Consider the following 68,381-nt stretch of genomic DNA (forward strand, 5'->3'; position numbering starts at 1 on the left):
CAGAAAGGTTGTTAGGATTCAAAGAGATACTGAGTTCCTGGCACAGCAGGAGCTCCGTAAACTGAAGCCTCTCTGTCTCTTCTGATTCTATGAAGACCGTCTTCTGAGATCTTAGAAGATGCTTGTGTCTGTCCTGACTGGCAGATGTGCCTCCAATTAGTGAGAGTTTTAAATTCCATGTTTCCCTTTTATCTTGGCTGCCAGGAAACCCAGAGCTGAGTGTCAGGTATAGTTAGCCTTCTTCTTCCCTGTAACTATCCCCATCCCACAATTTGGGATGACTGTTTGGATCATTAAGAGTTGGGCCAGGTCTGTGCCCCCTTCTTTTGATACCAGACACTTCTTGGTCATGGGTCGGGGGGATATGTATACCTGCTGGGTTAGTCTTAGGAATCCAGTCACTGACCATATTGAGCCATGCAGAAGGCTTTCCTGTGATTTTTTATTTATTTATTTTTTTTAATTTTTTATTGTTGGCTGTTCAAAACATTACATAGTTCTTGATATATCATATTTCACACTTTGATTCAAGTGGGTTATGAGCTCCCATTTTTACCCCATATACAGATTGCAGAATCACATCAGTTACACATCCATTGGTTTACATATTGCCATACTAGTGTCTGTTGTATTCTGCTGCCTTTCCTATCCTCTACTATCCCCCCTCCCCTCCCCTCCCCTCCCCTCTTCTCTCTCTGCCCCCTCTACTGACATTCATTTGTCCCCCTTGTATTATTTTTCCCTTTCCCCTCACTTCCTCTTGTATNTCTTTCTTTCTTTCTTTCTTTCTTTCTTTCTTTCTTTCTTTCTTTCTTTCTTTCTTTCTTTCTTTCTTTCTTTCTTTCTTTCTTTCTTTCTTTCTTTCTTTCTTTCTTTCTTTCTTTCTTTCTTTCTTTCTTTCTTTCTTTCTTTCTTTCTTTCTTTCTTTCTTTCTTTCTTTCTTTCTTTCTTTCTTTCTTTCTTTCTTTCTTTCTTTCTTTCTTTCTTTCTTTCTTTCTTTCTTTCTTTCTTTCTTTCTTTCTTTCTTTCTTTCTTTCTTTCTTTCTTTCTTTCTTTCTTTCTTTCTTTCTTTCTTTCTTTCTTTCTTTCTTTCTTTCTTTCTTTCTTTCTTTCTTTCTTTCTTTCTTTCTTTCTTTCTTTCTTTCTTTCTTTCTTTCTTTCTTTCTTTCTTTCTTTCTTTCTTTCTTTCTTTCTTTCTTTCTTTCTTTCTTTCTTTCTTTCTTTCTTTCTTTCTTTCTTTCTTTCTTTCTTTCTTTCTTTCTTTCTTTCTTTCTTTCTTTCTTTCTTTCTTTCTTTCTTTCTTTCTTTCTTTCTTTCTTTCTTTCTTTCTTTCTTTCTTTCTTTCTTTCTTTCTTTCTTTCTTTCTTTCTTTCTTTCTTTCTTTCTTTCTTTCTTTCTTTCTTTCTTTCTTTCTTTCTTTCTTTCTTTCTTTCTTTCTTTCTTTCTTTCTTTCTTTCTTTCTTTCTTTCTTTCTTTCTTTCTTTCTTTCTTTCTTTCTTTCTTTCTTTCTTTCTTTCTTTCTTTCTTTCTTTCTTTCTTTCTTTCTTTCTTTCTTTCTTTCTTTCTTTCTTTCTTTCTTTCTTTCTTTCTTTCTTTCTTTCTTTCTTTCTTTCTTTCTTTCTTTCTTTCTTTCTTTCTTTCTTTCTTTCTTTCTTTCTTTCTTTCTTTCTTTCTTTCTTTCTTTCTTTCTTTCTTTCTTTCTTTCTTTCTTTCTTTCTTTCTTTCTTTCTTTCTTTCTTTCTTTCTTTCTTTCTTTCTTTCTTTCTTTCTTTCTTTCTTTCTTTCTTTCTTTCTTTCTTTCTTTCTTTCTTTCTTTCTTTCTTTCTTTCTTTCTTTCTTTCTTTCTTTCTTTCTTTCTTTCTTTCTTTCTTTCTTTCTTTCTTTCTTTCTTTCTTTCTTTCTTTCTTTCTTTCTTTCTTTCTTTCTTTCTTTCTTTCTTTCTTTCTTTCTTTCTTTCTTTCTTTCTTTCTTTCTTTCTTTCTTTCTTTCTTTCTTTCTTTCTTTCTTTCTTTCTTTCTTTCTTTCTTTCTTTCTTTCTTTCTTTCTTTCTTTCTTTCTTTCTTTCTTTCTTTCTTTCTTTCTTTCTTTCTTTCTTTCTTTCTTTCTTTCTTTCTTTCTTTCTTTCTTTCTTTCTTTCTTTCTTTCTTTCTTTCTTTCTTTCTTTCTTTCTTTCTTTCTTTCTTTCTTTCTTTCTTTCTTTCTTTCTTTCTTTCTTTCTTTCTTTCTTTCTTTCTTTCTTTCTTTCTTTCTTTCTTTCTTTCTTTCTTTCTTTCTTTCTTTCTTTCTTTCTTTCTTTCTTTCTTTCTTTCTTTCTTTCTTTCTTTCTTTCTTTCTTTCTTTCTTTCTTTCTTTCTTTCTTTCTTTCTTTCTTTCTTTCTTTCTTTCTTTCTTTCTTCCTGTCTTTCTTTCTTTCTTTTTTCTATAAGCTAATTTCATTTCTTTAATTTTAACCAAATTCTTGATTTATCTTCTACTCTTGCTGGATAGTTTTAGTTTTATGATAGAATATGTCTTTTTTCCTAAGCCAAGCCCTCTTTTGGAACCGGGGGACATAAAAGTATTGCAGATATTGCCTCCATTGCCCCCAGAGTCAAGGCTGGAGGAGAAGAACCAGCTCTGGCTGATGCTGAATGATCTAGGGGATCTCCTTGGTCTCAGGACTACATGAGAACTGAGCTCCTGCCTCCTCAGCCCCTAGTCGAGGTCAAGGGAAGCCAGCACTGGGCCCCCAGCCTCAGAGGATCGTGTGCTTTTCCCTCTTCCTCAGCAGGGTCCCACAGACTCCATCCTGGCTAGGTTCTTACAGACCTAGATCATCACTGATGGCCTCCGAGCTCTCCCCCTGGCCTCCCTGCCTGTTCCCCCTCCATCACTCCAGAGGCCAGCCCTGTTCAGGACTCTTCTTTGTTTTCTACCTCAAGATCTTTGCCTGAATTTTGATACCTGTTCTCTTTTGCGCTCACTCTTACCTCCACTGGTTGAACTCTGGGCTTAATTTAAGGATTTTTAAAAAATCAAACACTGACTTTGCACCAAGCTCCTTGGCAGCCACTCACTCTGAATTATCTACTCCTCTTGATGCCCCTGCCAGGTGGGAACTATCTTCATGCCCATGTGGCAGGACACTGAGGCGTGGAGGCTGCTGTGGCTTGTCAAGGTCTCATGTCTGTTTGGGGGTGGAGTCTGACTTGAACCACAGTCTTTCGGACAGGGGAGGTCCTGCTTCTTCTTCAGTTGTGACACCTTTCAGTCCAGGAAGGGGGGTGGGCTGCAAGATGCTGGATCTCTGAAGCCTCTGACTGGTGGAAACAACTCCTTTCATTTCTTAACATTGCTTCTTTCCCTGTGTCCTTGTCCCTCCATCCTGGCCTCAAAAAGACTTCTGACCCAGCTATTCTGACCTAAGTGCTGACTCTTGGGTGACTCATCTGCTGAGGCCTGGAGTTCCCACAGCCATGCCCCCAGCTGGGAATGCCCTCCCCACTCCACCCTTCAGGCCTCTTCCTGCTTTCAAATCTGAGTCAAAGCACCCTTTCCAAGAAGCTTCTGAATGCTACCACCCTACTCTGCTGCTCCTCAGCTCTGGGTTCCCCTGAGCCTATGGGATAGAGAAAACCCTGGGCTTGGTTACCCTCCAACATCAGACTGGGTGGACAGGGCAAGGGCTGTGCCTTCCTCACCAGACCCAAGTTATCACCAGGCACCTACTATGTGAGAGATTCTGTGACTCCCTAAGGCATGGCGTAGAATAATGATGGGGGCTCAGATCACAGAGGCAGTGGAAGGACAGAAGGAGAGAAAAGTGACATGAAGTGCCGGGGTGGGACTTCCTGGGAGAGGAGAGGTCTGAGCCAACACCATCCTTTACCTGGATAATTGTGAGTCCTCCCTACCAGTTTTCCTCTCAAGTGTGTGCCACGAGATACCACAGTGACCTTTGGAAACATACCCAACAGCATCACTGCCCAGCTTAGAGCCCTTCACTAGCCCCGATGTTTTCAGGATGAAGTCTGAGATCCTCAGTGCCTTCCTATCAGGGGCCGGACAGTGGCAGCCATATTTAACTGTTTGCAGTTCCCATCAGACCTGTTTAACACCTGTTCGTCTCTGCTCAGGGGCTTCACTGAGCAAAGGGGATATCTTTTCCTCTTTTTTTGGCTTGCTTAGTATCCATTTATCTTCAAGGTTCCGTTGGTTAAGAGCTCCTCTCGGATGCTTGGGCTGGGCTGCCTGCCCTTTCTCTGAGCTCCATTTATCCCTCAACACCTGCCCACCCATCCTCCACCTTCCTTTTAGTCATCCCTCTGTCCATCCACCCATCCATCCATCCATTATCATTTCTTCCTTCCAGCCATCTACTCCCTTGTCCATCTATCATCTTTCCTTCCATTTACCCAACCATCTGCTCAATCACCCTCCATTCATTGATCTACCATGCATGCATCCATCTGGTAACCCATTATCCATCCATCCACCCACCCATCCATCTAGTCATCTACTTTTCCACATTCCCTTGCTTTCCCCCCATTTTTCCTCTTCCTCCTTGTCTCCTCACCCTCTCCCACCCTGTTCTTCCTTCCTTCAATGAGCACCGGCTTTATGCCACATAGTCTTCAGAAATCACATTTTAAGCTATGTATTGAGCAGAGACTTTGTCCTAAAGAAAGTGAGGGATTTGGGTAGGAAGAGAGGACAGATGTGGACATTTAGTTAGAGGCTAGGGGATGGATGGGGATGTAGGGGTCAGTGAGGAGACTGACCTGTTGAGGATGGGACTTGATTTACTGGGGAGGGGTGCAACATGGGTAATGGGCTGGAGAATTTAAACTGTATTTTCCCTCTACTGGGGACTCATGGAGGCGTTATGAACTAATCTGTTGCTGATTCTTAGCCACCTGACTCTGTGTTTTCTTTTTCTTTTTTTTTTTTTTTGGTACCAGGGTTTGAAACCCAGGGGCACTCTACCACAGAGCCACATCCCCAGCCCTATTTTGAATTTTATTTAGAGACAGAGTCTCGGGCTGGGGATGTGGCTCAAGCGGTAGTGCGCTCGCCTGGCATGTGTGCGGCCCGGGTTCGATCCTCAGCACCACATACAAACAAAGATGTTGTGTCCGCTGAAAACTAAAAAATAAATATTAAAAAAAAAAGAGACAGAGTCTCACTGAATTGCTTAGTGTCTTGCTTTTGCTGAGGCTGGCTTTGAACTCATGATCCTCCTGTCTCAGCCTACCAAGCCACTGGGATTACAGGTGTGTGCCACTGTGCATGGCTCTCCATGTTCTTAACAACATGAATGTCACTCTGGGGTGCAGACACAGAACATAATGTCATCCTGCCTCGCTCAGAGCCCTGGTGATACTGTTAAATATTTTTTACTTTTGAAGGAGACTGTGCTGTGGGACTTTGGACATGCCCCTTCCCTTTTCAGGGTCTCATGATTTCCCCTTATAAACTTACGACATTGATCTAGATGACTTCTGAGGCCCTTTTGACCCTGAATTTTGGGGACTTTCTAGCAGGAGGTGAACTGTCATTTGAAAGTTGTTTGAGGCCAACCTTACAGGTGACTGAGTTACACTCCCCAGCTGGGTGCTGAAGCGCTCAGTCACAGAAATGGGTGTGTCTTGCAACAGCCCCATGGGTGAAGCTATGCTCACCTGTTCCTTTGTAATATAACACCTTGCCCTGGATAGAATCTTCCATGGAAGTGCCTTGTGTGTGTCCCCTCCTCTTCCTGTGCCCTTGGGTGTGGCCTACCCAGGTGTCAGTCAACCTGCTGACAGTGGACATCATGAAGATAGACTCAGCCCCCTGAAACCTGACCCCTTGCCTCATTTGAATAGCTTCTCCTCTCTTTCTGCGGATCCTTAAGGTCAGAGGAGCTGTCACAGCAACCCCAAAGAAAAAGGTATTTGTGTCTCTTGTGTGGTTATTTCGTGCAGCCCAGTTAGCCCAGTTTAACTAGAGTGACCCCTGAGCCTTTTAGTCTCGAGAACAGAAACCCGGCAGAAAGTGAAGGTGGAAACCAGGCAAAGTGGGGCTGAATCCTGAGTATCTTCTTGTTGTGGACACTGAGAAGCTCCTTGACACCTGGGCCTTTGTCATCTACAATGTGGGATGATTAGCTCTTGTTCCACTAGCTTTTGCAGCATAGCTAAGAGGCTCAGACCAGGCCATGGACATTGAAACACTTAGCTTGGCCTGCCTGTTGTCATACCAGACTCTGACGTGGACGCTTGGCCCAGATGGGCAGGCTGGCCTGGGAAAGCAGTGGGTGGCAGAACTCTCTAGGGAAAAGGGGACTGCAGGGCCTCAGAAAGGTGCTCTAGGCTTTCAGTGAACTCCCGTGCCTGCAGTCCTGCCTGCTCACCTGCTCCTTGTCCCTACCCTAGCCCTGCCCTCTGGGAGCTGAGGCTGCTTAGGCCCCAGACCATTATCCCTGCAATTGACAGTCCTGAGTGCTATACACAGATGCCTGAGGCGTGAAGGGGGCCAGCAGAGAAGGAAAGAAGCCCAGTTCTGGGAAGACCCTGGGGGTCTAATAACAATTTGTCACTGGACCTCAGACTTCCCACCTGGGGCCCGGGAAGGACCTTGACTACCTACTTCTTCCTGAAAAGGCTCTCAAGGCCTAGAAAAAGACTCTAGGCAGTGGTAATTAGAGAGACACTTGGTATCTCTCCAAGGAGAGCCAGTATGGCGTGTCCTAGGCAGGCCCTGGAGAGGGTTTGAGGACACCCAGTCTGGCTTGGGGGTTAGAGGAGGGAGCAAGAGAATTCTTTTTCTAGGTCTGTAACTCCAAGTCTCTCCCGGCACCCACACCGTCCTTCAAAGAGTCCAGAATCAATAAGGTTCTTTTTTTAAAAAAATATTTATTCTTATGTTTTAGGCAAACACTATATCTTACATTTATGTGGTGCTGAGGATTGAACCCAGTGCCTCATGCATGCTAGGTGAGCACTCGTCCACTGAGCCTCAGCCCCAGCCCTCAATAAGGCTCTTGAGCCCACTGGGCAACACATAATTTAGTGGGTGAAAGTTGGAGGAGAAATGGAATTTGTTACTAGCTTTCAATATCTTCCTCAAGGTATTTCTTAGGGAAAAATAGAAACTTCATAGTGGACAATTCTAGCAGATGTCACCTTAGCCCAGTGAACATGGTCAACGTCACCGCAATAAGACACATCAACATATCTGTCCTATATGACTGAATAGGAGGAATAAGAAGGACCCAACACTATTTCTATGGGTTTCTTGCTAGAATGAATAACTTTAGTCTGAGCATGAGCAAACAACAGGAAAACTCAAACTGAGGGATGTTGTAAAGGATAAATGATCGGTACTCTTTAAAAGCATCAAGGTCATGAAAGACCAGGAAAGACAGAGGAGTTGTCACAGTTTGAAGGAGACTAAGGCGATATGCCAGCCCCAAACAATGTAGGATCCCAAATCAGATCCTGTAACAGAAAGGGAACATCAGTGGAAAACTGGCAAAATCTCAGGAAAGACGGTAGTTAATTAATGACATTGTGCCAATGCTAATTTACTGGTTGTGAATATTGTACAATGCTTATGGAATATGTTATTAGGGGAAGCTGGATGAAGGGTACAGACAAACTCTTTAAACATTTTTTGTCACTTTTTCTGAGAATTTAAAATTATTTCAAAATTCAAAATTAAAAGCACCCCAGGCCCCATGAGCAGTTATCTATTTGTGAAGTAGCCAGAGAAATTGGTGGGAAGGAAAGATGCAATTCTGAGAATCCTGCCCCTCCCTGATGCCCAGTCTCAAAGCTACTTTGAGTTGAGCTCAAAGTAGCTTCCAGAAATCTTCCAGATTGGCCCCACCCACATCTTATCATAACCATCGCCACCAACTTTTAGACCGTGGGCTCTGAGGGCAGAGGCTGTCTCCCTCAGACAGGGTTTCTCTTTCCTTAGGATGCCACCCCCTAGTGCCCAGCCTGATCCTCGGCACACAATGCGGGCTGTGTTGGGGGCTGCCTGGCCCTGCCTACTTCACCTGTTTGGATTGGCATGGGTCTCCCCCCAGTGGTGTGGTGCTGGGAGACTCACTAACCACAAGAGGCACCGCCCCAGGCTCTTCCTTCACTTTCTTCCTTTCTGGGCAGGCTGGGGGAAGGGCAAGTAATGGCACCCACACAAAGCCTGCCTAGAAGTCGAGAGGTGGGGAGTCCTCTAGGCCCCAGAAGACAGAGGTCTCTGATATCCACTAAGCCTTTAACCCATGCGGCCCCAGAAAACTGCTTCTCAAAACTGTCAGGAGCACCAGGGGGAAGGGATGGGATTATAGTGTCTTCTGATCCCTTCCTGGCGGGGCCCATGGCAGGTCCTTGATCAATGAGTCCACACTGTCTGCTGGCCTCAGTGTATTCCATGCTGGAGATCCACAGTCCAGAGTGAGGAGGGCGGGCAGATGCCCTCTCTGAGAATGTGTATGTGGGTTCATCTGTCATGAGTTCCCTTCATCTTTATCGTTTAGATCCCCCTTGGAAGAGAAGAAGGAGGAGGAGGGAGGGGGAGGGGGAGGAAGAGGAGGGAGGTTCCATTGAGTTGGATGAAGGGGGAAGCTGAGCTTTCCTTGTGTCCTCACCTGGGTGAGGGGTGTTTGTCTCCTGGACTTCTTGCAGAGAGAGAGAGAGAGAGAGAGAGAGAGAGAGAGAGAGTTAGGGTGGTAGGTCACTGAGGAAGCTGTTACTGAGCTCTGCACCCTTCTCCAGCTCCTTGGATCTCTCTGGATGCTGCATTTTTCTCCAGTGAGGGCACCCCACCCCCACCCCAAACCAATAGCAACATGCCTCCCAACAAAGGCATCTGTGCCCAAGCCAAAACCCCTGCTGCCTCTCACTGGGGAAATTGCAGGGCTGGGCCCAGGTGGGGGGGACCAATCTCTGGAAGGAGATTAGGAACGTCTGTCAGGGGCGGGTGGAGCAGGGTGGGGCCCTGGCTTACTCACATCCTCGCGAGTCCTTGGCACTGCAGATTTGGGGAGCTCTCAGCCTCAAGAGTCTGTCTCGGCATTGTCTTCTGAACTCTTAAGCCTTATAGGGGGTGGGTCTCCTTGAATTCTGCTCTGGTGGCAGTGGAGGCGGGGTGGGGATGGTGGGAGTCTGTGCTTCCTTCCTGGGAGCAGTTGATCCTAGGAAGAGCCCTGGAGCCTCCAGCGGGGGCTGTTGGGGCCTGTCTGGGGAGATGGGATGCGTCAGGCAGCCCCAGACACGACCACATTCCTCCCAACATGCCTGCCGGGGTCCGTGGGGCTGAGGGGCTGGCAGGAAGACAGGTGGGGCTGGAAGGGGCTGCTTTGGGAAGTTGGTGGCGAGAAGTGGGATCGCTGAGGTCTAGAGACACAAACCTCTAAGGCAGAATCAAATGAACTCCTGGAAATGTCCCCTGACCTTCAGGGTCTCAGGAGTCAGGGACCCTAATGTCCACTCTGACCACACCCTTGGCACAGTCCTGCTCTACTCCCAGGTGCCTGCATTCCTCCCTAACACACCTATTGTGTCACTTGAGCAAGGAGCTCAAGTGAGGGTGCCTGAGGCAGACCCCTGCCCCTATCCCGGCTGTCCTGAGCAGACTCCCCGGGGCTGGAAGCAGAGAGAGCTCCTGGGGCCTGTTCCAGGGGTGCTGCCTCGCCCTCTTACCAGAGTTTGCACATGCTCAGTTTACATACGATGTCACATTGGATCCTCAGACTTGACTGCAGCAGGCGCAGTGGATGGTATGGGCTCCCACTTGGCAGAAGAGAAGCTGGAGGCCCAGAGAAGTGTCCCGCCCTGGCTCATATAGGTGGAAATGGCAGAGCCAAGACTCACCTGTCTCCGTGCTTTTCCCTGATGTCTCTGGCTGGGCCCATGAGGCTTCCTGCCTTTGACCCGATTGAGCAGCCAATGCCAGGGGCCTGTCCGCTGATGTGCGGCAGATGTGATCCCCTCCCCTCAGGAAGGATGTGGAGACCTGCCAGGATTTCCCTTCATGGGGGAGTTGAGGGGCAAGTCTGCACCACCGGACTGGCTGGGGATGTTTCAGGGATGTGATAGGTTTTTGAGCACAGCCAGCCCAGCACCGCAGTCTCGACTTCTTTAATAGGTGGTAATGGTGAGGGTGGCACGTCTGGACCCCAGGTGACTTTGCCTTGCTGGTGTTCCTCCAGCCAGGTGTCAGTCAGCTGCAGTGGTGGTCTTCCTGTCTGTGGAGGAGAAGGGCCCAACCAGGTAATAAGGAACGTATCGGGTCACGAGGTTTATGGTGGAGAACGACTCTGCTCTCTGTCACCCTAGCTGAGCCCAGCACGCGGGTTCCTGAGGGCTGCAGCTCCCAGGGCTCCATGGGAAAGTGTAGCCTGCAGGCCCACACCTCCCCCTGTGAATCACACCTGGCGGGACAAGAAAGCCCAAAACACCCCAAACAATGAGTTTCCAGTAAAATATGACAGACATGACGAGGCGGAGGAGGGGAGGGATCTAACTGGGAGTTGGCCCTGGCTCGTGCGTGATGAAAGCCCAGGGGGATGGAGGATGCCAGGCCCGCCCCCTACTCACCAGTATAAAGCTCCGGCATCCTCTCAGCCGCCCTGAGCACCTTTCTCTTCCTTCTGCCGACTCGCTCGCTTGCTCGCTCACTCACCTCCTCCTTGGCACCATGACCACCTGCAGCCGCCAGTTCACCTCCTCCAGCTCCATGAAGGGCTCCTGTGGCATTGGTGGTGGCTCCAGCCGCATCTCCTCTGTCCTGGCCGGAGGATCCTACCGGGCTCCCAGCACCTATGGGGGCCTGCAGGTCACCTCCTCCCGCTTCTCCTCTGGGGGAGCCTGCGGGATGGGGGGCGGCTATGGCGGTGGCTTCAGCAGCAGCAGCAGCTTTGGTGGGGCCCTAGGTAGTGGCTTTGGTGGTGGCTTTGGTGGTGGCTTTGGTGGTGGCTTCGGTGGTGGCTTTGGCGGTGGTGATGGGCTCCTGGTGGGCAGTGAGAAGGTGACCATGCAGAACCTCAACGACCGCCTGGCCTCCTACCTGGACAAGGTGCGCGCCCTGGAGGAGGCCAACACCGACCTGGAGGTGAAGATCCGAGACTGGTACCAGAGGCAGCGGCCTGCTGAGACCAAAGACTACAGCCCCTACTTTAAGACCATCGAGGACCTGAGGAACAAGGTGGGTGTACTGGGCAGCAGGAGGAACCATTCCAGTTACCTCCCTCTGAGCATAGTAGAGGCCTTAGGCCATGAGCAGCTTTAGATTTGTAGACAGGACAAACTTTCACCCCAGATATCTTCATCGGAGGTCCTGGACACCCCAAACAGAGCTGGTGAGTGAGAAGAGGGTCTCCCCTCCCCCACCTTGCTCATACCTTTCTGGGCTCCAGTCTTCAGACTGTGTGAGACCCGTGTTTCCTACCCTTACATTTTGCAAAGGAAGAAGTTGAAGCTTTGAGAGGTCATGTGACCTGCTGAAGAGCAAAGTCATGGCAGAGCCCAGATGATAGCCCTCGCACCCCACCTTCTAGTATAGTACAGGAGGCAGCTACCTGTTCTCCAGCGCAGGGGAGGAGCGAGGCTGTAACGGGACGAGGCTAGACACCCAAACCGCTCATTAGCTCATTAGTCTGAGCTGTGGCTGCTGCCGCCCATGAGCCTTGGCACCGTGTGACCTCTCTATAGTCAGGCGGGGATTAAAAAACCCACAGCCTTCAATCATGGTCCACATATGTGCCCTGCCCAATAGGAAGCCTGGTGGGCTTGTGCCATCTGCCTCCAGTTCCCCTCTACCCACCCCCTTAAACCCTTCTTGCTGAACCTGCTTGGCTCTGGTGCCTTGCACAGATTAAGGACAATTGAGGGAAGGATCATCATCCAGCTTGGGGTTCCATCTAATTTCTTTTTATTCCCCTGCTTCCTTTTTTTCTAATCCTCTGTGCTAGTTGGGTCTCATCTCTTGGTAAAATCCCACTTGAGGTCCCATGCCCTGTGGACTTGAAACGGAATGTGTGTGCTGCCGAGGGCTGGCAGGGCGGCTTATGCCAAGAGGAGAATCCAGAGCATGAAGAGGGTCTAGGGAGCGGAGGGGGGAACTCAAGCCCTGAGACCTGCCTTAGGTTTTGTGACAAGTCAGTGACAGCACGGGGACCAGAACCTCAGTGATTTTGATTCTAGGGCCAGACTCTTTCCACCTCCTCTGATGATCATGAGCCAGTTTTGGGCCAAAGCCTGATTACTTGGGGTTGCCCTTTAGACCACTATGATAAAGACTTTTGGGGAGGAAGGGGACCAGGCAAGGGTAGGAGAGTAAAGGCCAATGTAGGCTGCAGTGACCTCTGACTACGGATGGATGTCCATCTGAAAAATGACCTGTTCCCTTCCTATTCTGCAGATCCTCACAGCCACTGTGGACAATGCCAATGTCCTCCTGCAGATTGACAATGCCCGCCTGGCTGCTGATGACTTCCGCACCAAGTGAGTTTGCAGTGGTGGCTCAGAATGTCCAATCTTCCCAGGGTGGGGTATTTTTGGATCAGTGTTTCCTAAACACAGTTGACTAGTGCCCGTGGGGCACTTGTAAAAGTACGAGACTCCTGGGCCCCACCCTTGGAATTTTGGTTCAGTTATTTGTAATAGGTTGCCTGGGTGATTCTGATCCACAGCCAGGTTCAGGAAGCACGGTTTCAGGGAGAGGAAGGAACTCCCTCTTTCCCACCTACCCCTGAAGTGCAGCAGATAATTATATTTGGAAGCTCTGAGTCTTATTTGTTGACTGAAGTTAGAAGCACCTCTCTCCCCGAATTCTGCAGCATAATGAACTGTCTTATTCCCAGGATCCCAGGAATTTTCAGATCTGAGCAATCAATGGGCACTGTGTCTAAGATTGGCTTTCTAAACCACCCACCGGGTGCCAGCTCTGGGAAGAAGCTGCAGGGAAAGAGAACAAAGCTCTCAGTGTGACCAGGATGGGTACCTCATTCCTTTTCTTTTGGGTCATTCTAGGTATGAGACAGAGATGAACCTTCGCGTGAGCGTGGAGGCCGACATCAATGGCCTGCGCAGGGTGCTGGATGAGCTGACCCTGGCCAGAGCTGACCTGGAGATGCAGATCGAGAGCCTGAAGGAGGAGCTGGCCTACCTCAAGAAGAACCATGAAGAGGTGGGAGCTGAATGGAAAATCCAGCTTTAGGGAATGGCTGGAGAGAAGAGATGGAATTGAGATGATGGGAGGGCAAGGTTCAGGTGACCTGGGCCTAGAGACCCCCAATCAGCAGCTGTCATGAGGCTTCTGACTGTGAACTCTTCTCTGGTTTTTCAGGAGATGAATTCTATGAGAGGCCAGGTGGGCGGAGATGTCAATGTGGAGATGGACGCAGCCCCTGGTGTGGACCTGAGCCGTATCCTGAACGAGATGCGCGACCAGTACGAGAAGATGGCGGAGAAGAACCGCAAGGATGCCGAGGAATGGTTCTTCACCAAGGTGGGTGTCATTTGGAGAGGAAGGGACCCAGACCTCCAGCCTTCTGAGGCCTTCTGGTGCGAATATTGTTCTCTTTTCTGCAGACAGAGGAGCTGAACCGCGAAGTGGCCACCAACAGCGAGCTGGTGCAGAGCGGCAAGAGCGAGATCTCCGAGCTCCGGCGCACCGTACAGAACCTGGAGATCGAACTGCAGTCCCAGCTCAGCATGGTAGGAATGCTGCAGGCATGGGGTGGGCACAAGATGACAGAGAGGGAATGGCCATCCTCAATGATCCCTGATCCTCTTTCCCTTCCTCACAGAAAGCATCCCTGGAGAACAGCCTGGAGGAGACCAAAGGCCGCTACTGCATGCAGCTGGCCCAGATCCAGGAGATGATTGGCAGCGTGGAGGAGCAGCTGGCACAGCTGCGCTGCGAGATGGAGCAGCAGAATCAGGAGTACAAGATCCTGCTGGACGTGAAGACGCGGCTGGAGCAGGAGATCGCCACCTACCGCCGCCTGCTGGAGGGCGAGGATGCCCAGTGAGTGCCCAGCCCTTCCCCTAGTTCGCGCCCCTATAGTTCACTACCACCCCGCACAGTGTCTAATGGTCTTTCTCCTTTGTCTTCACAGCCTCTCCTCCTCCCAGTTCTCTTCTGGCTCTCAGTCATCCAGAGATGGTAAGACCTTCCTTTTCATCAAACCTGGGCTCAAGACCACTCCAGGTCCCCGAGCAGGTCTAGGGCATAGATTAAGAGCTTCTCAAAGGGTGGAGCTATAGTGTTCTTACCCAGTATCTGTTAAGAATCCATTTGGGTAGAAGAGGTCATTTTCTAACCCTCTTAGGGCTAGCAGCCTTGACTCCTATCTTATAATTCTCCCACCCTATGTCCAGGCAGACCCCATGGTTATGTGGTCAGCACCATGGACAGCAAACAAGTCTCCTTCCATCCAAAACCAGTCGATTGGGGTCTATTTGGACTGAACTAGCTGGGTCTGAATTATTAGGGAGCCTCAATCTGAGGACACAGACTCTGTCAATGACCTTAAGGAACCCTAGTCTGAAACGATTGGATGGTATCAGTGCTTAGTCAACAGCAGTGAGTGAATGAATGATCAGGGGAGAGGGCAGTAGGGAGATAGTTCATGTAAGTCCCAACTTCTTGGCCTCTCCACTCCTGATTTGTCCACTGCCTCTTCACCTCTGCTAATGCCCTATCTCCTTCTTCCTCAGTGACCTCCTCCAGTCGTCAGATCCGCACCAAGGTCATGGATGTGCACGATGGCAAGGTGGTGTCCACCCACGAGCAGGTCCTTCGCACCAAGAACTGAGGCTGCTCAGCATGGCTCAGGCCTAGGAAGCCCCCCCATGTGGACACAGATCCACCTGAAGATGCCTTCTCCTGCCCTCCAAACACGTCACAACACACTTTACCCCTGACCCCTCCTGGCAATCAATAAAGCTTCTTTATCTGAGTTGCATAATTCCTGCCTTTGCCTGGTCATTGTTGGGAGTGGGGGTGGGAAGAAGGCAGGGGAAGCATTTCTTTGGAACCCGTCCTAGCACCTGGCTGTGGCCTCTGGGACTGGGAGAAAGGGCCTGGGGGTGGACTGGGCTCAGGTCCCAGAATGGCTTTCACCATCTCAGAAGATAGCGATAGATGTGTGTACCAGGTCATATGTGGTAATCTCCCAGGGCACAGGGGGACATTCAGTCTTTCATTTGTTCATTTATCTACCAGATATCTGGTGCTTTTAGGTGCTGGGCACTGTGCGTGGTCAAGGATTCTTAGCATTTTTTTGTGATTGAGGATTCTCTTGAGAATATATTAGAAACTACAGATATTTTCCCTATACCACAACTTCAGAGAAGCACAAACATTTGCCTACAGTTTATGGGGTTCTGGGTTCCCCAAAGCTCCTCAATAGAGGCCCATGAACTCAAGATAAAGACTTAAGCTCTACTGAGGGGTTTATCTCCTTGCTCTGGAATGAATCCTCCAGGACCAGGTCTAATCCTGCCAATACTTAGTTGACCTAGGTCAAGTTAATCACCACCTTGAAGCCTCAGTTTCCACATCTGTAAAAGGAAATAAAGGTAGTACTTTATTTCCTTTTACATATGTGGATGAGTGGCGCATGCCTGTCATCCCAGCGGCTCAGGAAGCTGAGGCCGGAGGAGCACAAACTCAAAGCCAGCCTCAGCCATTTAGCAAGGTCCTAAGCAACTTAGCAAGACCCTGTCTTAAAATAAAAAATAAAAGAGGCTAGGGTTGTGGCTCAGTGTTTAAGCATCTCTGGGGCCAATCCCTAATACCCAAACACAAACAGACAACAAATATAATTACTACCTTGTGGGCTCGTTGTGACTCAGGATTGGTTTGTGAGCATGCGCCTCTAGCGCAGCACCTGGCACCGTACAGGCTGAAGCCTGGCTGTGTGATACCAGGTGGTGACTATCCATTTGTGATGAGGACATCTTTGGAGGCTTTAGGAATGGCCTGACTGGTCTCTAACCCTGACTGGGTTCTGAATTAGCTCTGTGACCTAGTAGAGTCTGAGCCTCAGTGTCTTCACTTACGCAATGGAGAGGGTGAACCTGGCTTCTTGGGGTTGGTAGACAATCCAGTGAAAAAAATGCACAGTTGAGAGCTAGGGTGGTAGGCAGGGGAGCATCTTTCGCTTCTTGGAGGGGGGTTGGAAACTGGGAAGGGGAGCAACCTGACCTGAGTGATTGGTGGAGATTCCTGGAGTGGGCGGGGCTCACTGCCCCAGGCTAGGAAAGCCCTGACTGGTCCTGTGTCATTTCAACAGCTCATTCATTTGGCCTTGTGAAGGAAACTTTTAGGGGGAGTCAAGAATTGGGTGGGACTGGAGAAAGGCCTAAGTCTGGGAGAGGGGACGAAAAAAAAACCTGTGCTTTGGAATCAGACATCTTGCATTGGAGTCTGGGCTCCTATGCTGCTCAGGCTAAAAGAGTCTGGGCAAGACGCTGAACCCACATTCCTTTTCACAAAGTGGGGAACACACACCTTTGCTACAGAAGGCTGATGGAGGATTAAATGATCTCATAAGCGAGGTTGGCATCGCGTCTGGCACATGGCCATCACTCTATACATGGTAGCGTAAGAGGGTGAGTTATTGGCAAAAGGAATGAAGTTATGTTGGCTTCTCTTGTCCAGACCGACGCGTCAGGAGAGAGAAGACTGCTTTGTGTTCCTGAAACTCTGGGATGTCTTTTTACCTGAGTTCTGGCATCAAGAAGGGTTGAACTGGGGCGATCCTTTGGGGAAGGGCGGGCTGTCCTGGGGCTGAAGGAGGAACATGGGACAACTGAGGGAGGAGGAAGGCTGTGGGGAGCTTCCTCAGAGACTGGGATGGATGGGGTTTCAGTCCTTGGAGTGATACAACCTTAATGGAGGGGGGCTTTATGATACCCCTAGGGATGCTGGGCAATGAGCCTCCTACTCAAATGGAGCATGGACTCTGGGGAGTGGTCTACATTTGAGAACTCACATGAGCTTGGACAGAGAGAAAAGCATAGCAATAATCACCAGTGGGGACCAAAGCCTAGAACACTCTGGGCGGTACAGGAATCCCATGCTTTCTAGGGGTGTCATATGAAAGTCTTCACTCTCCAAGGAGGTCTGCTTTAGAGAAATAGGGGAAGGTGAGATTTCTGAGACCTGAGTGTGGTGGGGTGGGCTTGAGTGTGCTTGAGTGTTGCCATTGCTGTTTGAAGGGAATACCCAGGAAGTGTGGACTTCAGGGCAAAGATGGCGCCACAGGCCACCTGGCTGGAAGCAGGCTCTGAACTGGGAGGGGAGGAAGTCAGACAGTGGGCTTAGGGTGGTGGTCTCCTCCTGTACTCTCAGGCCTGAGAGGAAGAGGGCAGACATGGCAGCTGTCCTGGTATCTCACATGGACTCCCCTCTCCTCTGGGGTTCCCATCTCCATAATCCAGTGGACCGGGTAGAGCCAACATTTGAGTCCTGCTTGTGATTAGTGCTCTTGTCCATAGGGCCTGCAGGCTGCCCATCCAACTCAGGATCTGGGCCCTGTCTGGCCATCAGAATAAGACAAGAAAAGTGACTCGATAGCACCGTCTAGTGGAGGCAGGAGGGCTTGCTACAGAGTCCCGGGAGGGTCAGATGACTCCTCTGGCTCCATATCCTTCTAATGTAATCTGGGAGGAGTGATTGTCTCTCTACCTTGGCAGAAGGCAGAATAGGGCAGTGCTAAGAGAGCCGCTGAGATCATTCCTACAACCTCTTCATCTTCAGGAGACTGGCCTGCTCCAAGTCACATACACCAAAAGTGACCAAGTCACCATGATCCTCCAATATTTCTGTATCTTCCACGGCCCTCATCTGGCATAGGTTCTTGATCTTAATGGAGGTCCAACAGAGGAATGGAGTAATAATAAGCAAGACAGCAAGAACCCAAGTCTATCCAGATGGTCCAGGGGATGTCAGAGTAGATAGGAAAATGTCCCACTGGGTGCTGGACTCAGGCCAGCAGTTTATCATGAGATCAGAACTCTTTTTTTGTTCCAAAATCCTTGGCTTGATCTAACCCATTGCCCTTTAGCCACACTGGGCTTCTGCCCTTGAGGTCTCATAGCTCCTTCCCACCTCAGGACATTTGCATATACTTTTGTCCTCCCCTCCTCTCTTTTTCTTTCTTCTGGGTCATTCCTACTCAATTGTCTCTCAAGAAGACTGTCTCTGATCCCCCGAAACCATGCCACATCCTTTATAATGTGTGCCCCAATTTTCCATTAATAGTGCTCATGTCAGTTTTGAATTGGACAATGATTTTGGGGGGAGGTCTGTTTTGTCCTGTAACTGTCCAGGAAGATTGGGGGAATTCTTCATCACTTTTTCCTCAGCTCTCATTACAGTGCCTGGTGCGAGATGATGCTGGATAAAGGATGAATCCAGTGAGAAAACTGGTTCAGAGAGGGGAAGCCACTTTCTCCAAATCAGTGGAAGAATCTGGTTTTAGACTCAAGCCACTTTGGTCTGGTGAGGGTCTCTCTAGGTGGGGTGGTGGCAGGTGACTATTGTATGAGAAAGAATCAGCGTTGATAGACAGGTAAGTGCAGACACTTCCAGCCCGGCGCCAGTGGGCAGTGACGGCAGCTCAGGGAGGGTGGGCCCAAGCACCAGGAGAGGAGCCATGACTCATGCCTGTGCTCATCTCGTGATGACTCAGGGCCTTCCCTGGGCTCCACCTGGAGCTCAATGACAGACGGTGGTGGGGAGCAAGTGTGTGTGCATGCACAGAGAGGGGGGCAGGTGGATACAGGCAAGGAGCTGGGCTTCTATATGGCAGGAGCAAGCCTGTTCTTGTTCTTCCTCCAGTCCCCATACCCTCAAAGGAGGATCCTTGCAGATGCCATCAATGTTTGGTTCCCTCTCTGGCCTTCTGTCTGCCTCTCTGGGTCCTCACGGTCCCTCATCTCTGCTCCACACACCTTCTGAGGGCTGCAGCTGTACTTGGGGTGCTGACACTGTGGTCCCAAGGTGCAGTCTTGCACCTGAGCTGCAGAGAGCAGTGCTCATTCTCAATGGGACTCAGATGCCAGGGGCCCCTGAGTTATGTGGGCTCCATCCCTTGTTCACTCTTTGGAGGGTTCCCCCAGGAGGTGGGGCTTGGAGGGCAGATCTTGAACCCTGGGAGGATAAAAGCATGAGCATGTCACAGGGTCACTCATTGGGTAAGGCTGTGGGCCTGCTCATCTCTGGCCCCACTTTGCCCGGTCCGTTCCCTATGCCAGGCAGAGAAGGGAAAAGATGGTACCAAATTGCAACAGCAGCAGGAGCTCCTACCTGGACTGCAGATGAGATCCGGCATGGCCAGCTCCTCTTTGTATTGGAAGCAGAGCCTGAGGTTCAGGGGAGGCAGGATGGGGAGGAACATGGATGTGGGAAGAGGGCAGATAGGAGGAGGAGGAGGAGGATGATGTGGTGAGGCTGCCGGCTCACGGGTAGTAGTGGGGCTTCATCCAGAGACCCCTCCACCCCACCTGCAGTATGTTTATGCCCACTGACAGCTCACCAGGAAGGGCCTTCCCCGTGAGGAAACAGAGGCCAAGGCCATGGGGCGTAGGGAGCGGGCACTGGCAAGTGGTACCTCTCTGGCTGGGGAGCTGCTGCTCTCCTCACTACACTATTCCTAGAGGCACCACGGGAAGGACCAGGCAGTGAGGGCAGAGGCCCTGGGGCCAACATGCAGGGATAGCCCAATGTGGAGGAAAGGCCTGTGCCTTCTCGTACTCACAGGAGGGAGGGTAGTGACTAAGGACCACTCAATCCAGGCAGAGAACTGGCCAGATAGGTTCAACATTCAGGGAGGGCCAGATTGGATGGCTGAGCTGGAGGAGATGGACGGTCAAGTCCTCCCTGACTGGCCCCTGGTGATGGGGGTGGGACAGGGCCAGCTGCTGTGATCCCCATGAGCAGCTCAACCTCTTGGGCAGCTGGGGTGGGATTCTGAGGGCAGAGCCCCCTGTCTGGGCTGAGTGAGGCTTGAGGGCAGGGCTGGAGGGTGGGAAGGAGAGGGGGCAACTGAGGCATTGGTTCGTTTAGCACGAGGGCTGGAAAGGCGCCATCTGTCACCAGAGCCATCTGGGCAGCAGTGTCGCAGCTTAGAGCTTCCGGTCAGTCAGGCAGGATGCCCCCAAAGAATGCACTTAACTAGAACAGAGTGGGGTTGCTGAAGCACGGCCCTGCGGGCTGTCCTCCAGCTGCCAACCTCTGCTCAGTCCCCAGGGCCTGGGGTTTACATCCCAATTAGTGAGGGCATCAGCACGGGGAGGGCGAAGGGGTAGGAAAGCAGCAGAAGGTGATCCAGGTCCTGGTCCCAGCAGGGCGAGGGGCTTTCCAGGCCTCAGACCACATTGCAGGAAGATCTTGGGCTTCCCAGTGGAGCCTGACAGGAACCTGGAGAAAGGCGTAGAAAGTAGTCGGGACCCGCTATGGTGCTGCACACCTGGAATCCCAGCTTCTTGAGAGGCTCAGACAGGGGGATCCCAAGTTCGAGGCCAGCCTCAGCAACATCGTGAGACCCTGTCTCAGAATAAAAAATAAAAAAACAAAACAAGACTGAGGATGCATGAGTATGTAGCTCAGTGGTGGCGTGACCCTGGGTTCAATCCCCAATACTGAGGGTGGCGGGAAGGAAGTAGAAAGGTTATCAATGCACTCCCCACTAATCTTGGTCTATGAGGTTCCCACACGTTAGGCGTTCCCCAATTCACACATGGATTACGCCTCTATATTCTCTGTTCTTCCTACTTACTTTTTTATTCCTCAGTTAATGAATTTTGTATCGCCCATTTACATACTTGTTGAACACATTTTGGTAAATTAGTTCAACTTTAATTTCAGCAAATACATTTATAAAGGAAACCCTCCTCGTCTGTCTGGTTTTGAGCTCTCTTTCAGCTCTCAGCAGCTCTCTGGAACAATCAGTTATCTTTCCTTCATCCCATATATGTTGGGATCCTACTTGGACCAGACATGGTGTTGGACACTGGGGTAAGTTCAAGATGAGCAGGCACAGGCTGAAGGGAGCCCTGCCTTCCGGGGGAGGTGCCATGGGGACATAGTATGAAAGACAAAGTGACCCAGAGTGGGAGAGCTCAGAAAGCCTTCATGGAGGAGGAGGCACACAAGGGGGTGGTTGAAGGTGAACTGGAGTTGTAGTTTGCTTTTTTTCTTTCATTTTACATTTTTAAAATTTGCTCTAACTAGTTACACATGACAGTAGAATGCACTTTGGCACATTATACATAAATGGAGTATGAAGTAAAATCAAGAATCAATAAATGTGATGGATTCAAACTAAAAATCTTCCCAGCAAAGGAAACAATCAATCATGTGAAGAGAGAGCCTACAGAATGGGACATGCACCTCAGAGAGAGCATACATTTCCAGGGTATATGAAGAGCTCAAAAACTTAGCACCAAAAAAAAAAAAATCAATTAACTCAATGAATAAATGGGCTAAGGAACTGAACAGAGCTTCACAGAAGAACAAATACAATTGATCAACAAATATATGAAAAAATGTTCAATATTTCTAGCAATTAGAGAAATGCAAATCAAAACTACTCTGAGATTTCATCTCACTCCAGTCAGAATGGCAACAAACAATCAAGCATACAAGCAACAATAAGTGTTGGTGAGGATCAGGGGGAAAAGGTACGCTCATACATTACTGTGTGGTGCATTCTCTGAGTTCTGAAGGGCATTTGCGGAACACTGTGGTTTGGTAGGGAGTTGGGGGCCGGGAGAGATGGGGAAGGAATGGAAAGATTGGAGATGGGCCTTGAGTGCCAGGAACATGGGCCATGTCTTGGGGCAAAGGGAAGTCAGGAGAGTGATAGAGTCAGAAATGGGTTGGAAAGGTCATCCTGGCGGCTATGCAGAAGGAGCAGGGGACAAGGGAGAGGTGAAACCCATGGCTAAGGATCAGGGGAGGGCAGAGTTGCCAATAATCAGAGACAGTTTACTATTTCTTGAGAGTTTCTCACGTGCCCTTCTGGGAAATGGGCAGATTATTAGTACAATTATTATTGTAGAGGAGGGGACTGAGGCACAGCGTGGTTAAATAACTAATCAAAGTCACCCAAGAGGGAGTCAGGATGGAACTCGGGTGGTCCGGCACAGTGGCCCGCAGCCTTCTTTACCACTCTCTTCTGGCTTTGGTGACCAGAATGAGTGTCTGAGTTTCTTCTAGAAGCAAGGTTAGCTAGCATCTTTGTATCCTGTTCTTCCCAGGGCTCAGAATCCAAGGTCAAATTCCATCCCCAGGGCTGGGCCCTGCAAAAGGACCCGGACAGTCGGGCCACTGGTTTTACTGCTCAAAGGTCAGCGAGCGTGAGCAACACTTTCCTCTCCCAGGCCTCAATGTGAAGGCTGCACTTTCTTCTGGAGGGCCCTGGCAGACACATTGCTCGGTGCCTCTCTCCATCTGTTAGCCACTTGTCCCTTCAGCAAACTGGAGTCTCCTGAGGTCAGAACTCTGTCTTTCCTGTCAACCTTGAGGACTCACGAGGGCAGAAGCTGAGCTTCCTGCTCACATTGGACAGGGCCATGCCTCCCCCACCCTCTATGATCAAGCTTGTACCCCATTCCCAGCTCAGTCCCCAGTGGGCACCAGTGGAAGTGGAGGAGGGCTGCAGACCATGACAGTCATCCACGGGGGAGATGACTCCACACCAAGGAGCTTCTATCCCAGAAGGGCTAAGTCTCAGACCCGCTGTCAGGGTCAGCCAGACACGACTCTAGGAAATAGGTCACCCCCTTGGCAGCAGAGCTGATTTATGGTGCCCTTGACAGCCTAATATCACCAAATTACCCCACACAATGGAGAGAGGCTGGGTCGCCGACAGGCAGTCACCGAGGGACGCTGAGCCTGGGGCAGCGGGGCTGCTCCCGAATCCCAGACCTCCTCTGAGTCTATTGGGGGGAGGCTGGCACAGACGGAGGGCACACCCAGGGGTGCCACCTTCGGTTGGTAGTATAAGTAAGTGGCCCTGGGGCCAGCTCTGTACCAGCCGTACTCCTGCGACGGCTTCCTCCCCACGAGCTACAGGCAGTGCCATGAGTTGCAGACAGTTCTCTTCGTCCTTCTGGAGCCGGGGCAGCTGCGGGGGCCGCGGGGGCAGCGGGGGCAGCATGCGTTCCTCCTTCAGTCGCTTCAGCTCCTCGGGGGGCAGTGGAGGAGGGGGCCGATTCAGCTCTTCCAGTAGCTATGGTGGGGGGATCTCAGGGGCCTGTGGGAGAGGAGGTGGTGGTGGATTTGGCTCCAGCTATGGTGGAGTATCTGGGGGTGGCTTCAGCGCTGGGAGCTCTATCAGTAGCTTTGGAGGAGGTTCCAGAGGTTTTGGTGGCGGTGCCGGAGGAGGCTTTGGTGGCTCTGGGGGCTTTGGAGGCGGCTATGGTGGGTCTGGGGGCTTTGGAGGTGGCTTTGGTGGCGGTGCTGGAGGCGGCGATGGTGGCATTCTGACTACGGATGAGAAGACCACCATGCAGTACCTCAATTCGCGGCTGGCCTCCTATTTGGATAAGGTGCGGTCACTAGAGGATGAAAATGCTACCCTGGAAAAGAAGATCCAGGAATGGTACAGGAATCAGGGGCCCAGGGTCTTCCAGAAGGACTACTCTCCTTACTATGACACCATCAACGATCTCAAGAACCAGGTAGGAGCAGGAAACGATCTCTGATCCCTCTTTCCTCACTTGATCTTCTCAAAAGGTTAAGATGCTAGACTTGAAGCTTAGACTATAGCCAGGCACCCATCTTTTGGAAACATTAAACTTACATCAGAAACAAACTTGTGTTTGGTTCCTGAAGGGCCCTCGGGCTGGGATGCTGGCTTGTGCTCTGGATTCTTGTCTCCACTTCTTCAAGTTTCAGAGTTTGGGAAGAGCAAGAGGGAGGCCTGGATTCACAGACAAGGCTGAGACTGGATGTGGAGTCTTCTTCTGGCCTAGTCTTGAGTCGTTACTATCCCTCCCTTCCTACTTCTCTTGGGCTCCCATAGAAGTCTCTCTCAATGTTCTCAGGTTTTATGGAACTCAGCTACACATGCTAGTTGTTCAAGTGATAGAAAGGATCTTGAATTCTGGGGATGGAACCCATCTATCCAACCATCCATCCATTCATCCATCCACATGTCCATATACTATGTCCATATTTATTCATCCTCTCAATTCAGTGAGCGACTACTCTCAGTGTTGCAATGGGCTGATATAGTAACGTATCAGACAGCCTCTGCCCCCGGGGAGATCACAGTTTAGTTCGCCACTGTTCTCACCCATTCCTTTTACCTTTTAGACCTTACTTTTATCTGCTTACTTTTATACCTTCATGCATCTGCACCAAGCAATGCACATGCTGTTTTTTCCTATCCCAAACCTCTTCCATCTATTATTCATGTGCAGGAAGCTCAGCTCCTGCCCTCGTGAGTCCTCAAGGTTGACAGGAAAGACAGAGCTCTGACCTCAGGAGACTCCAGTTTGCTGAAGGGACAAGTGGCTAACAGATGGAGAGAGGCACCAAGCATCTGCACATGCTGTTTTTTCCTATCCCAAACCTCTTCCATCTATTTATTCATGTGCAGTCTTACCCAATCTTCAGGTTCTAATTCAGTTGCCTTCTCCTTTTTTTTTTTTAAAGAGAGAGAGAGAGAGAGAGAGAATTTTTTTAATATTTATTTTTTAGTTTTCGGTGGACACAACATCTTTGTTTGTATGTGGTGCTGAGGATCGAACCCCGGGCCATATGCATGCCAGGCGAGCGCGCTACCGCTTGAGCCACACCCCCAGCCTGCCTTCTCCTTTCTAAAGTCTTTCTTGGTTTTCCATAGCCACAGCCATGCTTCCTTTCCTTGAACTCTTTTAGGACACTTTGGACTTTGTAGTTGGTGGTGGGCTCCTTAGGGAGAGTCATTGATTTCTAAAGCCAACTTGCAGCCGGTGCAGTAGATCTTTCAATGTTTGCTGAATGAATGAATGAATGAAGGCCACGCTGAACACGTTTGCTGAAGGGCGTGAGGGGTCTGTGCTATGTACCAGCTGTTGGAAACTCCCTTGCCTCTTGAACATCTTCTAGGATGGGATTCTCCCCTCCTGTGCCTTTGTCTGGCCGCTTTCTCTTCCACTAGTGAGTCATAGCAAGGCAGCAAGGTTTCATGCCACCTTCTCTTTTTAAAGATTGTGCACCTGACAGTGGGCACCAACAAAACTCTCCTGGACATTGACAACACGCGCATGACACTGGATGACTACAGGATGAAGTGAGTCCTGTCCTCTTTTCCCCTTTCCTTGTCATCAATTCTTCCTCCCTCTCTGGTACTCTGGAGGTCCCTCTAGGGCCTGGTGTCCTCTTGATCATACTCCTGACTGGTCTGCAGGTTTGAGATGGAGCAGACCGTGCGGCAAGGGGTGGATGCTGACATCAACGGGCTGCAGAAGGTGCTGGAGGGTCTGAACATGGAGAAGTCTGACCTGGAGATGCAGCTCGACTCTCTGCAGGAGGAGCTGTCCTCCCTCAAGAAGAATCATCAGGATGTAGGTTCCTGCTGCTATGGCTTAATTGGGACAACAGGAGGGGCTTTGGAGGATTGTCTGAGAGATACTGCCTCCCTCACTCTTGATGAGGACACTCCCAACTCCCTCCTTAGCACTACCCACGTTAGTGGCTGGGCTTTGACTTCACCATCATGTCCCTTTTGGGAACTCCGAGGAGAAGAGCAGGAGAGAGCTGAAAAGTGGTGGAAGGAATCCCACCTGCTGACCTCATTTCTCCTTCTTCCCTGGCAGGAGATGTCACAGCTGACCGGGCAGAATGGTGGGGACGTCAACGTGGAAATAAACGTTGCTCCTGGCATCGATCTCACCCAAACCCTCAACAACATGCGCCAGGAATATGAGCAGCTCATTTCAAAGAACCGTAAGGAAATTGAGCAACAATATGAGACCCAGGTGAGCAGAGTGGGTTAGCTGTTCAAACTTCTACCCCACCATCCATAGACCCCTCCACTCCCCCACCCATGGCTCCCTTCTCCCATCCCCCCATCCTCTTATCTTTACAACTCTCCATGCAGCTGTCATCCATCCACCTTCCAGTGGATGTCATTCATTATCTTCAATCACTGCACACAGACCCAATTGCAGAGTAGCTTCTCGGTGCCAAGTTTTACAGGAAGTGCTGATGTTTCAGAGACGAACCAAATAAGATTGTTTCTGAGAAACTCAGAGTTTATTAGTGTGCATGAATGAAAGCAGAGCATAGACAATGGACGATATTGCTGCGTGACACAGATTCTATTAGAGGGATACAGCTTGTCTCCCATATGGCACTGAGTTCTCTGATGGCTCCCTTCCTCCCTGGGTCTCCAAAGCTTAGCATAGGAATTAACATACGTAGCCATGGTCTGTGGTGTGTGTGTGTGTGTGTGTGTGTGTGTGTGTTTGAAAGGTAGGAGGAAATAAGATTAGAAAGGTGACTTGGGGACATAGTATGAAGGACTTTGAAGCCTTGCTGAGAAGGAATATCATGTGGTGAGAACTGGACAACTCTGACTAGAGGGACCCAGAACTCAGAACAACCTGTCTTTCCCTTTGGCTCAGCCTTGGTCTTGGATGTGAAGATCCTGCTAGGTGAGGCAGAATCTTGACTACTGAGGCTCTTAGCCCTGCCTGGTCCTAACTGAGTCTTTGGGTTTGCAGATGAGCCATCTTGAACAGGAGGTGACAAATAGTAGCCAAGAGATTGAGACCAACACAAAGGAGGTGAACCAGCTCCGGCACAGTGTCCAGGAGTTGGAGATCGAGCTGCAGGCTCAGCTCAGCATGGTTGGTGTCCTGCTGTAAACTCTGTGCTAGGCTGGGGCACAGGACAGTTTTGCATGATCCCCAGGAGTGGGATGGAGAGGGGATACGATGTGTGCACTCTCCTCGAGCCTCCTCTTGCTTCCTAGAAATCTGCCCTGGAGAAGTCCTTGGAAGACACCAAGAACCGCTACTGTGGCCAGCTGCAGCAGATCCAGGAGCAAATCAGTAACGTGGAGAACCAGCTTGCCGAGATCCGGGCAGAACTTGAGTGTCAGAATCAGGAATACAGCATTCTGCTCAGCGTCAAGATGAGGCTGGAGCAGGAAATTTCAACCTATCGCAATCTCCTTGAAGGCGGCCAGGAAGACTTGTAGGTCCCCTGGATTCTGTAGAAGCCCCAGGACTATCTGGGCCTCTGATACTACTTCCATTCCACTGGATAGAGGCGGCTAGGGAAGTTCTTGTATGCAAAGATCTGAGGGGCTGAGGGTTTCTTCATTCTGTGGGGGCGACTTCAGGATACTTGGGCTTTAGGAACAAGGATGGTGACAATGAAAGAAGGGGTTGCCTTATGCTCTGAGGAGGGGGACAGTACTATTATCCTATTTGGAGGATCTTTCCTCCCAGCTGTTGTGCCAGCTCCGTCTCTTTCTCACAGAAAGGAAAAATTAATAGGATTCACATTTGGGTCTTGACTGTCCAGGTGTATTTATTTATTTTTTTTGTACTGGGGATTGAACTCAGAGACACTTAAACACTGAGACACATCCTTAGCCCTTTTAATTAAAAAAATTTATTTTGAGGAAGGGTCTCACTAAGTTGCTTAGGGCCTCGCTAAATTGCTGAGGCTGACTTTGAACTTGCAATCCTCTTGCTTCAGTCTCTTGAGTTGCTGGCCAGGTCTATCTTTCCATATGTATGTGGGGCCTACTCATTTTATCTCTTTTCTTTCTCAGTGAATCATCTGGAGCTGGACGAATTGGCTTTGGAAGTGGTAAAGGAAGACAAAGAGGAAGTGGAGGCAGCTATGGAGGAGGAAGTGGAGGCAGCTACGGAGGAGGAAGTGGAGGCAGCTATGGAGGAGGCAGTGGAGGCAGTTATGGTGGAGGCAGTGGAGGCAGCTATGGAGGAGGAAGTGGAGGCAGCTATGGAGGAGGAAGTGGAGGCAGCCATGGAGGAGGAAGTGGAGGCAGCTATGGTGGAGGGAGTAGTTCTGGAGGAGGAAGTGGAGGCAGCCATGGTGGAGGAAGTAGTTCTGGAGGAGGAATTGGGGGTGGCTATGGTGGAGGAAGTGGGTCCAGGGGAGGAAGCGGGGGTAGCTATGGAGGAGGAAGTAGCTCTGGAGGAGGAAGTGGAGGTGGCTATGGAGGAGGAAGTAGCTCTGGAGGAGGAATTGGAGGTAGCTATGGAGGAGGAAGTAGTTCTGGAGGAGGAAGTGGATCCAGGGGAGGAAGTGGAAGACCATCCCAGTCCCAGTCTTCCTCCTCAAAATCTGGTGACTGTGATGACACACAAGGTAAGGGATAATTCTAGGTTGTGGGTGGTGCTGGGGATTGAACTCGGGGCCTTGTGTATGCTAGGCAGTCACTCCTTTTTGTGTACCTTTGAACCTCTCTGGGGAGTACATGTTCTGAACAGAACTAGATTTTAGGGGGATCTTTGTTGAGGTGCTATAGACCTATCCTTGTTCTGAATTTATCATTGAACTAGGTTAGGATCAAATCTACGTATGGCCAGAGTCTCAGTAATAGAGATGGGAGTAAGGAGATGGGTTGAAAATTGTGCATTATCATATATATTTTCCAGTATTCCCTATTATTATCCTTATTTTAAGGAAAATGAGGCTTAGAGAGAGCAAGTAATTTACTCAAGGTCATAAATTTGGTGAGTGAGCCACTCAGCTCTGTGAAGCTCCACAGTCAGGACTTTCTACCACAATGAGGGAGGGGAGACCTGGATCAGCAATGATTCAAATGGAAAGGAGATCCAGGGGTTGGAGTCAGTGGTCATCTCTACAAACATTAACCCAATGCAATTGCTAAAAGGAGCATTAATGAATGTGATAATCTAAATTTAAGAATGTCATGCAGGTGAGGTGGTGTCAAGTCGGGGAAAATTTCTCTACTCCTACACATTGAATTTTTTTCAAGTAAAGATTTAATATGAAATTGTGGTAAAAGGCTGGCCAACATGACTTGGAATGCTTAGCTCAGAGAAGCCTTACGGCACCTGGCAACTGTTCCCTGTAGTGTATCTGGTGTTTTTTTTGTGTGTGTCCAGTGGCACTGCAGGGCCATGGATGGACATCTAGGTGTGAGGCCAGGGTGATTTTTGCTTCAATATCCAGAGTTTGCTAACAGAGGTGTGGGGTGGTGCCCAGCCTCAGAGATGGAGAGAATCTGCCAGGGTTGCTGCAGCAGAGATTCAGAATTAGATGGGACCACAGATTGGGTGACCCCTTGGTCCTTCCATCTCAGGGTTCTCTGGCTTTTTGAGCTACAGGCTTCTTGCTTGCAGTTCCCTCAACTTCCTCCAAGCCCCTGTTTGAAGTCCTCTCTTCTTGTTTCCATCTCTCCACAGAACACCAGATGCGATACTAGAGCCCTAGTCAACTTACTCTGCCCAGCCACAGCTGACCGTCCTTCAGAGGGACAGACCCTGGATGAAGCCTGCTCACTACATCTTGACCTCAGGACTCGTTGGCAACAAGCCCCAGTGTCCATTTGGGACTGTTCATTGTGCCTCTGGCTCTCCATTCTCTCTCTCCCCTGCTGGGCTTTGATGATCTCAGGGTTGAGGACACCTCCCTTCCTCTGCGGTAGCCTGGGGGTGACCCCACTCCCTTCCTGATCCTGACTTCCAAATAAAGCTTTCCTACTGCAAATCAAACTTGGACTTTGACTCGTTGGTGTATTAGGATTAGATAGGAATGGAGGTGCATTTCAATCCATTCTTAAAAAGTGTAGGTTAACTTTTGTTTACTACCAGGCAACATGCATTTTAGTGGCTTAAAATAACCATTTATTTGGCTCATGATTTTGCTTTTGGAGATTTAGACTGGGCTGTCCCATTTTCCTTTATGCATCTGTGATCAACGGTCAGGCCGCTAAGTGGCTCTACCTCTAGGGTTGGTGGAAGCTGATAGGGGCAATGGGGATGAATGAGCCATGTGACTGTCACCCTCCATGCAGGTAGCCTGAGCCAGTGTTACTAGACAATGAGAAGAAGCATGCAAGACCTCTTGAGGCTTAGGGTAGGGCAGTCACTTTTATTGTAAGCTGTAACCTAGTCCAGATTCAAGAAGAGCAGGCGCAATAGACTTCTCTTGAGGTAAGGAGCTACAAGGTCACACGGAGAAGGGCATGGATGTAGGGAGGGTAATGATTAAGGCCATTTTTGGCAAACAATCTACCATGGTCCATTAGAAGGTCATGTGTTGGTTGTGGAGGAAACAAGACAAAAATAATTTGGTTTATGCTTTGGAAGATTTCACTGATGGTGAAAAATATAAGCATAAATAAGATGCTCCTAGTTAAAAAACATCCTGTAAGATTGTCCAAGGATTCTGATTGGGCCTGATAGTAAAAATTCCTTTTCATAGAGAGGGACAAAATTTTGCATAAGTATCTACAGTCTTGACAGGTCTTGGCAGAGACAGCTGGTTTCGGCTCCCCTTGGTGTCCCTGTGGCTCACAGGCTGGGACCAGAGTCAAGAGTCTGTGAGCAGAGTTGGTGCACCTGCTTATTCTCAGGTCCCCCGTGGGGCTCCTCAGGCCTCATTCTCACTCTCTGCAGAGTCTCTCAATGCAATCCCTCCAGGAGGGCAGCTTCACAGTAGCTGAACTCCTTCCATGATGGATCTGTGGTCCCAAGACATATGTCCTAAATGGGAAAGAGTGAAGAAGAAGCTGTTTTGCTTTATCACCTGAACTTGGAAGCCACCCATGTTACTTTTGGTGTAGTCACAGGCCTGACTAGATTCAGGGCCAGGGAACATAAACCTTATGGTAGGTGAATTCTCAGATAATCCCCCAAAACTCCTGGCTCAGGTATATACACACTTCCTTATAGTTATTAAACACTAACCTATTTGGTACTGTGAAGGTATTTTGGTAATTAAGATCTCAAATGTGTTGACCTTAAGAAAGAAACTATCTGTGGGCCTGACTTAACATAGGGGCCCTTTAACAGCAGGGAATTTTCTCAGGATGATCATAGAAGAAGTCAGAATTTTGAAGCATGAAATTTCAATGCTGGTCGAAGAGGCAGGGGGCCGTGTAGCAAGCAATGGGGATGGTCTCTTGCTGACCACAATAAAAAGGCCACCACAGTTCTGCAGCTACAAGGAACCAAAGTTGTTCAAGAACTAGCGTTTGGAACAGATTGTCCCTCAGAGTCTCCAGATGGGACCTTACCTTGACTTAAGCTTTTTGATACTCGGCGTAGAGAACCCAGTCACACCGGCTGACATGTCAGATAGTAATAGAAGAACTGTTTAAAATTGCTAAGTTCACAGTGATCTGTTAGGCAAAAATAGAAAACCAATACAGACCCCATTTCCCTCACATACAGACACTATCTTGAGGAGAAAATATACATAGACATATACAGATGAAGGCATGTCAATGTCATGTGGAAGAACAGCATGTGCAATGGAACACGTTGATGTGGCCGTCTTTGGGAAACAACAACTTGCCACAGGGTAGCTCAGATCTTTGGGGGTGGGTATTGGGAGGGAACACTTAAGGCACTAAGGGCACAGGAGCCCAGAAGATGTAAGATCCTGAGGTTTATGGAAGTGGGAGGAGAATGGTGTCTCTGGGTCTAAGGCAGCTCCAGCAAGATGCTTTAGCAGTGAGTTTGTGACCCTTTCTCTAGTGCTCCACCTCAGCTTTTGAAAGATGCTCCATTTCCCCTTGTTTGTGTATTTCTAAATAGCCAGAATATAGACTGTGTCCTCTGGACTCACAGTCGGGGGATGAGAGAATGGATTCCACGTGACAATTCCACTCTAACATTCTGGTCCTCCTAAGTGGTCAGATTCCTTCCTCTTTATTACAACAAGCATTTTCTGGAAACAGCTTTATTTTGAATAGCACACCATTGAGTTCAATTTCTGTTACCCAACAGAGTCAACATTGAGATCTACTCCTAGATAACAAGCCAGCAGTTGAACTTCCAGTGTCTGCTGAAGGCCTCCATCTTGGTTATTTTAGCTGGGTAAAAAATTCGCATTAATTCCCGGCTTCACATTTCCACTGATATAGATTAGCAACATCTTGAATTTTCTCTGGTGTGGAAGCCTTTTTCTCCAAGCTTTGGCTTTGTAATTGACCACTATCCCAGGTATATAGTATCTAGCTTATTTATCATTTGGAGGCAATAAAGGGAGGTAGAGGAGGTAGAGGAGCACATGGAGATAATTTGTAGCTGAATTAAACTCTCTAATATATTCTTGTTCCAATTCTGTGGGGGCCCCTCTTTCCTGATTGATGACCTAAATTTTATATGAGACGCTTGGCAAGATTGGGGTTTCAATTGATGTTGTAACTCAGAGAATTGAATTCTGAGTGTATAAGCTGCTTCAGCTTTGCAACTGCAAGAAATAGATCTTCTTGTCTAATTGTCGAAAATCCCTGGTCTTCTGACTGCCCACAGAGTCAAATATTAGACTTCAAAGCATATTAGTCTTTCTCCAAGGTCTCCAATAGTTAGAAGAAACTAGCCAACTCCTATTTTATTAGTATATCATGGGTTTCTAGAATCCTTTGAATAAATAAATAAATAAATAAATAAATAAATGTGTGTGTGTGTGTGTGTGTGTGTGTTTATTATAAGGCATTCAATCCAGGCAGTAGTGGAACATGTTCATAATCCCAGCTACTTGGGAGGCTGAGGGAGGAGTATCACAAGTTCAAGTCCAGTCTGAGTAACTTAGCAAGACATTGCCTCAAAATAAAATAAAAAAGCAGAAAGGTTAGGTATATGAATCAGTGGGAGAGTGCTTGCCCACCATGTGTGAGGCTCTGGGTTCAATTCCTAATACTTCTCCCCGCCAAAAAACCCCTCCCATTTAAAAAAATTATTTGTTCTTTTTAGTTATACATGACAGTAGAATGTATTTTGACATATTATACATACATGGAGTATAACTTTCCATTCTTGTGGTTGTACATGATGTGGAGTTAAACTGGTCATGTGTTCATACATAAACTTAGGAAAGTTATGTCCAGTTCATTTTACTATCTTTCCTATTCCCATCCCCCCTACCTTCCCCTCTTTCCCCTTTGTCTAATCCAATGAACTTCTATTCTCCCCCTCCCTTATTGTGTGTTAGCATCTGCATATCAGAAAGAACATTTAGTCTTTCCGTTTTTTGGGATTGGCTTCTTTCACTTAGCATAGTCTCCAGTTCCATCCATTTACTGGCAAATGCCATAATTTTATTCTTTTTATGGCTTAGTAATATTCCTTTCTGTATATGTACCACTTTTTCTTTGTCCATTCATCTGTTGAAGGGCACCTAGGTTGGTTCCACAGCTTAGCTGTTGTGAATTGAGCTGTTATAAACATTTGACTTGGCCGCATCACTATAGTATTCTCATTTTAAGTCCTTTGGGTATATGCCAAGGAGTGAGATAACTCCTCAATTCCAAGTTTTCTGAGCAATCTCTACACTGCTTTCCAGAGTGGTTACACCAATTTGCAGTCCCACCAGAAACATATGAGTGTACCTTTATCTCCACATCCTTGCCCACATTTATTGTTATTTGTATTCTTGATAATTGCCATTCTGACTGGAGTGAGATGAAATCTCAGTGTAGTTTTTTTTTTAATTTTTTTTTTAGTTGTAGATGAACACACAGTATCTTTATTTATTTTTATGTGGTGCTGAGGATTAAACCCAGTGCCTCATACATGTGAGCCAAGCACTTTACCACTGAGCTACAGCCCCAGCCCCTCAGTGTAGTTTTAATTTGCATTTCTCTAATTGCTAGAGATGTTGAACATGTTTTCATATATTTGTTGACCATTTGTATTTCTTCTGTGAAGTGTCTGTTCAGTTCCCTTGCCCATTTATTAATTGAGTTACTTGATTTTTCTGTGTTAGGTTTTTTTTTTTTGAGTTCTTTATATATCCTGGAGATTAATGCTCTGAGATGCAGGTGGTAAAGATTTTCTCCCATTCTGTAGGCTCTCTCTTCACGTTCTTGATTATTTCCTTTGCTATGAAGAAGCTTTATAGTTTAATACCATCCTATTTATTAATTCTTGATTTTACTTCTTGCCCTTTGGAATTCTTATCCCATATTTTGAGACTTTGGTTCCTAAGCTGACTTGATGAAGAGTTGGGTCTATTTATTCTTCTAGTTAGGCACCCCCATCCCATATTTTGCCTTCCATCAGGCCAGATAACCAATCTGATTCTCATATCAGTCATTCAACAACCTTTATTGGATAATTATTTATTAAGTACCTTAATTGTCAGATACTCTTCTAGGTGAACAGAAGAGGAAAAGATCTTGCCTGTATAGAACTTACACTGTAGGTAAGAGGAGGGAAAAAAATAAACAATAAATGTAGTAAATAAATAAATAATGTCTTTGAAGGTGATATGTGATATGTGTTGGGAGTAGTAAGGGGACTTGAGTGCTGTGGTGGGATGGGGGTGAAGCAAGAAATCCCCAAACCCATGAGAGAGAGTCAAATTTGATTTTGACTCAATGGGTTGGCCAAGGTCAGGATCACTAAGTCACATAAGCATTGACTTGACCGAGTGAGGGAGGCAGTTAAGCAGGTGTGTGGTCCATCACTCCAGACTCAGGGAGGTGTGTAAGGTGAGACCCATTTGGCATGTTCAAAGAAGAGTAAAGAGTGAGGCCAATGTTGCCAGAGCACAGTGAGAGAAAAACTCAGTGCTGGAAGATGAGGCCAGGGAGGAAAGGGGTGGGCTAGATTACACAGGGCACTCTGAGGAGCCTGGCTTTACACTCGGGGAACCACGAAGCACAGCTAGAGGCAGATGGCTCCAAGATGGCGGATACTTGAAGATACAAGGAGCCTGGAGGTTTGAGCTCACTCACTGCTTGGAAGAGGACTTTCTGGAGAGCCGTCCAACCAGGAACAACGACATAAGCCATTGACATTTGTGACCAAGGCACACATGTTTGTGATGTGAAGCCAGTGAGATTTTGAGGTTGTTACAGCGTCTGGCGTTGATGACCATGACCAACAAATGGGTTTTGGAGCAGAGGAGTGACACACTGTTTGAGAAGAGGCCAAGGGGCTACATGTAGAAGCCCCGATTGTAATCAGAGGGAGAAAGTCCAGGGTGAGACCTGGGTGTTCAGAGTGGCGAGGATCAGAGGTGGTTGGATTCTGGCCATAATCTGAAGGAAGAGCCATCAAGACTTCTTGGAGGACTGCACATTGTAGAAGACAGAGAGGGTCAAGGAGGTCTCCGAGTCTTGTCTGAGCAACTGGAGGAGAAGAGATGTCATCACTGATATTGGAAGGCTGGGAGTGGAGGTGGTTGTGTGTCTAATAGATGTAAATTCATCAGCTTTGGATGTGATGAACTTACCTCTGTTAGACACTCAAGCAGAGATGCCTTCGAGGTCTCATCAGCAATCACTCCTGCTGCCAAATCCTTTAACCATTTGGAGTTTTACTTGCAAAGAAAGATTAGCATCCAGGCTCTGAAGCCGGTTTACTAAAATTGTTAGGCAAGTCTTAGGTTCTTTGGACCCTCTCCCGGAGAACAAGGCTTGAAGGCTGCACAGCATGGCGGGAGGCCCACCCTCGGTGCCGTCTGCAGGAACAAGTCCCACTTGATGCTATCACTTCCAGCATGGCTGCTTCTAGAAGCTGGATGTCTCTGTGGTCATTCCTGCTGGAATGTTTGCATGGGGCGCCTACTTCTTCAGAACGTTAGCTCCCAGCTTGCAGGCTTATGTGATGTGTTTGGCTGGGGGAGCCTGCCATGCACCTGTGCTCCTTCTAGAAGGTTCATTGATGGCTTCTTTATGAGGACGGCACAGATACCAGATGGAGATTCTTTTTCAGAGGAGCCGAGTGACTAAGAACAACAGTCTACAAGAGAAAGGGGCAAGAATTAACAAACCTTTACATTCATTGAGCACTTACTATGTGCCAGGTGCTGTGCTAATTACATATATTCCTTTATTTAGTCTTTACAGTAACTTCATGGTGCCGTTCATATTTTCATTGTGTACATGAGGAAACTTGTTCAGTGTCTTTTTGACTTGCCAAAAAGATCACGTAGCCCTTAAGTAGAGGAGCCAGGATTTGAATCTAGGAAGCCTGACCCACTAAACCTGGGATTATTATGCTCATTTTACAGATGAGGAAACTGTAGCTCTGAGAGGTTAAGTAACTTGTCCAAGGTCATGTAGCTTATAAGAGATCAAGCCCATTCTCAGTTGCATTTGGCCTATTTCCAGAGCTGATGCTTTTCTCCCTGCCCTTTGTGGTCTCAAGCAATTATTGAGTCTCCAGTGAACATGGAAGCAGGCAACTCCTAGAAATAGAAGCTTGCCAACATTACCTTATGTGGGAAGGAATGACTGTACAGAGTGCTGAGAATAAGGCTGGTGACCTTGCACAGACGGATCATTTCCTGAGACCTCCGTTTCCCCCATCCCTAGAAGACCCTGGATCTGCATTTCAGAGGGGAAGAGTGGATGAATGGGCAAATAGCAGAGGAATGGGAGCAACAGCTGGAGGGTCCCTGAAAATCCTCTTGGCTCCAACATCCTAGTATTCTGTCACTCGTAAATCTTGAGGGCTTTGATCTCCAGAGTCTCCTCCCTTGTTGAGGCCGCTGTTCTCTTGGCCTCAGGCTCTGATGCTCTTTTCCCAAGGAGAGTTCAAGGAAATAAACCCAGTAGCACCTCAGTCTCAGGGACATGCCAGTCTCCCCTGAACTCTGGCCAAACCTAGCCAAATACGAACCCTTTCCTCTGTTCCACCCAGCATGACTGAGGCGCAGTGGATGTCGTCAGAGGCACTTTTGTCAAGACAGGGAGACCTCAGGGAAGTGAAGCAAGAAATCCCCAAACCCATGAGAGAGAGTCAAATTTGAAGTCCCAAGGTGGGGTGGGGTGGGAGGCAGGTCGGTTTCTCCTCCCTGCTCATCAGAAGCCTCAAGTGGAGCCTCCTTCTACTTTTATCAAGTTGTTGGTCTTTCACTGAACATATGCTTCTGCAGGGCCTGCTCCGTGCCAGGCCATGACTATGACCCTGGCAGAGAGACTCAGGCTCTGCTCCCATAGAGTCTTATGGGGGACACCAATGAGTAACAGCAACTGCAGTACCATGTGCGGAATTCCTTTCTGGGGAAGTCCAGAGACTTGGAGCACAGAGCAAGAAGGCCTAACCCAGCCTTGGAGGTCAGGTGACATTCCACCTGAAGGATGGGTGGATTGACCCAGGTGATATTTGGTGGGGCTGGTGTGCTTGTGGGTGTTGGGTGAGGTTAGAGGTCTGGGCAGGAGGCTCCACATCCCTGAGGCCTAGAGGTGACAATGAGGAAACACAACAGAGGAACTGGAACTCGTTTCCTGGGGCTATCATACCGAGAAAGAGGGGCTGGCAAGGGCAAGGTGGGGGGACAGGGGAGGGAAAGTCATGGAGCACTTGGTTAGGCAGCCATGCTGAGGAGCTTCAATGGTACCTGAGGGCTGCAGCCAAGCCTGAGTCCTTCCTACACTCTGTGTAGCCCTGGGGTCGGGGAGCGGGGCCCTACTGGGCAAGAGCTCCCACAGTTTGTGTAACTCCATCTTTGCTCTGGATCCTCCCCTAGAGGAAGATGCCTCCAGAGAGGAGGCAAGGGGTCTCTGTCCTGACACACAGAAGCCACACTGGAGTTGGGGGCATCATATATTAAATTCCCAGCACCCCACTTTCTCTGAGGAACCACCAGGGCAGGGTCATGCCACTGCTTCAACAGCTCTGGGTACACCCTTCACACCCCATTGCCATGAGTACCCCATGCCTGAGCTGGGTCCCCTTCCTGCTCTCTCTCTCTCTCTCTCTTAATGATTATTATTTTTATTTGTTCTACTTAGTTGTACACGACAGCAGAATGCATTTCAATTCATTGCACACAAATGGAGCACAAAATTTCAAGATGCACCATTTGTGCAATCATACATGTACCTAGGGTAATGATGTCCATCTCATTCCACCATCTTGCCTACCCCCATCACCCCTTGCAACCCTTCCCTTTGCCCAACCCAAAGTGCCTCCATTCTTCCCAGAGAACATTCTCTTTGGATAACAACCAAGCTCCCCGCCCCTCTTATCATCATCATCACCTTCCTTGCCCCCTCCCCAGTCTCCTCACCACTGCAGCCAGGCCTCTTCTGTCCAGGACAGTGGTGAGTCTGTACAGATATCACCAACTTTATTTCCCCCAGTCACCAACTGTGCAGATGGGAATCGGGCCTGGAACCCTGATGCAACTCAGCTAATGGTGAGTCTGGTGTGATTTGTAACCCAAATCCAACCTCTCCATGGCACGCTGTCTAAAAATCACAGGGCACCTACTGAGTGCAGAGGTGAACACCTCCTATGAGCAGGAAAGCTCTGGAAATTCTTTTCTTGGGAAGCAAGTGGTCACACATGAGCTGAGAGTCCTCATCCCAGTTATTTCTTGTCTCTGGGCCTCAGTTTCCTCATTGGAGATCCTCAGTGTGGGTGGAACAAAATGGCAGAGTAATGAAGGAATGAGGGCACTGGATGGGTGGTCTCCACTGACTTTCTCAGTCATGGAAAATCCATGATGCATAGACTCTCAGAATTTTCTGTTTATGGGGTCTCCACCATCTGTGCTGTTGTCAGCGCTCTTAGCCCCAGGGCCATGATGTTCTCCCTTCTCTCAGTCCCAAACATGAATAAAATCAAATTCCTTCTCTCCATTCCCCTCAGCATGACTAACACACAGAGGAATTTTCCAAAGGGACTTTTGTCACTCCTAATGGAAACCTTGGGTAAATACAAAGAAAACAAAGAAAAATCAAAATCCTTAGCGAACACTCATGTTCAAGGTACAAAAAAGCAGGCGAGAGGGAGTTAGCTCAAAGGGCCCCTTTCATAAGAGTCTTAGCCGAAGCCCCTTGCAGAATTTTTGGGGCCTCTGGATTTTCCAGTGCATGTTCTCTGGGGTGTTAATAAATAGAAAATAACCGTAAACAAACAAAACTCTTGACATCAAATCCAATGAGAACCATGGAAGTAAACAAGCCAACATGCTTTTTTATTTACAGGACTTTAAAAAGCCTTTGTTTTCTTAAAGTGTATTATGAGTTTCCAAGAGGAGTTGATGGTATCCAGCAATTCCCAGACTGATTTGACCATGAGATGTGCTGTGGAATTCAGGGTGGAAAATGTGGAGATCTTTAATGGATGCTGCCAGGGTGGTCAGGTTGCCCTTCCACGGATCCACCTTCCCCAGCTGGGCGGGGAACTTCTAGGACAGTGAGGGTCCCGACTGAAGATGGACACATGTGCTCTTAGAGTTCCTGAGAGCAAAGTAAGACAAGGGGACACAGTTGTGCTCCTAGTTGTGACTGCAGAAGCTGAGCCTGGGAATGGTGGGGAGAGTTCCACTCTCTATCCCCACCTCCCAGATCCCAGCATCTCTTCTCCCTGCAGTAACTGATTAGGCCAGAGCCTTGTCATTGTCCCAACAAATGCCTGTGTCCATTCATCACCCCATTTTCTCTGATGTCTTCACAATCGGGCACATTGTGCTTCTGAGGTGGGTGCATTCTCCTTACCAATGTGTGCAGCAAGGACTGTATTGCTAATCATCAAGATGCAGGACATAATGACTCCTATTGGTTGAGCTTCTGCTAGAGCCCAGTCACATTGAATATATAACTTCATTTGCAATAACAATTGGAGGAAGATCTTACTGTCTCAGGACCCCGAATCTTAGGTTCAATAATTTGTCTGAGGTCACACAGTTTATAAGTGGTTTAGCTTATAACTGAGACTGGTGTAGCTTCAAAGCAGGTGTTTTTGCAATACCTGACCTGGCTAGGCACCTCCAAGTTTAGAAAAGCCTTGTCCCCTTAACTGAGAAGAACTAACCCAACCTCTATTCTCAGGTGACAGTGGTGTGGGTAGCAGGATCAAGCTGAAAGAACTTCTCAATGAGTCACTTCTCTGTGGAGAGGCAGAGGTCAGTGCCTGTTGAATGCACTGTGTAAGTGTAACTGATAAAGGAACAGGGACAGGGCTGAGGACCCTGTGGCCCTCCTGATTTCTAAAACTCATCAGTCTTAAACAACAACATCAAAACTTTATTTCCCAAGTTCTCTCCTCCTCGTGGGTCACTCAAATCTCTCTCTGATGTCATGGCTGCCCTCTGCCACAGGGGAGAGCCACTCTGGTTTTCTCGTAGGTCCACATGCAAACAAAACAAATTCCTCTTTGCTCTTCCTGTGGCTCTCTTCTCTTCCTTTCTATTCTTGGTTTGCACTTGAGATACCTGCGAATTTTCAGAGGAAAAATTTGGTAATCCCGGGAAGTCTTTAGGGAAAGGAACAGGGAATATTCACAGCCTATAAAATGAGATGGATTCAGTCTTGTGGAGCTAGGGAGAAGGAAGAGGAGAGGGGCTGTCTTCAAAGCTGCTCTCACCAGTAGCCCACACTCACCCACCATGGAACCCATACTCTGACTCACAGTGTGACCCACACAGGGCCCTTACCCTATTCCCAGGTCACGTATGCAGTTGACAAATACTGATTCCATGGTGCCTGTCTCCACGGGCTGAATCACCTACCTGGGGACACATAGGGAACAAAAACACTTCCAGTGAGCTCAGGGCTCCCACAGGCTAGGGAGCTCAAGCAGGGGCCACAGTCTGGACTTGCAGGAAGGCCAGGGAGAGAAAAGCTTAAAAGAAGCACAAGCACAAGGGGTAGGGAAAAAGGAAAGTGCTGGTGGAGGGGGAATGGGTGGTGGGATGTATAAGCAAAGGCCTGGAGATAAGAGCTTTTAAAAGCCATGTGGGGGAGGTGGACCCATGAGGGTTCCTGGGTTCAGGCTGTGGAGCCTTCTGATGTCAAATTTCTGGAATGATCTTGGAGGTTACTCCGAGGTGCTGTGGCCCTCCTGCCCACGTGCATATTTCCTATGTGTGAAAGGTGTTGCTGGCAGAGGGGAGGGCTTGGAAGAGGTCCCCCAGACCAGAACTTTACTCCAGAATGCCTTCTCCCATTAGTTGGTTCTGGAGAAGACAGGTTCAGAGAGGTTTGGGACCTAAGGGCGTATAGACAGTTGGAGGATGGACAGAGTCTGGATCTGAGCACCTTGTGCCAAATTTCAAGGCTGGTGGGATATCTTCCAGACACCCCATCCTAGCCCATGTGGGGGTCTTAAGGATGTTTCCAGATCTTACTGGGTATATGCTTCTATTTTGCCTGGGTGTCCACAGCTGTCTCCCCAGGGTCCCATCCAATTCCACCCTTAGTAGGACCACGAGGTGATGGGACAGTTATATTCCGGGAGGTGTTTAAACATTTGTAATTCTAGTAGCCTGGCACTCATAGACAGGAGGCTGGGCTGACCCGGTGGCGGGGTAACAGTTCTCACTGGTTTCTGCACAGCTGTGGCTGCAGCGACCCCTTGTGGCCATTTTGCAGGTCAAAAATTTAAGTGTCAGATAAACTACAATTTCACAGCTGGGAGGGGAGCTCTTTTCTCTCAAAGAGATCACTTCCTCTACGCCCTTGTGGACCGGAGAGGGGAAGACATATGCTCAGATTACACACGGAGAATCCAGATCTTAGGACAACTAGCCTTCCCGGGGGCTCTTCCTCTTGTACCACTCTTAGCTCAATGCCCCTTTGCCGCTGTCGGGTGGCCAGGGAGCAGTCTGGAGTGTAGGGTCTGCTTTGTGCCCAGTCTCACTCAGACAGACAGTTCCTCTCCATTCAGCATTGGGCTAGGCCCAGGGTGTAGAATGGAATCCGCTAGGAGGAATGAGTCCGCCAGTGGCCGGGTGGCGAGTCGCAATGTGGCCTCCAGGGGGCGCTGTGGAGCTGAGTTGTTTGGCCCGGTCTAGCCCTGCCCAGGCTTAGGGAGGGCGCCAAGGCAGGGGACAAAGGGCCCTGTTTATTATCAGCCGCTGGCCTTGGGAAAGACTCTCAGCCTCTCTGCAGCTGTTTCTCAGTTCGAATCAGGGACAATGATCCTGCTCTGTTCGCCTCACCCAATTTCAGAGGCTCAGAGGGAAGAGGAAGCATTTACAAAGCCTAGTTTGGTGTAAGCCTTGCAGGTTGGGTAGGGCAGTGGCCTGGGGGCGCTTAAAAAGATCCTGCTTGTGGCCAGCAGCCTACCCTGGCTAGACAGGGCTAGCTCCAAAGTGGATACCACTGCTTCTCTCCCAGGCTCAGATGCTGGGCCTCTGACCTCTCTGTTTCAGAGAAGCTGTGGGGTTTGTCCAAGATCAGTCAGCTGGACTTTTAATCCAGCTCTTTCCCCTGCATAACTTGCAGCTTCCCTTAGTTTGGCTCAGGGAGCAGGCACAGGTGTGCTGTAGGGGAAGGCAGGAGGCTCTGGAGTCAGAGCCATGTGGCCTTAGGCATGTCACTTAACCTCTCTGAGCCTCAGTTTCCTCTTTGGTAAACGGGTGGTGGCAATCATCTCCCTTGGAAGGTTGCAGTAAGGATGGATTTAATGGATATAAAGAGACAGGGTACAGGAGGTCTGATCTGGGGTTGCCATGTTGTCAATGTGTGCTCTGCACAGCTGCTCCCTGGAGATGGTGGCTGGGACATCAGACCCTGGAATGCAAAGCATGGGGGCCGGCAATACTCAGGATACAGGGAGTCTCTGCTGTGCTGAGATGCAGTTGAGAGGGTCCAGGGTCTGGCGAGGTCAGGGACGGGGCCGGGTAGGATCGATGTGGGATGAATCACTCACTCACCAGCTCAGCCTGGTGGGATGGGGAAGGAGTGGGGAGGCCACTGGCCTGGCAGCACCAGGCACAGGCGTACATACCAGGCAGGGAGGCAGTTGTGAAAGGGTGTGGCACCCTGCCAGCCCCACCCACCTGCTAGGCCCTGCCGTGCTCTGTGCAACTAGGAGTTGGGGGGTGGACATAGAAGAAGTGTGCTGGGAACTCTCAATGTGGGGAGTGGAGTCCCCGTGGGGGCTGGGGCGAGGTCTGGCTGCTTTCCTCTCCTGTTCCTCCCCACCCCAGTGCCAAGCCCTTTCTTTCTGCTTGTCTGCTGGAGGTGGAGGAGAAAGCTCCCAGCCAGCCCCCATGGGGTCACCTCCTAACACACACAGACCAGGCAGTGTCCGCATGAGCACCAGGCGCATTGCAGCTGTTCTTCCACACAGACTTTCAGCCACCCCTTGGCCCGTCAGGGCACACAGGGGTATCTGGGCCGTGGAGAAGGCACTATTTCTGAAAGTGTGGACAGGGGTGGGCACTGGGAAGGGACAGCACCCAGGAATGGTTCAGGTATTGCACAAGAGGGGCTCAGAGGAGGAAGGCCATTGAGTGGGGAAGGGGGCTAGAGATGAAGAGGCCTTAGGGAAGAGGTTGTGTATTAGTTTCCTGTTGCTGCTGTAACAAGGCACCACAAACTCAGTGGCCTGAAACAGTACACACTATTGTAAAATTCAGGAGGCTAGAAATCCAAAATGGGTCTTAGGGCTAAAATCAAGGGGTCCACAGAAATATGTTCCTTTGGGAGGCTCTGAGGGGAGAATCCACTTCCTTGCTTTTTCCACCTTCTTGCATTCCTTGACCCCCTTTCTACTTCAAAGTGCATCACCCAATCTCCGTTTCCATGGCCACATCTCTTCCCTCCGACCTTGACCGTCTTGCCTTCCTCTTGTAAGGACTCTGGGATTGCACTGGACTCCACTGGGTAACCTGGGATAATCGACTTCCTGTCTCGGGACCTTTAATTTAATCCCATCTGCAAAGTCCCTTTATGACATATTCACAGATTTCAGGGAGTAGGACCCGCTTATCTCTGGCAGATCTTTATTGTGTAGGTGGTACTGGACATGAGGCAGCTTTGTGGCACGGCAGGTGGAGGGGACAGCCCAAGTAGAGGAAGGGGTACAGGGACATGGCAGGTCCTGAGTGTGGCTGCAGGAAGGTGTGGTTTGGGGGAACAGGGCTGGAAAGCCTACCTCGACACGGCCAGGAGGTTGCTCTGTTTCTAGCACAACTGGTTTCCAGCTTGGCCAGCAAATGTTGGCCCTGAGGGTGGTGGGGCTGGGGCTGGCCTGCTGGCTGCTCAGTGTCACCGTTCAGTGTTCCTTCCTCTTACCTCTATCCCTCCTTCTCCAGGTACTAGTCAAGTCCCCTCAGGATGTGTCCTTCAATTGCATGTCCCCCTACCCTAGGGCCCCAGTGCTGACAGTCTCAGAGTCAGCAGTACTTTCCTCCTTGGTCTTCCCCAACCTCAAGGCCTCTGACTCACCTCAGTTTTACGTCCCAGACACCCTGAGCTCCTAAACTCCCCATGTTTTCTTTCTTTCTTTTTTTTCTTCTTTTTCTTTTTGCGGGCGGGGGGACACCAGGGATTGAACCCATGGTGCTTAAACACTGGGCCACATCCCTGGCCCATTTTAAAAATGTTTTGAGACAGGGTCTTGTTAAGTTGTTTAGGGCCTCGATAAATTGCTGAGGCTGGCCTTGAACTCGTGATCGTCCTGCCCCAGCCTCCAGAGCTGCTGGGATTATAGGCATGCACCACCGTGCCAAGCGCCATATATATATATATATATATATATATATATTTTTTTTTTGGATGCTAGGTCATTTCTGATTGCTTTCTTTATGCCAGGAATACCCTCCCCTCCCCCTTCCAGCTCTTAGGAAGGATGACTTCCCCTGTTCTCCTCCTTGCCACATGGGGAGCAGCAGCAGGGGCTTTTATAAGAATCTCTGCCTGCTAACTGGCCGTCTTGTGTAGGGATGATGGGCACATGCTATTTACTCCTCAAGTTGGCAACCACAGCTATCAGTTATTGAGGGTCATCTGAATAGAAAGCAGCAAAACTGGGTCTGGAAACGGGTCTCTAGCTTCACAGTGTGCCAGGCACTGTGCTTTATACGTGATTTTTCATTTATTTCCCACAAACTCTCTGAGGTTGGTTTTATTAGCCCTGTTTCAGAGATAAGGTAACCTAGGTTCTGCAAGTTGAAGTCCTGATCTTGCATGGGCTTTAAAAATCAAGGGTGCCTCTGTGAATCACACCCAGAACACCCTGGTTCCAAAGTCTATGGTCCGCGCCCATGCTATGCCTGCTATGATTATCACCCGCCTGCTATAGGGGAGGGAACGGAGGCTCAGAGGTGTTAAATAATTGGGCCGGGCTGAGTGGCTCTCAAACGCAGGTGTGGCTCATTTCAAGGGCCAAGCTCGTCACTGCCTTGCCGCATGGTCACTTATTAATCTTAATTGCTTGCTACCCTGCTTAGCCTCAGTTTTGTAGTTGTTTGTGCAGATCTCTCTCTACCCTCTGTCTCCTGCTCTGTGGGAAGCTTGCTGGGGGCTGGCCCTGGGCCTAGTTCTTCTCTCTGTTCTGCACCCTACACAGGGCCTGGCACGGGAGTGAGTGAGGGAACTAATGATGCTCCTGACCTGGCTTCAGGCCACACAGGGTACTACTCGGGGAAGCCACCTGCAGTCACCAGATCCAGAGGGGCTGAGGCTGTGAGGTCCTTCTGAGCCCAGGCTGGGGTCCCAGCCCTGCCCCAGCTTCTTGGCAGATCTGAACATTCAAAATTTGTATATTTTACACACACACACACACATACACACACATACACACACACAAACACACACACACGAATGCACACACACACATGTTAGAGGTACTACATGCATAAGGAAGAACAGAATTTTAAAATTCCAGACTATAAAGCAAATAAATCATCAGTCTTTGGACATCCTTTGAATCTAGGTTCCCCGCTCCCCCTGAAGTATCCTTTGCTATTCCTTTTAGGTGACTCTAAAGACACTTTAAAATTACAGACATGTATGTGCTTCCCTGGAGCAAAGAGAAAAATGGTAGTTGGCTATATAAGTTGCTCTGCCATTTTATTTAATAAAACACTTTGCCATCTTTCCTATCAGTGCCATTTAGAGCTGCCCCATTCTTTTCGATGACCACATAGTAAATATCCTATTGTATGTGGGTATCATATAACAGTTATTTAGACATTTCCAGTCTTTTCTGTTATAAATAACACTACGGTGAACATCCTAGTACATCACGCATTTTACACATCCGCAAAAGTATGTCTGAAAGGTAAACACCCGTGGGAGAAGCTGTTGGTTCAAAGAAATACATTCAAAAACTTGATTCCTAGTGGGAATTACTATTCATGCTGATTTTACCACGACTGGCAATGGGTCATATGTACAGGTCTCCACATTTGCAACAAATACTAATTAATTTGTTAATTAGTAAATTAATAAATTACCAATTAATCAATCCATTACCAATCCTTCTCATCTTTACCAATCTGGTGTGTGAAAAAGAAGGTTTCATGGTAATCTAAATTTGCATTTCTCTTCCTGTGAGTGAAATCAAACATTTCATGTTTAACTTCTGGAGAACTATATGCTCACATTTCTTGCCCTGTTCCTCCAGGGTTGTTGGTCTCTTAGTTGTTTACAGGAACTCTTTTTTCTTTTAGTACTGAGGATTGAACACAGAGGTGTTCTACCACCAAGCTACAATCCTAACCCTTTCTATTATTTTTTTTCTTTGAGATGGGATCTCATTAAGTTGCCCAGGCTGCCCTTGAACTTGCCACCCTCAGCCTCCTGAGTTGCTGGGATTATAGGTGTGCACCACCGCACTGGACTATTTGTGGGAACTCTTTATATGTCTTAAGAATCTTAGCCTTTGTCAAGATAAGGGTTGTATTTTCCTCTTTGTTGTTCTCACAAGTTGTGCTGTAAGAGACTCTCTGTTTATCACTTTCCAACTTTGACTCTAGTTATTTGCCTCCTGGTCTTATCTCCATTGTAATGATCCCTCATATTTCCAGGAACTTTCACTCACATTTCCAGATCTAAAGCTTACAATCTCCATGCGAGATAAGTATTGACATCCCCATTTGTGTTGAGAGCCAATTTGCCATGGATCTCCTGCAGTTCACATATATTTCAACCAGAGGCACTGACAGTTCTGGTCTATCTTTTCAAAGATGTTTTAGTAGCAAACTGATTTGGAAGATAGAGATAGTATTTCCTTCTGGAGAAGAGACAGTTCCCTCCCCGACCTCCTTTAACTGAACTGTATAATAAAGATGGTATTTCTCTGTGGAGCAAAGATCAGAAAGGTTTGTTTGAGGTCCAATACAAAAGTTGGGTTTTTCCAAAGCTTAGGGATCCTCAGATGAGATGTAAAATTCATTGTATATGTAGCTTCTACCTGGTTTTGTCCTCCAAGTTTTGGTACTTGGAGGACAAGAAGACTCAATGCAATCAGGAAGCTTACGCTGCCTTCTGTGCAGTGAGTAATAGAGTTCTTTGTCTCTGACCCAGGGGTCTTGTGTCTTCTGCCACAAGCAACTGTGGCAGGGGGCTGGGAATATGGCTCAGTGATAAAGCATTGTCTAGTATGCACAGTCACCTGGGTTCAATCTATAGCATCAAAAAAACAAACCAGGACAACTTGTTAGCATGCAAAAAGAGTGAAATCTCAGATTCTTACAGTTCTTGACAATATGACATGGCTTCCATGGAGCCCAAGGTCATCCAGATAGAGAGCAGCAAAACTGGATCTGGAACTGTGTCTTTTGCTTCACATTCCAAGTTTTGACCATGCTAACGGGGTCTTTCTCTGGTATTTGATCTTGTGTCTTTTTCATATGTCCTATCTGGTTTGAACAGAGGGGTTCAGTGAACCTCATGCTTGGGAGCCAGTGGTTCTCAAACTTTAGTGAGCCAAGAATTGCCTGAGAATTTATTAAAAATTTGTACTTTAAAAAAATAAAAGGGGGGCTGGGGTATAGCTCAGTTGGTAGAGTGCTTGCTTTGCATGTACAAGGCCCTGGGTTGAATCCCCAGGCACCAGCATTTAAAACAAGCTCCTCTCCTTGGTGCATTTGTGCCAGGGGGTGTACGGAGCACGGCTGTAGGGAACAGCTAGCTACTGACAGTCTGTGAGCAGGAAGTGGTTTGAACAATGCTGATGAGCCTGGTGCTGCAGCAAGTCAGCTGTGAAGGCCCAGTGGCCATAGTCCTTTGTTCCTGAAGTGATAAGACTAGGATTTCAGGGGTGGGGTGTGTGGAGGGGTGCGGGGCAGAGAGAGAATGAAGTGGCATTGGGACAACCAGCTGGGCCACAGCCCTTGTGTTCCCAGCTTCAGGCCACCCTACACCTGGCCATCGACTCATCTGACACTTTGCATGTGTCACCTCCTGGCTAAAAAAAATCCTTGGCTTCTGCAAGAAAAAAAAAAAATTCCAAATCTGGTGTCCTGGTCTGTGTGGACCTTTACTGTCTGATTCCGGCCAGCTCTGCAGCCCCTGCCCTCTCTATTCTCCTTTGGCATGGTGGTTGGGCCTCACTGTGCAGGGCCAGACCTTCTGGGGTCAAATTCCGGTTCTGCCCCTTTACTAAATTAAGCAAGTCACCCTTAGTTTCTTCATCAGTGAAATGGGAATGATGACAGTCCCCAGCATGGGGGAGCTTGGACAGTTTCAACAAGCTCATGTGGGCCACACCCTTGAGCAGAGTCAGGAGGATAATGAGGGAGCAGCACATCTGGCCTGTGTTTACAGGATCCCTCTTGGTTGCTGAAATGTCCCACCATCTGTCACCTCACTGCTGTCACTCCCTACACCACTTATTGAAGCTCACCAGAACTGCTCAGAGTCCCCTCTCCAGCAAGTCCCCCCTGCTCACCCAGGCTCAGGGGGCAGCCCTCCTTCCAGCTCCTTCTCTGACCCTGGCCTGCCACCTGCTCTGGTCAGAAACCCGGAGTGTTTGTCTGTTTCTCTTCCCTGATCTCCGATCATCCCCTGGGGGCAGGGAGCCTGGATCCAGAGCCTGCTCGCTGGTCTGGGCTCAGTAGGAAACCAGCGGCAGGCCTGGGGCCTGTGGGGCGGAGTCTCCTGTCTCTGGCCTATAAACAGAATTGGGCTAACACACTGGGGTGAAGCAAAATAGAAAACTGGGAATGTAGCCGGGCGCCTGTAATCCCAGTGGCTTGGGAGGCTGAGACAGGAGAAATGCAAGTTCAAAGCCAGCCTCAGCAAAACAAGCGAGACGCTAAGCAACTCAGTGAGACCCTGTCTGTAAATAAAATACAAACTAGGGCTGGGGATGTGGCTCAGTGGTTGAGTGCCCCTGAGTTCAATCCCTGGTACCAAAAAACAAAAACAAAAAACAAAACCAAACCAAAACAACAACAACAACAAAACAAAACCCCCAAAACAATTGGGTATGTAAAGCCAGTGAGAGCTGCTTTCTGGGAAGGAGTGTGTATACATGTGTGAGTGAGGGAGAGGGCGTGTATGTTAGCAGGTGTGTGAGCATGTGTGTATACATGTGTCACATGTGTGAGAGTGTACAAGGACTGTGTTTCAGGGTGTAAATGTGAGCATGTGTGGGTATGTGTGTGAACATATGTGTATGAACATATGTGTGTCAGTGTGTGTGAACGTGTGTATGTGTGCATGTGCGCGTGTGCGCGCTCTGGCGAGCTGGGCCTGAGGTAGGGGTGCTTAGTGCCCACTGCTCTGCTTAGGGCTGTGTGGGTGAGGCTGGGCATCTCTGGACATGGAGGTTCCTACACTCCCATTCTACTAGTGTAGGGGTCTTGTCCAATTCATCTTGCTGGGCTTATAAAAGATGCTTAATACATTTCTCAACGATCAAGTCCAAAATAAGGACGTGGAAAATAGCATGGCAGGCATGGATTGTTCAGCATTCACCTGAAGCTCCCTGCTTCCTTTCTCTGAGCACAAACCCAGCCTTCTGAACCCCCAGGGGTGGATCTCCTCGTGGGAAGGTGTGTGTTTGGGGTGTGTGTGTGTGTGTGTGTGTGTGTGTGTATGGAAGGGGGTTGCTGAGCTGTGCTTTATCTTTGGCGGCTGTTCTCCTGCCCCCAGGCGCCAGCCCTAATCCCAGTGGAGGCCCCAGAGGCCCCCCCCCCAACCTCCAGTGCATTCCACTGAACAGGGTCAGGGTCTGGGTCAGACTGAACAGGGGAAGGCAGAAGATGCTTCCTGCCACACACCTTGGCTGATCTCTGGTGCTGGTGGGGCTGGTAGCTTGGGCTGCTGCTTGGGCACCCTGACGAGGGCCAGGATTGGCATCGGGTAGGTCCTGCCGAGAATGGAAGTGGGGTGCCCAGGGAGTCTGTGAGGCTTCGTCCTTTGTCCTCTGATAATGCTCTGTTGCAGGTGTGTTTCCTTCCAAATGACTGTCCACCAATGGAAGTGCCCTCCTAGATGCTAGGCCCCTGTCACAGCATTGGGCATCAGCTGCCTTTTGTCTGGGAGAAGTATCTCCTCCCTCAGGTCCCAGACCTGGGGATGCCTGATGTTCCCAGCTCCTGGTGGCCACTTTTCTGCCTGACAGTGTTTACCTTGCAGCCGGCTTCAGCCAGGAGAGGCCAGCAGGCTCTGGGACTTGGCATTGTCCTCAGAAGCTCTGAAGGTCCCTCCAGTTGCTTTTAGTAATGTCCCTTCTCCCCTGCCCCCCACTCCTATAGAAAATCAGCCAAGTTGACCACCCCTCCCCCAGGCGACAAGGCCCCACTTATTATCTTGAAGCCAGTGGAGCTCAGGGTGAGTCAGAATTTAAAAAAAATATATAAACACTGCCCTCACTCTGATTGCAGAGGTGATACCCAATCATTGTTTCTTTGTTGAAAAATTGGAAAATGCAAGTTCTAGACAGAAGTCACCTCCCTGTTCCCTATCCCTGACCGAGGACTCCAGGACCTTAGGGCCTGGGTGAACAAAGCCACCATCCCAGTCTTTTCTCTTTTTCCATGGGCATTGGTGCTGGGAGAGAGAAGGTACTTGGAAAGCAGAACTTAATTTTGCCAAGACTCCTTTCAAAACAGGTCCTGGAGGACCCTAGTGGTGACCACTGTCCTCCTAGAAGGTCATTGGATAAGCCAGGACCTCAGGCCAGTCCCCCGCCTGCAGTGTGAATGCCACACAGGCCTCAAACTAGGGGCCCTAGAGATTAACCTCCTTCCCTGGCATCCTTTAAGAATCTGGCTGTGGACCCAGTGGCTCTGCCCTCAGCGTGTCATCCACAGCAGGCCCCTGAGACCCGGCCTCTGCTGCTCCCCAGAATGAGCCTCCGGCAGTCTCCCTCGCCAGCTTCTACCCTTGTCCATTCCCCAGAGAGCAGCTGGGTGTCCCCACGCTCTCTGCTCAAAGATCCCTTACTCTCAGAATAAACCCCAGCTCCTTAGTGAGACTTAGTAGGGCTCCTACTTTGGTGACCCTTCTCTGGGCCCACCCTCCGTACCCCACCTGTCACCCCTCCATCCTGAGACCTGTGGCAAGGTGTTCCTCCAACACTCAGGCTCCTTCCTCCTCAGGGACTCTGCCTTTGCTGCACCCTCAGCCTGCCACACTCCTCCCCAGGGACCCAGAGGCCCCTTACCTCATTCAGGTCTCCGTCCCTGGTCACCTGTTCAGAGAGGCCTCCCCACTGGGCACTTCCCGGCTTCCCTGCTCTGCCATACCCCTGGTCCCCTCACTCCTTCATGGAAATGGGTCTAGAAAGTCCTGGGCACATAGAAATGGGTCTGTAATTATTTGTTCATAAATTTTTAACAAGGGCTTCTCCCCTTTCTTCCTCTGTTTAGGAAAATAGTCCTTAACTAGAGCAGGGTCAGCCCTGGGCCTGGATAGAGCAGCAAAGTTAGGAGCCTAACTGGGGAGCCAATCTGGGGGACCGAGCTGTGATGCGTGTGTATGTCCCAGGCTAAGAGGGACAGGGAAGGGGATGCCCAAGCTGAAGGGAACCAGGAGTTGAGAGGAACAGCTCCTATGGCCATCCAGGTAAGGAAGGAGGCAGGTGGTGAGGAGGGTGCTGCAGGCCGCGCCCCGCCTGAGGTCAGCGGTGCTGCCTCCAAACTCTAGTAAGTGTTTTGAGAAATTGTGCTGCTAAAGTTCCAGGTGGTCAGACCCACCCCTGCTTTGGAGGAAGGCCATGGAATCTCCTGGACAGGATGAACCTTCCCAGGTGACGTTAGTAAGAACACTGACGCCCTCGTCTCCAGTTCAGATTTTATAGAATCAGATAAGCTTTGAAATGCAAAGATCTTGAGGGTAGAGTCCCTTGGGGAGGCAGCGCAGACCTGTCACCCCAGGATCCTGGTGGGAGGGAGGGCAGCAGTGGGGAAGAAGAACATTCAGGCTCCTCTCCTGGGCTCCAGGCAATCAAGGCAGCCAGGGGACACTCCTCTTTCTCTCTGTCCCAGGTCTGGCACTCTCTATATCCCAGTCCAGGGAACATGGGCTTGGCCTCCCGAAGGGCATGGGCTCCAAATGGGCCCCAAATAGACGAGGGGAGAGCAAAGGTAGAGAACACCCTGGCTAGGGCCAGCCAGGCGGAGAGGTGCCTGATTCTTCCCAAGGTGTGGAATGTGGCACCCGAGGGGAGCCTCAGCTCCTGCTCCTCCCCCAGGCCTGCCCAGGGACGGTTCCCCACAGGAGTCCACCCTCCCCTCCCCCACAGTTCACCCTGATTCTGGTCAGGCTGGTTTTTCCTCCCCTGAGGACGTGCAGAGGAACACTGGGGCCATCCTGACTCAGCCCGCCGGCCCTGCCCTCTCTCCAGGGTTCCTGCTTGGCTTGTGGGAAGGGACTGAGGTGTCCAGCCTTGAGCTGCTCACAGCCTGGCCAGCTCTGCCCTGGCCAGGCGGCCCTCTCCAGCCTCCAGTCTCTTCAAACCAGTAAATTGGATTTTTCTGAGTTTGGGAATGAGTGGGGCTCCTAAGGGGAGGCCAAGGTCCCTGTCAGTGTGGGGTTACAGGGGTCTTGCTCATGTGAGGGGCCTCAGGATGGGGCATGGAGCAGGGCTCTGCCTTGTCCCTCTCATCACTCCAATCTGTCCTCAAGCCAGAGGGGTATTTCTGGTCACTGCCCTTTACTTTCCACCCTGCCTCTGTGGCTACCTTCAGACCCTCCTGGCGCCACCAAGGACCTAAACCGACCTAAACGGGTCTCCTTGTTCCTGGTCCTGCTGGTTTCCCTTGTCCCACCGATTCACTGGCTACTGGAAATTCATGATAATTTCCAAAATGTGGATTTGGCCATGTCACCTCCCTGATTAAAATGACTTTCCATTGTCTTCTGGTCCAAGTCCAGTTCTAGGCTGAGCCCACTGACCTCCCTGCCTCCCTCCCATATTGTCCACCTGTTTCCCCAAGTGGGCCCCCAATTGTCCTGTCCTCCAGAACTCTGTTCTCTTTGCCCCTCTGCCTTTTACCTTCTTGCTCAAGGGTTGCACCCTCCCTGAGACCAGCTCCCCGTGCTCAGGCAAGAATCAGCAGACAGAATTCCCCACATCCTCACTCTCCATTATGTTAATGGTTTGAGGCCTAAAATGCTCCTAGTTCAATGGTTCTACTTGAAGGCCCAGGACGTGGCTACCTGCTCCAGAAGACCCCTGAAGATCCTCCAGTTATTTCAGAAAGTCCTCCAAGGAACAGTTCACAGGTGCGGACAAGGTGGCTTCTGGGTACAGCATCACATAGGGTTCACTCTCCCTGCTACCAGCTCTGGCCTACAGGTCCAGATGCACCACCCAGGAGGGCCGCGCTGGGGTGAGGACCTCACTGCAGATGCTCCAGAAGCCAGAGAGGTAGGGAGTCTTCCCCAAGTCTAAGTCACCTGGGCCTGAAGAGCTCTCCTTAAAATTGCTCTTGGAAAGTTCTGCCACTTTTTCTTCCCGGATAAAACCAGCTCCAACAACCCAGGGCTGGGAAGGTCTCTCCTCTCCCTACAGCTATTCCTCCTGTTTCCAAAACTGACTTTCTCCTTTCCCAGGTGGAGTTGGAGCATGGCATGGATGAGCAGAGACAGGGATGTCAGGGGTGCATGTAGAAGGGAAGAAGAGAGTATTACTATTGAATTCAGCCAGTTCTAGTTTACTATTTTGTTTTCTGGGGGGGTACCATGGATTGAACTCAGGGGCCACTGAGCTCCATTCCCAGTCCTATTTTGTATGTTATTAGAGACAGGGTCTCACTGAGTTGCTTAGTGCCTGGCTTTTTACTGAGACTGGCTTTAAACACAAGATCCTTCTTAGGATGCCTCAGCCTCCCAAGCAGCTGGGATTATAGGCATGCACCACTGTGCCTGGATTCAGCCAGTTCTAAATGCTGATCATGTAGTGTTTCATAAGAAGTTATTTACTTTTAATTAACAAATAATGCATAAATACATTCTTGCAAAAAGTAAAACCATACAGATCAAGCTGAGGTTCCCCTGGACTACTGCCCTTCAATCAGCTCTCCCAAGGAAAATATTTATTTATTTATTTTTGGGGTACTGGGGAATGAACCCAGGGGTGCTCTACCACTAAGCTACATTCCCAGCCCTTTTCATTCACTTATTTTTTTAAAAAATTTTGAGCCAAGGTCTTGTTAAAGTTGCGGAGGCTGGTCTTGAACTTGTGATCCTCCTGTATCAGCCTCTGGAGTCACAGTGATTACAGGCGTGTGCCATCATACCTGCCCCTTCCTCCTGAGGAAATCTTGTCAGTCGGCACATTTTCTTCCTTCCCAAGCCATTTACATACATGTTTGTAAAGCATCTGTGGAAAAAAGGCATCTTTTAATCGTATGCCCATGTGAACTTCCATATTATATGAATACACTCCCACTGCCTTTATTGTACCCAATGACTGGTCCTTAGGATTTTCCATGTCACTATGTGCTGAGATTACTCACTGTGTTTGATTTTCGCTTCTCCTCCTCCACAGGGTGGATGTTATGGTGTTTACTTACCCACCCCCCCACCTCCCACTGGGAATCATTTCTGTCTTGCCACCTTGGCAAACAATGCTTCAAAGAACATCCTTTTATGTGTCTTCCTGAATACACTGCAAAGTGTTCTCTGAGGTCATATGAGGGGCACAGCTGGCGGCTTGTGGGAGGTGGCTTCTATAGCTCATTCCACTCAGCGCATTTGAGGGGCTTCATTACCAGCGGCTTCCCCAACCCTCTATATTACTGAACTGTAACTTTATCAATGTACTTGGGAAAAGTAAATCTCCCATTTGCTCCTGAGCTGGGGAGAGGTAGTCCCCTGGCTGCCTTGGGTGGCTGGGAGAGAGCCCTGGTGCTGTTTATAGGGACTTCAGTCAGCCCTGTCACCGTCCAGTCTTCCACTTCTCTCAAGGTACCTGCTGCCCCCAATTCCAGAGCTTCTCTGGTGTGTGCTGAGAAAGAGTACCTGCTTTTTCTCACCAGCTTCCTGCCCTTTCCTCTTCCTGTAAACCCTAGGTCTCACCTTATATCACTTGCGATGCTACCATTTGTGTGTGTGTGTGTGTGTGTGTGTGTGCGCGCGCGCGCGTGCGCGCCAAGGATTGAACTCAGGGCCACTTGGCCACTGAGGGACATCCCCAACCCTGTTTGTATTTTATCTGGAGACAGGGTCTCACCGAGTTGTTTAGCGCCTTGCTTTGGCCGAGGCTGGCTTTGAACTTGTGATCCTCCTGTCTCAGCCTCTAGAGCCGCTGGAACTACAGGTGTGCACCACCATGCCTGGCTATGCTATCATTTTGAGTTTGAGTTTTGAGCTTTAAGAGTTTTGTGGACTTTCTCATCTTCTGCTATCTCTTATTCTCTTTAGATATTACTGTCATCTTAGCAGGGTTTTAGGAAAGAGCAAAAGTTAATGTGGGTATTCAACCTACTCCATTTCACCAAGAGTCTCTATATCTCCTGACAGACTGTCAGCCTTTTAGCGACAGGTAAAGTGTGCAACTATCTCCCAGCACCCAGCAACATGCCTGGCATGGGAAAAGGGGCTTGGTACCTGTTGCTTGGATGGACAGGGTGAGAAGTTACCTTCAGGGCCTCCTGGCTGATGGTCCCTGGGAGAGAGAGGGCATCTAGGTTAGGGGTTACTAATTAACATGTCAGGTACAGTCAGGAAGTATTCCACACACTTAAGCTTTCTTTCCTCTAGCTTATAATTTGGCTCTGCTTATATACATGCCTCTCTCTTGTGCTGGGCTGAACTTTAAAGAAACTGTGCTTGAATGGTCAGCCCACTGACTGACCCAATAACTGTACCGGAGCAGGAAAGACAAGTTAGGTCCTTGGCAGGTGACAATTCACCTTCCCCAACTAGATCACTTTTTTTCCAGGTCAATGGAGGAAGGTACTTGGACTTCCGTGCTGTGAAAAGAGAAAAAGCAGTAGTGGTGGGGACTGTGTCTTCAGGGAGTTACAGATGTGTGTTTGACTCCTAGGTCCACTACCTGCTGGAGTGACTTTGGTCAAGTTATTAACCCTTGAGCCTCAGTTTTCTTGACTGAGGATAATACTTGAGTTACTGGATTAGTTGAGATAATATATAAGAAGTGTTTAGTATACTGCTTGCTCCAGGAGAGACTGGTTAGGGTCAACCAGTGTCATCATTACCATAGTCACTGTCACCATCACATTCTACTCGTGGCCCATGACTCTCAGCCTGGCTTCTTTCCAGTGGTCTCCATCCACTATCCCATTTCCTGAAGGATGATGAAAACTCCCCCACCCTTAACCTAGTCCCCCTGGGAACTATCCACACTTGCTAACTGTAAGAAACTTCTAGCATATGTCCAGGTAGAGATGCAGAGAGCACCTCTGCCTCAGATTCAGCGTTGGTTGGGAAACTAATCTCAGTTCTGCCTCAGTCAGCCTTATGACCGCAGGCAACTTATTCTACCTCTTGAGCATCCCTGACGGGATCAGCATTTCCTCTCACTTGTGGGCTATTAATAGGTATTACCAGACAAAAGATTCTACACTCCGGTACAGTGGGGAAATGTTAGTCAAACTTGTAGTCGTAACTATAATAACCACACACTACTTAACACTAATAACATCATCATAATGATGATGATGGGGTTACTTGAATGCTTATTATTTTCCAGGCACTGTGATTAAACCCTTTACAAGTACCATCACATTTATTTTCAAACAATCCTGTGAAATAGGAACCATCACCATCAGGCCTCCGGTACTGGAGAGAATTTTTTAATACTTATTTTTTAGTTTTCGGTGGACACAACATCTTTATTTTATTTGTATGTGGTGCTGAGGATCGAACCCAGCGCCGCGCGCATGCCAGGTGAACGCATTGCCGCTTGAGCCACATCCCCAGCCCCCATCGTGAAACTTTTAAAGGGAAGTCAGAGTGTGCAGTTTCTACTTTTACTGAACAGGGATCCCAGCCCCCCCTGAATCTCATGATGCCGGGGCTCTGGGGAAGCCTGAGCTTGATCCTCTCTGGAATTCCTTCAAGCTGATCCTATCATGCCTCTGTTCTGCAGACTCGAGCCTCTAGCCTGGAGACTAGGGCTTTGGAAGGAAGGTCCTTTGGCCAGGTTCTTCCCTCCCAAAGCCAGAGGTAGAACAAAGACACCAGGCAAGAGCTGTCTGAATGGGAGCAGCACCTGGAATCCTCAGTTCTACTTTTGCTGGTGGGAAAGCAGCTGGTTCTTCTGAGTTCCTGATAGGTCAGAGAAGTCCAAAGCCACATAGCTCACAGTTAGGCATTCTTTGTGGCCATAGAGAAGGAGAGAGCAGTGTACTCTCCCTGGCCAGTATGGGGCTGACTGCCCTTGGATCTGGCATGAGAAGATTTTGGGGGAAGAGACCCTAAGGAATTGTTTGGGGGCTAAGAATTCCTTGGAAGGGAAGGCAAAGACCCTGTCACACTCAAATTCCAGGCAACAGGGCTGAGGGTCAAGAGGCTGGAAGCCAGAATCTGATACTCCTGGCCGTGGACCCCTGGCAAGTCACTGCCCCTCTCCAGCCCCTTTCCTCAGCTGTAAAGTGGGAGAAGAGTAACCTTTCCCCTGGGGTGTTGTGAGGATCCAAGGAGGTCTGAAATGGCTTTGTAAACTACCCTACAGCTGATTGTCCTTATGGTATGCCCCTGGGGTAGGGGGCTGGGACTCTAAGTTCCTCTGGAGTTCAGAACACTCTAATCTTGGGGGCAGAGCTGTTGGGTCTGTTCTTTGTTTCCTGATACAAAGTCCCTTTCCAGACCCTACTATCAAGCCAGAAAAAGAGATGCCGCTGAGGCTTAGTGTGCAGAGCAACTATCTGGCCAATCACCCCCCTTCCCCTCACAAGGAGCAGGCTACCTCCTCAGGGCCAGATAAGGAGAATAACTCATGGCAGACCAGCCCTGGTGGCTACCACCTTTGTGGAGGACCAGACACACCCTGCTTTCAAGGCTGGCCTTGGGTTCCCTGGTCCCAGTTTGGGTCCTTCTGCAACTGATTCACTAGTTGGAACAGCCTCAAGCTGGGCCTCCTGAGTGGCTGAGGGCTGCTCTGGGGTTGAGTCTGTGTGTGTGAGCAGTTTCCTTTCCTGTTGCTGGATAGAAGGCAGTTTGCTGGGGACTTAGGTTTCAGAGGCTGGGAACAAGTCTTCTTTTAGTCACAGGGGACCAGGTGATAATATGCAGAAAGTAGGACTGAGATGGTATGCCCCTCATTTCATGGGGGTGGGGTGGGGGTGGAAACTGAGGCCAGGAGACAGGCAGGGACTGGCCCATCTCCATAACACCCTCTCATGGGGCACAGGGCTTTTGTCTGAGATGGGAGACAGCTGTGACAGAGATGAGCAGGAATGATGGGGATGATTCTGAGGACAGGTGAGGTCAGGGGGGCAGTAATTGGGTAAGGCTATTGCAATTCTCTACAGCATCTGGCAAGGGGTCTGGCCCTTTGAGGAGACCAAGAAATGTGAAGGGAACGAACAGCAGGAACAGCAGGACCCAGGCTCTGAGCGGTGAGCAGGGCTCCTTCCTCTATTATCAAGACTGACTGGTGGGAGCTTGGGGGTTTCTTCTCCAGCTCATTCATTCATTCATTCACCTGTGCACTAGGAGGATGCTGTAGGTACCTGGACTCAGCATGCATCTCTTAATACCTCCTCAGGGATGCTCAAGGAGGGCAGTGATCCCACCCTATTTTTTCGGTGGCAAATGTTAAATGCCCCATGGGTGGACTAACTGCCTCCTCTAGGTTGGGATTCCTCGGGGAGGAGGGACCTTAGTAAATAGCCTAATAAATGCATGGTTAAATGCAGACATGCTTTGGGGGCTAGAGGGGAGGGAGCCTTCCCAGTGGGTTTGGTGTTGAGTCTCAGAGTGTGCAAGCCCCAGGTGGGTGTCCCTTTGAGCTTGTGATTGTGAAGGAGGCAGTCAGGTTGCCAGCAGCACTCCCTGCAGCTGTTTTCCCTGGTGCCTACTGTCACCTTTGGGCTTTGTATGGCTAAAGCAGGGTGGGGCAGCTGTGCCTCCAGCAGCTAGGAAGCCTGCCGCTCAGGGCACCCCATCTAGAAACTACCTTTGTCCGAGGGGATGAAGGGGGTATTGGGGTGAAGCCATCCTAGGGGAAGGGTTCTGGAGGCTGTAGTTTCCAGTGGGGTGTAGGAATCTGGTGCAAGTACTTTGAGGGAGCTGGGGGGGGTGGGGACGTGGATTATGATCATAAGGGGCTCTTAGCATGATTCTAAAGGGGCTCTTTGGGTGACCTATGGGGGGGGGTTCCTAATTCTGAGGACCTTAAAGAGTAAGTGAGCGTCATAAGTGAATTCGGGGTCACAAGTGAATTATGGGGTCGGTGCTGTCTAAGCTCGTTTAGGACAGAGCTAAATATCCACAGCAAAGAGCCAGAACAGAGGCGTGCGCGGCCAGGGATTCAGAGTGGGTTGGGGTGGGGCAGCGGCGGGGAGGGTCAGGGCCTCGGTTCCTGGGAGGAGAGTTGGTGCAGAGCCGCTGGGAGTTGGCCAATGAGGAGAGGGCCCATATTTGCACTCAGGAGTCTGCAAATTCCTCGGGGCTCAGATATCCGCCCCGACACCGTCCCCCTCCCCCACCCGCCTGGGGCATAAAAGGCGCCAGGTGAGGGCCTCGCCACTCCCCTTGCAGTCCGCAGCTTCTCAGGCCAGTGTCGCTCCTGTCGTCTGCCTCGCCATGACTTCCTACAGCTACCGCCAGTCCTCAGCCACCTCTTCCTTCGGGGGCTTGGGCGGCGGCTCCGTGCGTTTTGGGGCTGGGGGCGCCTTCCGCGCGCCTAGCATCCACGGGGGCTCAGGTGGCCGTGGCGTATCCGTGTCCTCTGCCCGCTTCGTGTCCTCGTCCTCCGCCGGGGGCTATGGTGGCGGCTATGGTGGCGTCCTGGCCGGGTCCGACGGGTTGTTGGCGGGCAACGAGAAGGTGACCATGCAGAACCTCAACGACCGCCTGGCCTCCTACCTGGACAAGGTGCGCGCCCTGGAGCAGGCCAACGGCGAGCTGGAGGTGAAGATCCGCGACTGGTACCAGAAGCAGGGGCCCGGGCCCTCCCGCGACTACAGCCACTACTTCAAGACCATCGATGACCTGCGGGACAAGGTGGGTGGCGGCCGGGCCGCCAGAGGTGCACCTGCCGCGGTGGGGCGGCCGGCGGCGTGGAAACCCTGCCCGGCAGCCTGGGCGAGGCGAGGCGTAGGCGAGAGCGAGCCCGTTAGGACGCGGGAGGGCCCGTGGGGTGGGGCAGAGAGAAGGCGGGCGGGAGACCAGAGGAAGTGGAGGCCGATGGAGGGAGGGGGAGGGAAAGTGGGTGGGACCCGTAGAAGCGCAAGGACCCCGTTGGGACTCCAGGAGAAGGAAGGGCGTGTCTGCAGTCCAGGGAAAGGGGGTCCACAGAGTGAGAGAAGATGGTAAAGGCTGTCCAGGGGTTCTGCCAGGGGTTGTAGCGGCATAGGGAGCTCACGAGTTTGACCTGGGGGGATCTGGTCCACTGGAGCCAGACCTGCCCCTGCGACCCCTGTGTGGGGTGTGGGGCCCCCTGCATTCCTTTTCTATCACCCAGCAGGTCTGGTTTTCCTCATGTTTAGAATTTGGTCTCCTCCCACTCTTCTCCCTCCCAGGGGCCACCCGGGGCCTAAGAGGAAGGAACTCTAGGAAGAATTGGAGAGCCCTGGGCCCCCGGAAAGGAGGGAGGTAGGCGGAGGCCTTGGGCCTTTGCTTGTGTAAACCTCTGCCTTGGAGGACTAGGTACAGAGGCAGCTCCCTGTGGGTCTGAGCCACAGGTTCTTATGGGGAACTCTAAAGTAGGCCTTGGTCTCCACCCAAAGGGAAAAGTTCCATCCTGAAGAAATGTGTCATTTAATAGTCCCCCAATATTTGATCTCCCATCCTGCAGCTCCCAGAACTTTTCCCAGTTTCAACCATGAACTTAGCCTGGAGCTGGGTGCTGAGGGCCTGGACCTGGATCCACAGGTGTGGGAGAGCTGGAGGAGTTAACAGCCAGCTAAAACAGTGCAGTTCCCAGTTTTCAAATTGTTTGACACACAATGAGAAATACAGTTTACTATTTACCCAGTACCTGATATCTCTCTTCTTTTCCTTTACTCCTGCCTCCTCCCACAGAAACCAAAAGCTTCTTGAACCAATTTTTACCCTACTTTGGGTGATCCCCTCTGATTTTTATATTTTGTTCAGTTTCACTAAAAAATGGCAAGTTACCTCCTGGTGACACTGACTACTGAGCTATAACCACTTTGAAAAACACTGAGCCAGAGCACTGTAATTGGTGCTGTGCTGGAAGATGTGAATATGCCTCTCAGGTCACAGTCTTCAGATGAAAGGGGAACTTGGAGGATTTCCACTTCTGTAAAATGGGAGTGCCCACTGACCTGGTTTAGAGGTTATAAAGAGTGAGGCACAAAGTGCCTGGCACATAATAGATGCTCAACAAATGGGATACTTTTTCCTGAAGGCGCCCTGTCCTTGAGTGGGTTTCAAACAACTTGCTTCTCTGCATCTGACTTATAGTCCCCCCTTCAGCCCATTTAGAAGTCACTGGGCATAGGACTCAGAGATGTGCTCCCCAGGCTTGCTTCCCTGCCCACCTCTCCCCACCCACCCTTCCTTGTAGTGTGTCTCCTGCCTCAGCTCCTGGAGATGAACTGATTCCAAGGCCTCCCAGAGAGCAGGCAAATGGGCAGCAGGGATGGGTGGCTGGGTATTGGTCTCTAGAGAGTGGGGACATACTCATTTTCTTCCCACTTCTCTGGGAAGAAAGTGGGTGGGCAGGGTAGGTATGCCATAATGGCACCTTCTGCCTTCCAGATTCTTGGTGCCACCATTGAGAACTCGAAGATTGTCCTGCAGATTGACAATGCCCGTCTGGCTGCAGATGACTTCCGAACCAAGTGAGTCTTAATTCCCTGGAGAGCAGAAACCAGGATAGCAGGGTGTGTGTGTGTGTGTGTGTGTGTGTGTGTGTGTTTGGTGGCAGGGGGCAGTCCTAGTCCTCTGTAGGGCTCAGTGCCATTTGACTTCACCCACCCTAGTTGGCCTAAAGCAAGCCCCCTATAGACTCCTGAACCCTGGGGAACTGGGGAAGTCCTCTGAGGTGCAGAGTCAACTGTGGCCTGACTGCCACTATTTTTCTTTGAAAGGTTTGAGACAGAGCAGGCCCTGCGCCTGAGTGTGGAGGCCGACATCAACGGCCTGCGCAGGGTGCTGGATGAGTTGACCCTGGCCAGGACCGACCTGGAGATGCAGATTGAGGGCCTGAAGGAGGAACTGGCCTACCTCAAGAAGAACCACGAGGAGGTGAGTCAAACTGGGCCATCTGTCCATCTCACTCCAGGTCCCAAGGCTAAGAATAATTGATCCTGTACCCTCTGACTGTGGCTACCCTCAGCATGGTCGTGGGTGGTGATTATGGCCCCCAGGGTTCTAGCAAAGGGATGGTGATCACTCAGTGTCCTCCCCAGTGCTGGCTTCTAGGATTGTACCTGAAAACCAACGTGCTTTGGGGGTGAAGAAGTGATTTGGCCCAGGCCCAGTGGGCTCAGTGCCCTGACATGCCCACCTCTGCTGTATATTTCCAGGAAATCAGTGCCCTGAGGGGCCAGGTGGGTGGCCAGGTCAACGTAGAGGTGGATTCCACTCCAGGCATCGACCTAGCCAAGATCCTGAATGACATGAGAAGCCAATATGAGGTCATGGCTGAGAAGAACCGGAAAGACGCTGAAGCCTGGTTCACAAGTCGGGTAAGCAGGGAGGGGGAGCAGGTGCGCTTTGAGGGATGGGGTGGCGAGGAGAGAGGGCTTGATGTCCCCCTCCCAAAGGTCTGCCTCAGTCCTTATTCCTCCCCTCCCTGTCTTCAGACTGAGGAGCTGAACCGGGAGGTTGCTGGCCACTCAGAACAGCTCAAGATGAGTGAGAGTGAGGTCACGGACCTGCGACGTACCCTCCAGGGTCTCGAGATTGAGCTACAGTCACAGCTCAGCATGGTACGTGTCCCTGCCCTGTAGGACACACACTTGTGCCCTTGAAGTCTGGGGTGGCCTGGCTGGTGGCTGTGCCCGTGTCCTCTCTGGGAGCTGTCTCTACTGAGACACATCCCCTCTCTCTCCTCTCAGAAAGCCGCCCTGGAAGGCACACTGGCAGAGACCGAGGCCCGCTATGGAGCCCGGCTGGCGCAGATCCAGGCGAGGATCAGCAGCATCGAAGCCCAGCTGGGTGACGTGCGGGCTGACATCGAGCGACAGAACCTGGAGTACCAGCAGCTCATGGACATCAAGTCTCGGCTGGAGCAAGAGATCGCCACCTACCGCAGCCTGCTTGAGGGCCAGGACGCCCACTACAACAATCTGCCCAACCAGCTCAACGTCTGAGTGCGAAGGCTCCTGGGCTCCTGTCCTCCTGCAGAGAGAGGCCTCTGGGCAGGGACAGGGGAGGGAAGGGACCTTACCCTGGCTCTATCCCCGACCTGCCAATAAAACTTTATGGCCCCAGGGAGGAAGGATGTGTGGTTGTTATTTCAGCCCATGGAGAGATGGGGCAGGCTTTGGCTCTGTTTAGGTTTTATTTGAAACAAAGTCCACTCTGTCCCAGGAAAGGGAAGGGAGGGCAAGGGCGCTCAGGTCCTTCTGCTGTGGTGATAATTCCTGTTTGCATATCTTTAAGCATTTCTTCTATTCTATAGAGGGGTAAACTAAGGTTTAGAGAGGTGAAGGGGTTTGTTGCATGGTAACTGCTCTAATAATGGCAAAGGTGGGGTTTGAAACTGTGGTTCCAGATTGAGTTCTTTCTGTTGTACTCTCTTGGGGGTTGGGGAGAATGAGTGTTGTGTGTGTGTGTGTGTATGTGGGTGTGTGTGTGTGTGTGTGAGAGAGAGAGAGAGAAATGAATATTTATTGAACATCTACCATGTGCCATGAAATCAAAACAATCTTAAAAGTATGAGCTGCATTTTATATATCAGGAAACTGGCTCAGATAGTTGAGTAACTTGTTCAAGGTCACATAACAAGTATATTTATGCCACAGCCAGAATTAGAATATATGCTTCCTGATACTTAGTGCGTGGCGTCACTCCTGCCCAGGTGGTCTCTTAAAGTTGACATCATTTGTGCCAGTCTTGCTCCATATGAAGGCTCTGGACTGGGATCCTCTGGGGTGGTTCCTCCCAACACATTTCTCCTAACCTAAACTGGGGCTTTGGGGTTAGATATTCCGCTGGCTGGAGAGGTTGTCCCTATCCCTGTGTGCTTTTGTTCCTGCACTAACACATTTATCCTTCCTGGGGCAACCCTGCATAATCCCCTTACACCCACTAGCTCATGCCTGGGCCCAGAGACTGGAATGGGACCCGGCTGTGACCCAGACCTCCCATACAGACCCCCAACCTGGCTTGCCTGGGGCCTGCCAGGGACCAGCAAAGGCACCAAGTCCCAGCTTCCTGGTATGGGTCTGCCCTTGGGTGGGTATGGTCCTGCCCCTGTGGTTTACAGCTCAGCTGTCAAGAACTGAGGCCAATTCAAGGCAATCAGAGGCCCACAAATCAGTCCCACTTCCCCTGGGCGGAGGGCTTCCCAATGAGCTCTCCATGACAGAAGGCTGACTTGTGGAGGTGGGGGCAAGGGACCCACCTCACACCTGCATCCTACTTCTATAGGAAAACTGATGCTATCCTCGCTGCCCTGTGCCCGGGACACCGCCAAACCTCACGTGGATCCCGAAGGGGGTGTTAACGCCTCCATTTCCTTGCAGATCTCAGAGAGGCCCCCTAGTTTGACCATGTGCCCCAGAGTCCAGTTCTTCCTTGGCATTGTGCAGCCCCGGGGCAGCCCTTCTGCCCTCTCTGGGCTGTCCTCTCTGACCTCCAGGCCCCTCCAGCCCCTTCTCCCATTTAACGTCTCAGGAAGGTTTGGAGCAGGAGGCAGAGGCCTGGCCACATCCCCAGGCTGGGACTGTGCAGAGATTCTGGTCCCTGCCCATGAAAGCCTCCCTTGTTGTCCCAGCTGAAACCCTCACTCTGCCCAGGGGCCCCTGGAATGTGGCTTGGGGCGGGGTCTGGGTGCACACAGGTGTGGCCAGCTGGTGACTGGGTCCAGGTCTGGGTGTTGGAAATGAAGCCTTCCTTTGTGTTCTCGGGGTGAGGGGCAGGGCAGGAAAACTCTTCTGTCTCAGTCTGGGAGCTGCACCTGAGGAGACCTGGGTCAGGAGACAGAGGGCGCTGGGGTCTTTCCCCTCACTGCTGTTCATCATGACTGCTCCAGCACTTAAAGCATTTCCTGTCAATCATCTTGGTCTAGCTCTGTAGGGCCGGCTGGGCTGGAATTATTTCCATTTTCCTGATTGGTAGACTGAGGCTCAGGGTAAGGCATCTTATCCAACACCACATGCCTGGAAATTGGGAAAGGAGAAACTCAAAGGTGAGTCTTTAGCCCCCAGGTCATGTGTTCTATCCCTGGCACAACCCTGGGGAATAGGAGTTGTGTGAGTAGGATCTAACGTTTATGGGAACCTCCTTCCTATGTGCTCTTAAATGTTCACTAGGGCCCTGTGGCTGGGGTCAGTGTTAATAGCTTCATTTAAAATCAGGAACCAGTCCCAGAAGCTGAGTCATGCCCAGAGGTGGAAGCCAGCCAGGGTCTTTCCACTGAGCTGCATGGCCCCATTTCAAGGAGGGACTGTCCAGCTTTAGGGACGCCTGTCTGGCTACAGTGGGCAAAGGACAGAAACTGGCACACAGCAGCCTGGGTCAGAGTCAGGGAGCAATCCTGGCAAGGCCATCCTGCCTGGCGCTAATGAGGAGGCCCTAGGGGCCCCGCCCAGACCTTGATTGCAGTCGCTGTTTGGACTGAAATTAAGGATTTGCAACCAGGACAGCAAGGAGCCAGCTGCCTCCCCTGGCCTGGGCTGGAGAAAGAAGGGAAAGCCTTATGAGGGGCTGCTGGAGAAGAATCGGGGTGCAGAAGGGGAGCTGGCTGGGGTGCAGACTCCCTTACCCCGGGGCAACGGCCGAGTAATTGTTCTGGGTTAATTGCAGGGGCCGCCATGTCTGCAGAAGCTTTAATGAGCTCTGGCTGATCTGGCCTTGATTATTTTTCTTTCGGAGGAAAAGGCAATATCCTCCCACCCATGAGACAATACTACCCTGTCTGGGCCAGAACTTGGCAGCCTGGGTTCCTGTGTGAAGCTGGGTCAGGAGGAGTCCACCCCATCCACCCAGACCCGCAGTGGTCCCTTCAACCCAGCTCAGATGCAGGAATCGGAGTCTGAGGGAGGGTGTTCTTTTCCTGTGCCCTGCTTCAGGAGGGGTCCGAGGACCTATCTGGGTTCCGGTGGAGACCCTTGCTAGCTGTGCCATCTTGCACAAATTGCTTCACCTCTCAGAGGGCCAATTTTTATCCCTTTTAAACTTGGGCAGGGGTCATCCTCTGTGTGTGGGGATGGATTAAAGGGGACAGTGGATACAAAAGTGCTTTTTAAATCATGAAGTATATGGTAGCAGTGGATTAGGTTATTACAGCAGAACTAAGATCCACTTTTGTTGCTCAGTTGGAACTGGCGCAGGTGGGTGATGCTGCTAAGCTTGGAGCATGATAGGCTCACAAGGTAAGGTTTGATGCCCACGGACAAAGGCCCTCCTGGTGAGGGTATGGGGGAGTCCCAGGTGCTGGATGTGCAGTCACCACTCTTACTCAAATGATGAGAGCCAGGGGAGACAGGCTGGGGCTCTTGGGTCTTAGTGCTTCCCTGGAAGTGTTAGCTGCCAGTGCCCAGTGCCATAAAAAGAACATGTCTAGAGTTTCATCTTCATCATTGATAGGTGCAGGATTTGAATCTAGACCTCAGGACCTCAGAGCCCTGTCTGTTCTTGGGTGCGGCCACCCCAGCCCAGAAATCTTCCTCCCTGTTCTTCAGCTTAGTCTAGCTCATCTCTACATTCTGTAGGCCAAGGGGGGGCAGGTCATACATCTAAGTGATGCTATCCACAGGTGTCAGTGTCCTTGGAAAGTAGTGACCTGGAGCTGGCGGGCTGAGGAAATGTGTCTCCTGATTGCTCGACTGACCTTCTGTGTAAAGTGAAGCCTTGATCTTCGAGGTCTCTGGTGCCTTCCACCTGCTCGCCAGGCCTCCCCACCCTTCCTTCTCCACAATGCTCAGGCGTGCAGAGTTTTCTGGCTTCATCTCTCTTGAGCCTGCAGCAATTGACAGGACAAATGGGGGTTAATCTGGCCCTGTTAAGCAGCGACATGCCTCTCCCTGGAGAAGGCAGGGGCTTCTTGGAACTTGCCCCAGCCTTATCTGCAGAGGTTTGCCCCAACGCGTCCCGTCTGGGAGCAAGCAAAGGTTCAGTGACATGCGAATTTGGCAGGTGGCTGGATTATCAATCAGCCCCTTGTCAGCTCTGAGCCTGCTGGGCCTTTGTGAGCTAGCCAGGGACATGGGGCTGGAAGCTGGGGGTTCTGGAGAAGCAGGCATGGGCATCCAGGGGAGCAGAGGTGGGAAGAAAAAAAGTCCGTTTGCAGCACCAGGGACAGATGCTCACCCCCCAGGTCACCTCAGCCAGAACTTAACTCATGTCTCCCTCTCCTGTCTTTAGTCTGTCCCCTGAGTCCTACATTCCCATCCTCAGGGGCCTGGGCTCCCTGTGTCCTGCAGGCTCATGCACATAGTCTTTGAATGAGAGAACATGGAGTGGTGACTTGGAGTGGGGTGCTGTCTACCCTGGGCCAGGGCAACAAAGTTTAGCTGAGGGCACAGCAGCTTCCCTGCTCTAACGGGATGGGCAGAGGCTGTGGGAGCTGAAACGTGCTGAGAGTTTGCTCTCTGCTGCTCTTTCTCCTGGGGTGGAGAGAGTGAACCTGTAATCCAAGTGTTAAAACTGTGGCCGCGGGGCAAAACACCATTACTTCTGAATCATCTCTTTTGTTGCATTAAAAAAAAAGAAAGAAAGAAAAACTGTACACGAGCCCTGTGGAGGTGCGCAGGCAGCTGTGTTTGTCAGGAAGGCAGAGGAGTTGGCTTCGTTCTGGGGGAGG

General features: G+C 50.0%; 4 protein-coding genes across 5 annotated transcripts in view; all 4 read left to right on the forward strand.

Moving 5' to 3' along the window:
- LOC107150593 (keratin, type I cytoskeletal 16) overlaps positions 1-4,905 on the forward strand; it is a 16,677-nt gene extending 11,772 nt beyond the window's left edge. The window contains exon 7 of the mRNA XM_048791521.1: positions 4,892-4,905. The gene's annotated coding sequence lies outside the window, so the exon portion shown is untranslated. The remainder of the gene's footprint in view (positions 1-4,891) is intronic.
- Positions 4,906-10,598: 5,693 nt separating this feature from the next.
- Positions 10,599-36,514, forward strand: LOC107150594 (keratin, type I cytoskeletal 14). Of its 2 annotated transcripts, XM_048791510.1 has the most exons (11): positions 10,634-11,175; positions 12,391-12,473; positions 13,002-13,158; positions 13,318-13,479; positions 13,563-13,688; positions 13,781-14,001; positions 14,093-14,139; positions 15,115-15,122; positions 16,584-16,592; positions 30,239-30,245; positions 36,502-36,514. In XM_048791510.1, coding segments are annotated over exons 1-11 (1,329 nt in total). In that variant the 5' UTR covers positions 10,634-10,668; the 3' UTR covers positions 36,504-36,514. The 2 variants fall into 2 exon arrangements, with proteins under 2 accessions (XP_015351217.1, XP_048647467.1); XM_015495731.2 differs by lacking the exons at positions 15,115-15,122; positions 16,584-16,592; positions 30,239-30,245; positions 36,502-36,514 and adding an exon at positions 14,694-14,944 and having other exon boundaries at positions 10,599-11,175.
- Krt9 (keratin 9) lies at positions 23,073-29,410 on the forward strand. Its single transcript, XM_015495830.1, has 8 exons — positions 23,073-23,672; positions 25,188-25,270; positions 25,388-25,544; positions 25,797-25,958; positions 26,706-26,831; positions 26,957-27,180; positions 27,767-28,326; positions 29,391-29,410. Exons 1-8 carry the CDS (start codon positions 23,073-23,075, stop codon positions 29,408-29,410), a joined length of 1,932 nt encoding a protein of 643 aa, XP_015351316.1.
- Positions 36,515-59,952: 23,438 nt separating the features above from the next.
- On the forward strand, positions 59,953-63,847 carry LOC107150597 (keratin, type I cytoskeletal 19). The gene is made up of 6 exons (XM_015495735.2): positions 59,953-60,442; positions 62,165-62,247; positions 62,497-62,653; positions 62,935-63,096; positions 63,214-63,339; positions 63,469-63,847. The coding sequence occupies exons 1-6, from the start codon at positions 60,023-60,025 to the stop codon at positions 63,721-63,723; spliced, it is 1,203 nt and encodes a 400-aa protein (XP_015351221.1). The 5' UTR covers positions 59,953-60,022; the 3' UTR covers positions 63,724-63,847.
- The last annotated feature ends 4,534 nt before the right edge of the window (positions 63,848-68,381 follow it).

The sequence above is a fragment of the Marmota marmota genome, unplaced genomic scaffold (genome assembly GCF_001458135.2).
Source record: "Marmota marmota marmota unplaced genomic scaffold, marMar, whole genome shotgun sequence".
NCBI classification, from domain to species: Eukaryota; Metazoa; Chordata; class Mammalia; order Rodentia; family Sciuridae; genus Marmota; species Marmota marmota.

Bases quoted from the DNA above. Each gene is read 5' to 3' on its own strand.
- LOC107150594 (XM_015495731.2), top strand. From the start codon at position 10,669: ATGACCACCTGCAGCCGCCAGTTCACCTCCTCCAGCTCCATGAAGGGC. The intron at 11,176-12,390 runs GTGGGTGTACTG...CCTATTCTGCAG, and splicing joins TCGAGGACCTGAGGAACAAG to ATCCTCACAGCCACTGTGGA. The intron at 13,480-13,562 runs GTGGGTGTCATT...TCTTTTCTGCAG, and splicing joins AGGAATGGTTCTTCACCAAG to ACAGAGGAGCTGAACCGCGA.
- Krt9 (XM_015495830.1), top strand. From the start codon at position 23,073: ATGAGTTGCAGACAGTTCTCTTCGTCCTTCTGGAGCCGGGGCAGCTGC. The intron at 23,673-25,187 runs GTAGGAGCAGGA...CTCTTTTTAAAG, and splicing joins TCAACGATCTCAAGAACCAG to ATTGTGCACCTGACAGTGGG. The intron at 25,959-26,705 runs GTGAGCAGAGTG...TTGGGTTTGCAG, and splicing joins AGCAACAATATGAGACCCAG to ATGAGCCATCTTGAACAGGA.
- LOC107150597 (XM_015495735.2), top strand. From the start codon at position 60,023: ATGACTTCCTACAGCTACCGCCAGTCCTCAGCCACCTCTTCCTTCGGG. The intron at 63,097-63,213 runs GTAAGCAGGGAG...CCCTGTCTTCAG, and splicing joins AAGCCTGGTTCACAAGTCGG to ACTGAGGAGCTGAACCGGGA. The intron at 63,340-63,468 runs GTACGTGTCCCT...CTCTCCTCTCAG, and splicing joins TACAGTCACAGCTCAGCATG to AAAGCCGCCCTGGAAGGCAC.